The following is a 72,089-nucleotide window of genomic DNA, read 5'->3' on the forward strand; positions in this document are numbered from 1 at the left end:
TATTTTTTGTGTTCAATCTGTGTTTTGAGATATTTTAGTATTTCAGCATGAATGATGATGCATTTTGCATCATATGAGTCATCATGCTGCATCATATGATGCAAAATGCATTATCATTCATGCTGAAATACTACAATATCTCAAAACACAGATTGAACACAAAAAATAACTTTGTGTTGATTGTGTCCCAAACAACAATAAAATAAGATATTGCCCCAGAGGTGAAATGGCCCTTTAACCCATTTGCTATTTTTGAAAAGTCGTGAAAATGTGTGCAGATCTTTGAATATATGTATTTTTAGACAAAAGAAATTTGCTTCTGGAGGTCTCTGGAACTAAGTATTTTGAGATGGGGGTCCGTGGCCAAATTGGGGGTCCTTGAAATGAAAAGGTTTGAGAACCACTGACGTAGAAACATACATTTTTCAAAAAACCTTAGAAGGATTTAGAAGTCAAAAAATTCAAAATATTTTCAATACTCGCAGCGCGGCACCGAGCTTGTATACAGTATCTGCTTTTTTAATAGTTAAAGCATCAAATAATGCTTAATATGGCATTAAGACCAGGAATTATTTTATACAGATGTACAAGCTCACAGCTGGGGGGGGGAGGGTCCCCTGATACATAATATTTTGAGACGGGGGTCGGCGGCCAAATACATATCATTCTAGGGGTCCTTGACATGAAAAGATTTGAGAACCACTGATGTGTATAGAAACATGCATTTTTCAAAAACCTTTGAAGGATTTTAAGACACTAATAGAATTGGGTCAAACATTTTCAAAGACTTTGCAGATCAAAAACATTCAAAAATAGCAGATCTACAAGCTCGCAGCGCGGCACTCGGTGCCGCGCTGTGAGCTTGTAGATCTGCTATTTTTTAATAGTTAAAGCATAAAATAGCGGTTAAATGCTTAATAATGTGTTCCACGTCTGAAGGAGCAGTCGACCGGCCTACATTGCCGTCCTTGGAGCCCTGCCGCGAGCGGGGCTAAAAAAGAAGTAGGCCTAATTGAAAGTGAAAAGGAGAGAGTGCTCTGTGTTGTCGAGAGGGACAGCAAGAAAGGAAGACATGTGCAATTCTTATGAACTACACTTAATTCGTGTTCCAAGTTTGATGTTATTGTGCATGTAGCATTGCCTTTTAAGGCTCTATATGATCTTAATACTTCATGTTGCTATGACTGCTGTGGTGTTGTATGGTAGCCAGGGTCTGTCACCCGTGGTGTTTATTCACATTGTGCACAAACACGCACGCACGCACGCACGCACGCACGCACAAACTCACACTGCCCAGGATATGCATCTAATCTCTACACCCGCAAGTAAAAACATGAGTTCATGCATGCATGCATGCACGTGCGCGCACAGTCGCACACACACACGCACGCACTTGTAAACAGATTATAGCAATTACTTAAGCTGTTTGTGTGGAGACAGTTGCAGCCAGTTGTTAATCACGGGTCACTTAATATACGTCTCTTCAACCACCACCGCCATTACCCTGCTTTTCACTGTGACCTTGAAAACTCATTCATTATGACTTTGGAAATGTTCTTCAATTACCAAGTTAGTATAAGCCCAGAAAATAATATCACCATATTAAAGCTCCCACAATGTTTTTTTTTGTTTGGTTAATGTATTTTTGAAGCGTAGGCTACCCATTAAAATTGTGTTTAATTTCTTTGTGCCCTGCATATCTCCAAAGCATTAACATACAACTAAAATCCGTTTTTCAGACACTCACTGAAAACAGTTACTGTGGGCACGCAATTTAGACAGCGTCACTGGTTTTCATTGTGGGCGTCTGGATACAGGGGATCTTCAGAAGGTTCCAGGGGGTCCAAATTGAACCAATTGTGTTAACTTAACACTGTATAATGCACACTGAACACTGTAAAATCCTTACAGTGTGGAGTCGGTTCCCAGGGATAAAACATCTTATCAAACGGGGGACAGTGGCCAAATGCCTATTAAACCGTGGGCCCTTGAAATTAAAAAAGGTCGAGAACCACTCTACTGTTAGGTCACATGGTTTACTTGGAGCTACTGTAGAATGCTGTGTTTACAGACGATGTACTCTTAATTGAGTGCACTCACTGCACACAGTGTACAGCACCCAGCCCAGCTTATTTGCACCCGAATGATGCCAAATCAATGATGCAGACATGTTGCACGGTGGGTGTTGGCAATTAATTAGAAAGGTCATTTCCTTTGCACACACCTGCTCCAGTCACATTGTGTCCATGGACAGGATATCAGAGCTTGAGTGGTTCTGTGCCTCCATATAGTAACCATGGTGTTGATTTCTTCTGCCATAGTAACCATGTGCCGTTGCTTCTTCTTCATGCCATATTGTCTCTTTTTGACTATGAACCTTTAGAACCTTCAATAACCAGGACCTTTCCACAACCTGTGGAGTTCTGTGAAATGGTTTTAACCCATTTAGGCCTAAAATTATTGAATGCTTTAACTATTGAAAAATCTTGAAAATTATAATTTTTACCCGATTCTATAAGTGTCTTTTGAATCCTTCTAAGGTTTTTATTTTTATTTTTTAAACCTGTTTCTATGTCAGCAATCTGGCCGGCCATCATCAAAGAAAAGGTCCTTTTCACTTGAACTGGAGCTCAGTTAGTCTGTTCTTGAGAGACTACTATGTCAGTGGTTCTCAAACCTTTTCATGTGAAGGACCCCCAAAATGATATTGATTTGGCCGCGGACCCCCATCTCAAAATATCCAGGGACCACCCAGAAGCAAAATTTGACTTACAAACGTTCGCTTTGAAAATACATATATTCAAAGATTTGCACACATTTTCACGACTTAAAAAAAAAATAGCAGATCTACAAGCTCGCAGCGCGGCACTCGATGCCGCGCTGTGAGCTTGTATATCTGCTATTTTTCACTGGTTAAAACATTCAATAATTCTAGGCCTAAATGGGTAGTCAGGCGGCAGGCGGACGGTTTTTGAAATAAAGCCAATAAGGAAGTGTGGGTCATGACCGAAAGTATAAGGTCTCGGGTACAAGCAGCCGAAATGAGTTTTCTCAGAAGGGTGGCTGGTATCTCCCTTAGAGATAGGGTGAGAAGTTCAATCACCCGCGAGAGACTTGGAGTAGAACCGCTGCTCCTTAACTTGGAAAGGAGTCAGCTTAGGTGGTTCGGGCATCTAGTACGGATGCCCCCCGAGCGCCTTCCTAGGAAGGTCCTCGATGCACGTCCCACTGGGAGGAGACCCCGTGGCAGACCTAAGACCAGATGGAAGGATTATATCTCCAGACTGGCCTGGGAACGCCTTGGTATACTCCCAGAGGGAGTGGAGGAAGTTGCGCAGGATAAGGAAATCTGGAAGTCTCAGTTGGAGCTGTTACCCCCGCGACCCGATTCCGGATAAGCGGTTGAAGATGGATGGATGGATGGAAGGATGTGCCAAATTTCCGGCAGTTCTCATTAATGGCCTGGCAGGTGTCACTGTTTCCCCGCATGCTGGCTACAGAACAATTACCACTTCATTGATTATAATGAGAACTTTACCAGACTTTACACCTGATTTAACCTTAAAGATAATTGTCATAAATACTTTATCCTTTCAGTTGCTAATTTAATTTCTTCTTTCAATTGCCATGACCGACTAGTCAGATCACCTGAATTCAACCAACATAAATCCTGCCCACGAAAACGGACGTCCTAGATTAATAAGAGAGGGTCTGATCGAGGCCAGATAAATATCATAACTAGTCAGATATGTCCCAGACACACACACACACACACACACACACACACACACACACACACACACACACACACACACACACACACACACACACACACACACACACACACACACACACACACAGCACTGTTCACGTTGTCTTGCTGTCAAAAAGGCCCAATAGCAACCATGGCCATAATAACCAGAGGCTAAAGTTCATTGGAAGGTCAGCCAGTCAGACGGTCTCTTAGGGAAGAGGCTAACAAGATGTGCCACTGTAACTATATATATATAAAACCTGTGATGTACAGTAAGCAAAGCAGAGCGTGAACCTGCAAGCGTTTTTTACATGTAAAAGAAGTTAGCCGTTCAACCGTGACGTTTTACGACATGATCTGAAATGCGAGAGAACGGGTTAAATGAAGCATGAAACGGATAACTGAAAGAGAATGAGACATTTCTTCCCCCCCCCCCCCCCCCCCCCACTATTGCCAGGTATGTATGTATAACGAATAATTATGTCTGTGTGAGGTTGGTGCTTTACACAGAAAGCAACAGTATAGAATCATTTAATTATTTATTATTATTTATTTAGACTTGGAAAGCATCTGTGTCAATTTAGATTTTAACGACTTTTACCATTATTTTATACTAGTCAAAGTATATTAAAAAATAGCAGATATACAAGCTTATAGCGCGGCACCGAGTGCCACGCTATATAAGCTTGTAGATCTGCTATTTATTGAAAAATCATGAACATTTGTGCACATTTTTGAATATATACAGTAAATATTTTTTAAATCAAATCTTTCTTTCTCTGGGCCCCTGGGAAAAAATATTTTGAGGTGCGGTCTGTGGTCAAATACATATCATTCTAGGGGTCTTTCACATTAAAGGTTTTGAGCACCGCTGATATTGAAACATACGTTTTTTTCATTTGTCGGGTCACAGCCTGAGGTTCTGTGACCATCCTCTAGGAAGGATGTTTTGATGATTGATTTGACCTCTATGGACCCTTTATAAAAGATTTAGCCCCCAGGCCTCTCGCCAAAATCCCGGCATTTTTTTCTAGAGGGCCGAATTCAAAATGGCGCCCGGCGCCATCTCTAAAGATGAACTTTTGATCGAGATACCCTAGAAACATGTATGAAGACACTTTTCCATACAAATCAACCACGAGGATTCCAAATCTGACACCATTTTAATCATAAGACCTCATTTTGGCCCAGAAATTCAACATGGCCGCCATCCAGAAGAGTGAAAACATAACTTTTGAATTTCAAAGTGTGTGTGTTTTTTTCCCCCTTTGCATAATATGTTTGGGGGTAGACAAACAACATAGAAAGCGTGTGATGATGAGTGCCATCTACAAGCGCTACAAGGGGAGTGAGCTAGGAGATGTACTTGTCACGGCAGGAGTCATTTCTGAGGGATCTGTTGATTGCGCACTGAAAGGCAAGCATTATAAGAGGGGGCTGCGTTGCTTGAGGCTGATGTATGAGGCACTCATGAGTCAGCTGGCCAAGGAGAGGCTAATACCCAACCTGACAGAGGAGACAAGAGAGAATCTTGATATTCTGAGGAATACAAGTCTCTCCCAGGAAAGCCGTGCTGCTGCTCATGCAGCACTGGAGGATGATGCTGATCTCAAGAATCTCATCACCAACCTTTTCTCCCAAGTAGAGGTCAGTGACATGGCAGACTACTGGAGGGACCTCCTCCTGTCCATGACAGATGCGCTAATGCAGAATGTGCATGCAGTCAATATCTGCAACTGGGAAGAGTATGTCAGCTCTCTGCCTGCTATGCAGCCGTGGATGGTAGCATACGACAACAATAAGTATGGGAGGTGGCTGCCTGACTTCTGGGCGATGCTGACAGCTCTCCCTGCTGAACAGGTTGCCTTCCTTCATACTAACTTCACTCAGTCCATCACAGGTAACCCCTATTCCAACATGGCCTGGGACATGTGTATTGAATGTACAATGAACAAGGGCAGCAAAAGGAAGTCAGGCAGGCTCTCCATCCTCAAGAATAAAAAGCAGCTGCTGGTGCACTCCAGAAATGTTAACAATGTGGCCCGCATAAGAGCTGCTGACAACGCTCTTGCCACCCGAAAAGAAGCCAAGGGAAGCACACAGAAAGTGGCCTGAAGCGGATGTGAGAAGATAAGCAGTGCGTGCAGAACCTGATTGCACCCTACAGTCAGCCATGCCTGCCTCTGATGAGCTCATTGCGGACTTTAAATCAGCCCATTCTGCAGGAGAGGAGAAGTTGAACATCTTCTTGCAGAACCAGGTGTTCAGTAAGAATAAACCGTTCCATGCACCTGTCAGTTTGAGCAAACGTTTGACATTTTCCAAGGATGCATGTGTAGAGAAGCCCAGTGAGGAACTCAAGGCTCTCAAAGCAGTGATCAACCTGGTTGAAGACAGTCAGCTTGTCAAGCTCCCCGAGTTGCTGGAACATCGTGTTGTTGAGGAATATGTGGCCTTATTCAACCCCAATGGCAAATACAGGAAGACACAGAAGAGCAAGCTCATCCAGAAATTCTCCCTCCAAACTATAAATATCAAAGAACCCTATGTCACTCTCATTGACATGGGCATGATCTGGAGGATGGCAACTCCATCAGCAGAAGATCGGCAGACACAAGACGGCAGCCCATACAAGTGGTTGGACTATGTCCACAAGGCAGAGCCCTGCACGGGTCCAATTTTGACAACCCGCGCCCGCCCGTCCCGTCATTAATCAGATCCGTGGACCGCCCGTTACCCGTCATTATTAAAAAATCAAAACCAGACCCGCCCAGCCCGTCAAAAAATGGACCCGTCGCCCGCCCCGCTACCCGTGATTACATGCATTAAAGTAAATAGCCTACAGCCGTGCGTGCGTTCTTTCAATGGCATCGCACTCCATTTTCACTCCATAGTTGATCCCCCAGCGAATCCTACTGCACGCCGTCGGAAAATGCTGTTATTAAGCCTATTATTAATAGGTCTATTATTATTTGGATAAAGTAGAACAACCTTTAAAACCAATCATACTAATTTAAAATTGTATCATGATCTGACACTGTCGCGACAGCTTGTTGCTGCTGATGCGTTCTGCCTCCGCTGCTTTGTGCAGTTGTATTTGTCATCCGACGGTGTCGCGCATTGAAAATATCAGAGCTACAAGCTCACAACATGTTGGAACTTGCAGCTTTGTGAGCTTGCATGTCTGCTATGCTCGACACGCACCGTCATACGGCGAAGCACATATCCAGCTTTTTACAGCTCTCTGAAACGGGGCCGGATCTAGGCATAGGCAAGGGGGGGCAATGCCCCCCTAAATGCCCTGTCTGCCCCACCAAACATGATGGCATGCAAAAATCAAAAATCGGCCGGTATGATATCAAACCGGCCGCATCGGTGACCGGACAGTCACTGACATAAATTCCGGTGCACAGCATGATGCTCTGGACTAATTTAAACATAGCAAATAGCAGCCAGTCTACTTAGTGGCAGCCTACAACAGAATACAGATGATGCTGATTACCTTTGCAATGTAAGGATATATTCCATAATCCTGTGTCAATGTAGTCTCAAAGAAGAAGGAAAAAAAAAAAAGCATCGCAAGGCTTTCCTGCCTCCAGTCCAGACGGTCCATGCAGAAGGAGTTTACTTTCACTTTCATTTAACAGAAAGCAACAGCATTGCAAAAGCTGTTGCAAGCGACAGAAAAAGCCATCCTATAAATGTCCCTTTATTTTAGCCAGTTTCAAAGGAAAACCACCTCCCGTTTCTCTGTTGTTGGAAAAAAAAAGTCAGTTCACTTTGCGTGGTGTCATTTGTGTCTGTCCATACGCTGGATTAATTAATGCATGTCCAGGTGAAGCCTGTTAAAGGTCGTTATAGTATCCTCCGATAGTTTCACAAAGTACATTAAGCAACAGAAATGAATTATGTAACATTTTAAGTCCCTTACAGAGGTTTTACAACCCAAAACAACAGCAACAGCCAGGGTCATGAGGTAATATTTTGCCCTTAAATATTTGAAAGGAAGGAATAGACTAGAGTCAGACTACTGTGACACAAGGTACATTTCTCACCTTGAAGACAATGAATGCAACCTTATTTATTTTAGCTTTTAAGACAATCGTTTTGCTTGTTAAAAAATATTTATTCAATAATAATATTATTAATATTTGAAATAAATGATCTCAATATGTATACCAATAATTTAAAATAACGGTTTTGCCTTAATCGTGCAGCTCTAACAGTGACACAGACAGAAGCAATGGCACAGCAATTATACAATATATACAGTAGTATGTATTTTTAACTTTAGGCCTTACAGTGAATGATCAGCTGGCATCAATATTATATCCATATCATATTAGACTGGATATTGACTGTGATTTTGGATATTGTACTTTTGTGATTGATTTGGCATTAGTGTTCTTCTAGCTTATTGGTACTCAAATTGAAGTATGTCTTCTAGGCCTACTTGGCCTGAAAAAAGGGTATTGGAGCAACCCTATTTTCTAGTTCATAGCTAAAGAAATCGGTATCGGAAAATCGTTTTTGGCAGGTCAGACCTTCATAAAACCGGTGGATCGGTACCGGCCAAGAATTTTGCAATCAGTCCATCTCTACTAGAATATATAGAGACAGAGAGAGATAGGTGTAAGGCCTGTTGTTTGTAATGCGTGTTATAGGTATAAGTGTGCCAAAATGCTTTGTTTTTTATGCATTTCGGGTGTTTTAGGGGGTTTGATCCCCCCATTTTTTTCCGCCCACGCCTCACGGCGTGGGCTGGAGGTGCCCCCCTATCATTTCTTGCTGCCCCACCTACTACTAGAGGCTAGATCCGGCCCTGCTCTGAAAGCCTGGTGGGCGAGGTTACAGCTGAAGGGAACGCCACTCGCTGTCTGTCTGTCTTGTGTTCTCTCATGATAAACAGCCCGAGGTAATCTAAACCAAACCGGACCCATGATGTGACGATAATAAAGGAACTCCTAATAGTCGTGGAATCACGTGGATATTATACAATCATGCACCTTTCAACTACATCGCACGCGAGGCAAGCAGATCACTCGCGGCCACTTTATTCAGTTGTGTGACGGTGTCCTCCTCACTGTGAGTGTGTGCGCTCCAGGCAGCCGGCTGCCGCTGCTCCATGTGTGTGACTTGACGTATGCATGCCGTGGTTCTGTCGTCCTGCTGCTCACTGCATGTGTGCGCTCTTGTGACGTTGTTTTAGGCAGAAACAGTTGTCTGATTTTCACAGTAAAATGTCACCCGCCCGTGTTTAGTCGCGCACCGCCCGTCCCCGTACCCGCAAATTTATAGTTGAATATATTCCGCCCGTACCCGCCCGTCAAACACGGGTACCCGTCGGGTACCCACGGGTACCCCACCCGTTGCAGGGCTCTGCCACAAGGTATCATCCATCATCCTTGCCCGCCATTGTGATCCACACCATATCAGTGTGAATGACCCATACGATGCAGCATTCTCAACTAAATGATGATGAACGAGACCTGCGTGTACATGGTAACACACATGTACCCAACACGTACATGAAATTGAATGACCCCTTCCCCTCTGCCAAGGCATTCAAAACACTACTGTGTGTATGTGAATGCAGAGATTGTCTACTCTGTTGGCCCACATTGCATCAACTTGTCAACACAACAACCGATGGAAGACTACAGCATTGAGCAGTCTGAAGCTGACACCATCCTCTTCACTGTTTATGCAGGTCTGCGGCAGTCAGGCTATAGTGGCCCTGTTGTTATTGATGCAGCTGATACCGATGTCTATGTCGCAGCATCGGCCATCTCACGGCAGCTCCCTGGCATGTTATGCATCAAGAGAAACAAAGAGACAGTCCTCTGTCGTGGCCTGCTGACAGAAGAGATGGCAGACTGCATTGTGCAGCTACACTGTTTTACAGGCTGTGATGTTAACTCAGGTTTCTTTGGCAAAGGAAAATCATCAGTGTATGATGACAAGGTGGCAAAGAGCTCTGTGGCACGGCAGCAGCTCTCACGGTGTGGAGATAGCCTTGACCTTGAGAAGGACGTAGAACAAGAGCTCTTTTAATTCACAAGACAGGTGATCTATGGAGACAAGAAGAGTAGCACCATGGCTGAAGCCCGTGCTGCCAAGTGGAAGACAATGAAGAAAAAAACATTTCTCTGTCTCCCTCCAGATGCAGATAGCCTACGCCAACACTGCCACCGCGCTAACTATTTGGCATATCTATTGCGCAATCCCGCACTGAAACACCAACCCTCGCCACTAGGACATGGTTGGGAGTTGGTGGGTGGTTGCTGTCGTCCTGTCCGCCACACTCCCAACACACCTACCTGCACCGGGCCATTTGAAGAGGACGAGGATGCTGAGAGTGAGGTGGATGTGGAGGAGGAGGAGGATGATGATGATGCACAGAGGAGGAGGGTGGAGTCATCTGAATCTGATGATTCAGAAACCAGTGACACAGAATGCTCTGATTCAGATTGATATGTGTTTTGTGTGTGTAAAAATTACAAACCCTAAATAAATTACTTTCCTATTCAAACGTTTTCACTCTACTGGATGGCGGCCATGTTGAATTTCTGGGCCAAAATGAGGTCTTATGATTAAAATGGTGTCAGATTTGGAATCCTCGTGGTTGATTTGTATGGAAAAGTGTCTTCATACATGTTTCTAGGGTATCTCGATCAAAAGTTCAGATGGCGCCGGGCGCCATTTTGAATTCGGCCCTCTAGAAAAAAATGCCGGGATTTTGGCGAGAGGCCTGGGGGCTAAATCTTTTATAAAGGGTCCATAGAGGTCAAATCAATCATCAAAACATCCTTCCCAGAGGATGGTCACAGAACCTCAGGCTGTGACTCGACTATTTAGAAGACATTTTAGAATCGGGTCCTCAGGTCTAAATGGATCAAATAATTCATAGCAATATACTCAAAATGTTAAAAGATAGTCTTAGGAACTAGATACGAATAAGAATAACCCAATGCAATACAATTTACAATTACAATTTACAATTTAGGCATTTAGCAGACACTCTTAATCCAGAGCGACTTACAATAAGTAAGGTACATCAGGGCCAGGAGGGCGAGTACATGGCAGACTCCTGAAATAGAATGCAGACATCTCATCTCATCAGGCAGTGGCGTCAGTTCAGAAACAGCTAAGGTATGGCAACATGACTGGTGTCTTGCACGCGCGCCTTCACGCGCGTGCAAGACACCAGTCATGTTGCCATACCTTAGCAACAGGCATGATACATTTATTTTAAGAAGTACATTTTATACATTTTATTTTATTTCTACGGTTTCTTGGGCTGGATATGGCAGCCTGGAACAGTTGCTCAAGTGCAGCTAAACTTGGCATGTTAGTAAACGTGCCACAATTAGCAATAATGCATTGCACCTGTGCAGCTGACCTGCGGAACCTGGGAATATACAATTTTGTCAAGATGGGGAGAAAACAAGTGTGGAGAATACACTTATAATACCTTGTTAAAGTGACCATTTTGTAAAATGTTGCATTTGTAGTTATTTTACTGTAATTCAACAACATAAAAACCAGCGCAGATAGACAAAGACACATTCATGGATTTATATTTAAAAGTAACTTTTATTTTCCCCCCTGGACCCAGGGTATGGCAGCTGCATACGCCTGCCACACCCAACTGACGCCCCTGGTATAAGGTTTCCTATCCTACAGTGTGGCATCCATCTGTCAGTCAAGAACTTGCCTTATAGTAATATTCATATTGGGACATGGGACAAAATGGAAATGACATTGCCCCCACAAGGCCACACCGTCGCATCTCTCTCTCTCTGTCTTTTGGACTGCGGATCATGTGTGGCTCATTGTTGTTGTCGTCCCTTTCAACAATACATTATAATGTCATCAATCTCCCTCTCCGCATTCTCTTCTCGGCTGTCAAAACAGTGCGGCATGTGTGCCACCGGGGTCACCATCATAATAACCACCGCAATATACTTTAGATTGCATCAGCTTACTCGATCCGTGTTGTGTGTGTGTGTGTGTGTGTGTGTGTGTGTGTGTGTGTGTGTGTGTGTGTGTGTGTGTGTGTGTGTGTGTGTGTGTGTGTGTGTGTGTGTGTGTGTGTGTGTGTGTGTGTGTGTGTGTGTGTGTGCGCGTGCGTGCGTGCGTGCGTGCGTGCGTGCGTGCTCACATTGCAATCACTTGCAAGTGATGTTTGTGTCCTCATGGGAATGAGTGAGTTTATCCTTCAAGTTTGCAAGGGCATCCATCAGTCTATGTGTCTTCACGGGGAACAGAGTGACGGGAAGAGAACAGTATGTGTGTGAGTGCTGCTGACAGAGTTGTTAGCTTTCTGGCTCTGATACTTTTATCTGCCCTCATGTTGTCACCCTTCCTTCAGCCACATCAACCCTTATACTGTAGCTCACTGGTTCTCAACCTGTGGGTCGGGTTCCCCAGGGGAGTCTGCAAATTATTTTGAGGGGTTGCCAGATGTTTAGCTAATTATTAACGTCGTTTTCCCACTCAACAGTAAACAGAGATACAGTATAAGTGTATACAGGGTATCTGCACATCTTTAAAGTGACAATCTAAGGACTTTAAAGACCTTTTTAGTACCTCTGGTCAAACATTGGTCTAATTGTCAAATATTCGAGGCAGAAATTGTGAAAATAGCTGATCTACATGCTCACAAAGCCTCGCAACGCGGGGCGTTGTGAGCATGTAGATCGGCTATTTTCACAATGGAATAGATTGAGTCAAACTTCTGAGGCGAGCATTCTGAGCAAATATAGCGACACGTTGTGAGCTTGTAGATCTGCTATTTTTGGCTAATGTTCCCCCCCAGAATAATGTATGCTGGAGTTTAAGTGGTTAGGTGGTCAGCAGTGGTGTAAACTAAGTAAGTACATACTCAAGTACTGTGCTATTGAGGCATTTTTTACATTACAAGCTTGTGAAATGGGATAATCTGCATAATGAGAACGTTCTACTTTTGGTACTTTAAAAACATTTTGATACCAAAAATGTTGTACTTCTAAAAGTAGACTTTTATTTGCAAGTCATTTATTACTTTTTCCACCTCTGGGGACCGCTGATAGCCTATGTTGCTCAGTCTAGGGGGTGCTTAGCTGAGCCTCTTCAGCACCCACTGGTAGCCAAATGAGAGGACAGTGTGACCTGCATACAGTGCATGGAGGTGCACAGACAAAACAGAGGGCCTTGTTAGAGTAGTTTTGCTCCACTGCTCAACAAATGGACAGTAGTTTTGAGATAATTACTTTACAAAGCAAACCCCGCTGATCGAACAGAAACAGAGCTGAGTGTTTGCGGCTGCACTCGCTGAAAGGCGTCCATCATTTTGTTTTTGGAGCTAAATAACAGCTCATCAAAGAAGCTGTAATTTTATATTGAGCTTAATATTTATTTTGCGGGCAGCAGAGTGTGAGAAGTGTTTATTGACTTTTCAGGCATCGCTACAGGTTCATAAAGACAGTTGTCATTTAATACACTGAATTACAAAAAAAAACATCAATACCACATCAGTAGGCCTAGACCACACATTTCAAACAGACTAAAATCTTAAAGATATCTAATCCAGTCTCTGGACCTGGAAGCTTTCTGGCAAAGCCAAGACACAGTTGAGTGCGCGCAACGGCGCAACCCCAAGCCCATGAACCTCTGGGTACCACGAGAACCTCTGTCTGAGTATGTTTAGGTCAAGGAACTGTGTCACACAGGAACGGCATATTCCAGCATTAGACGTGTGTAGCCAGCAGTGTAGACAATACTGGGTCTCTGTCTTTATTCAGGGGAGTCAATATGAATTCACCATAAAACCTAGAATTGCCATGAAGCTCCCTCTCAGTAATTGAATTAAAGTTAGAGGACGTTTATTTGAAATTGGACATTGTCTCGAGATAAGAATGATGTCCTTGACAGTGTTTTTCACAGTAATAAATGATTTAATAATAAATCTAATTCACTTAAAGGTCGTACTGTGAAACAATCTGAAAAACAATATCACACCTGCATGAATGAAAATGATAACGGTTGTATCAGTGTGAGTGAAGGGTATTCACTTGACTGACAAAACGGAGAAGTGTGTTTTATAAATCCAGACTAAAATGTGTCGGTGTTGTACTTTGGGATGAGAATTATACTGAATATGACTATGACTAATACCCCTCTGGTGATAGATGCAATGATGCAATTAAAAAGACAGCCACAGATATTGAACTTACAAGCAATAAAGCAAAATGGATGGCTTAATGGATATAGAAGTGCAGACATTTGCAGAAATTGAAAATGAGAAAAAAGAATGCTTCGATTTTTCCCCCCTTCTTTACCTTGAAAAAACACTCAAATATGTCTATTTCTTCACTGTCGGGCAAAAACCTTGTATCTCCAAGTTTCAAATGTGTATGTTTTTGTCAAGTAAAGCCTTGCTTCGTCATACAAGACTGTCGCACGAAACTAGTGAAAATAGCAGATCTACAAGCACACAACGCCTGTTACGCCTCGCGGCGCGAGGCGTTGTGTGCTTGTAGATCAGCCATTTTCACTATTTTAAAACATTTTTAAAACGATAAATACAAACCGAACGGTTTTGGACATAGAAGGTTTCCACCCGACAACAAGGATTTGCTAGTGTACTGTGTGCCCTACACTACAGCATAGCTCGCAGGCTGTGCTTGGCTTGAATACAGATAAAACACTGGTACTGTTGGTACTGAGGAACTAGACCACCGGAACACCCAGCAAAGCAGGTCTAATTTGAAGCACTGTAACATGGTCATGGTTTGCGTCCTGCATGTGAATCTGATAGCAATATAACAGCTTAAGCCCCCTTGTTGAAGCTTAAGTGTTTTTCAAGGCCAGGAATAAGACGCGCGCGCAGAGAACGCACACACACACTCAGCCCGCGCACGCGCATGCACACACAACCTAGATGTGGGGCTGATTCCACACCCTGGTAGCTCTACAGCAGTGGTGGAAAAAGTACTCACATTCTTTACTTAAATGAAATTATCAATACTGCAATGTAAATGTACTCTGTTACAAGTAAAAGTCCAGAATTCAGGGGCACGGTGGCGCAGTCGTTAGCACTTCGCCTAACAGCTCGAAGGTCCTGGGTTCGATTCCCGCCGGGGGAAGCTGTGGGCGCTGGGGGCGTGTTCCTCCACCTGTGTCATCAGCACCCACACCCTAGGTGGGGTTGGCGATAGGGCCTTTCTGTGGTGAGTTTGCATGTTCTCCCCGTGTCTCCTTGGGCATAGGCCCTCACACAAAAACATGCAGTAGTCCTGGTTTCTATACTACCTCCCCCTAGCCAGCCGGGTGCTCCCCAATGTCCCCTGCCGCGGCAGCGGGAGAGCGGAAACCAGGACTACAGGTTAGGTAGTCACCGGGTGAGAAAAATGGGTTACAAAAACCGTGGGATAAAAAACATTTAAAGAAAAAAAAAAGTCCAGAATTCAAAATGTACTTGAATAAAAGTATGGCATCAAAAAGTACTTAAAGTACCAAAAGTAATAGTACAAAATGTTTGAAAATAGCAGATCTACAAGCTTGAAGATTGGCTATTTTCAAACAGCCTATGTATAAAATATGGCTAAAGTGGTTTATGTATGTTTTATAATATTATCATTTATATCTGCAAAGTAACTTAGTAACTAAAGTTTTCAAATAAATGTAGTGGAGTAAAAGTACAATATTTTGAGCCGAGATGTAGTTGAGTAGAAGTATAAGTATTGTAAATTGGATATACTCAAGTAAAGTACAAATAACTCAAAAGTGTACTTAAGTACAGTACTTGAGTAAATGTTCTTAGTTACTTTACACCACTGCTCTACAGTCTGTGTCTGTGATCATTCAGTCGACTTCCCCCCCTCTCTGTTCTCTCGCTCTGTCTTTCCTTGTCCTCACCCTCCCTTGACTTCCCTCTGTACCACATAATCACAGTATCAATGTGTTATTTTGAGTAGACAAATATTAAGGGCAAGCATGGAGGTACATGTGCAGTCATGTCCGTGTCATGGGTCATGCACACGAGCAACGAGGGTCGGAGGGAGATTGAGACACAGACCACTGAACACACTATGCCTGATGCCTGACAGGCAGGCAGGCAGGCAGGCACGCACGCACGCACACTCACTCACACACACACACACACACACACACACACACACACACACACACACACACACACACACACACACACACACACACACACACACACACACAGAGCCAGGGTACTGTACTGTATATGCATCAGTTGATATCCTCTGAGATATGAGCCATCTTAACGTTTCTCCCACTCATCTCAATCAACCATATTCACATGGCGGCCATGCAGTCATTTTGCTCTTCATATGTCACTGGACAGCAGCAGGGCAGCTGCCTCCATCTCTTACACATGATAGGCCTCCAAGATAAGGTCACTGCAGTGATTCTGTCCGCAGACCACCGTCTCCCATAGAAAATGTGTAAAAACATAAAATAAATAGTCAATCCACGTGTGGCATTGCAGCACGATGTAGATAGGCTATTTTCATATAGCCAATCCCAGTGCATACAGTATACTCTAGGTGGGTTAACGTGGTTAATCTGGTTTGATGCTAACACATTTTTTTTTTTTTGAATAATATGTTTATTACATTTTTAGACATACATTATTTAGACAATAACAACACTATACAAGAAAATGAAAGAGACAAACAAACTGGAACAACAAAAACAAAAATATAAATCATAAGCTCAGGCAATAACATGTAGAATGGAAAATTGTATACTTGATGAGCGAAGCAATCAATCCCCAGCCCCCCCACGACCCCCTCAGAATGGAGAGGGCAGGCGCCCGACCCAAATCGGAACTAGATACACTGAGCACAGTTCAGCATCAATCGAGAAACTTCAAGACAAGTAAAACAGCGACAGATAAAAGTCAAGGCCGACAGGGGAACCCTTTAAGCACAGCAGCAGATAGCAGACAGCAGATACCGATGAATCTTAAGTAGGGGTCCCAGATTTTATAAAAGGCGTCTATCTTAGAGTGTAACATACATGTTATGTATTCACAAGGAATACAATCCATTATAATATTGTGCCATGATTTTTTGGAAGGAGCAACATCCTTGATCCAAAATAGGAGAATATTCTTCCTGGCAGCAAACGTTAACACATTGAATAGCCTCTTATGATTGGCATTGACAATATGACCATCTGGGAGACCAAGTATAAGACACAAGGGGTTTGGGTCTATGGGGACACCGAAAATGGTTGACAGTTCTGTTAATGCTAACACATTTTGTTCGGGACCCATGGAATGCCCTCAAGGACCCCTAGGGGTCCATGGATCCCAATTCATCCAACCACACCTTTGCCTCCATGCTCCATGTTTAGCATTTTCATACAGTACAAAAGCAAAAGCAAATGCAGTGTTCCCAAGCTTTCCATAGCTAGCCTCTGGCTTCAGCCCCCGTATTTGAAAACCTTCGAAAATATTACATTTTTTTCTTAAAAAAAAAAATCAGGCCCAAAATAGGGAATGAGATTTTGAAGGTGGTTAAAGTGGCACAACAAATCTATGAATTTTTATTTTATATATTTGTTTATATTTTCATGTTCCTCAATAGGTTTTTACAGTCACTGGTGGAAACAGATTTGCTGTTATCATCTGGCTCCTGACATGTGAGACTGTGTTAGTTTCTCTTCGCGCCAAGCCTCTGAACACATGGTAGAGAACACAGTGTTATGTTCTGACTGTGACTCTTATGACTCCGGAGAGGAAATAGCCCTGAGACGGATGGTATTTACTGTGCTGTGCATAAACTGTCGAGGCTGAGGGATTTTTAAGTTGCCTCCTATAAGCCCTATAATTGATGGTCTCCCACCGTGCCAGAATGTATAAAAGATTAAGACTAAAATTCATAAGGCATTTATTATTACCATAGAATCCAGAATCCCTTTCTGTGCAGCATTTTATTTTTTATTTTTTACACAACTTATAAACTGCTGCAGCACATTCTTCAGATCTTATTTCTTGGATGCCTGTCCTGCCTTTGCTGTATGCATAGTAAGACACCTCAGGGCGACCATCACATCTGACATCATACATACAATCCTTTTTATGCCCATACATGGAGATCCCTGTCTGAACCAGCCACACCCACACAGATACAGTATGGGCTGTCTTCCTCCATATATGGGCATTTCCATATGAAGTCCTGTTAGATATGGGCTCAATATTGATGACATCAGGGATCTCCATATATGGGCATAAAAGGGATTCTGTTAGAGTGGTTCCCATGACATCACAACATACAATCCCTTTTATGCCCATACATGGAGATCCCTATCCAAACACAGCCACACTGATATGGGCCATGTCTTGGCCATCTGGCCAGTGAAGTATATCGATGACATCAGGGATCTATGGGCATAAAAGAGATCCTGGGAATACCCATTTATTCTTTATTAATATGTATCGGATCAGTTACCCATAATGGAGGTCCCTGATACCCATATATGGAGATCAATGTATATGGAGAATGCGCATATTGGAGATTAATATGTATAGTCTATAGGTTAGACTGACATATAAATTATATTGGTATTCACAGATATGGGCTTAATATTGATGACATCAGGAATCTACATATATGGGCATAAGGGCGTATAGGAATGCCCATATATGGACTTTTCATTTATTATACCCTTTATTGATATATACCCATGTGATATCACCTGTGATGTCACAGTGATGTGTCAGGGGAACCACACTGTCAGGCGTTAGACAGACAGCCAGACAGACAGAGATACGGTCAAGCTGTGACGGTTCACATACTAAACTGCGCCTGGTCTATACTTTGTCCTGTGATGGTGTTGCATGCTGAACATGGCTGATCTACAGGTTTGCAATGAACTGCTGTCTTCTGTGTGTGACACCATCGTACAAAGGAGCATAAAATAGGCATGAGGACTCAGCTGTGAATGCACTCTGCTCTTAATTACTATGAAGCAGGTGTGTATGCCATCAAGTAAATTATGTAGCATAGCAACTAAATACAATGAACATTCATCTTTTTTTATTTAACTTTTTATGAGACATGCATAATAAGCTGCGTTCAAAAAATAGACAGAAACGGTGGGTGGTCTCATTAGTGTCCCAGAGTGACACCTGGCCTTCTGTATGTTCTACCCATCAAATGAGGTATAGGCCTATACTGTGTGTGTGTGTGTGTGTGTGTGTGTGTGTGTGTGCTGAACGTGGTTAAGTCAGGTCTGTGAGTTGTATAAATATATTTAACCAATGAAAAGTATTGTTAATTAACAAGAGCTTGTGACTAAATACTAACTACACTGAAACCTTTTTCTTTCTTTTCTTTTCTCTCCTGAAAAGTAACGGTTTTAGAAGGTTTCCATCTGACAGGGACGATATACAGTCTCTCGTATCTCCATGTTTCAAATGTGTATGTTCTTTCGCAAAGCAAAGCCCTGCTTCATCGTACAAGGCCGTCGCACAAAAGTAGTGAAAACAGCAGATCTACAAGCACACACTGGCTGTTTTCACTCATTTAAATCATTTTAAAAACGGTTTTGGACATACAAGGTTTTCACCCGACAACAATGACGATATATATATATATATATAATTCCACTCATGATGAGATGATGGAGTGCACGGGGATGATTTTAATCAGGATATCTTTATGCTGCGTGGCTCGGCAGGGAACGCCTCACCTCATCAGCCATCCTGATCCTCCTCCCCACAGGACCACAGGCTGCATGCCTCCCAGCAAGCACTGCTGCTGCGTGGCCTTTTCAATAATGTAGAGAGCCCTGGAAGAGCACGGGCGTGTGTGTGTGTGTGTGTGTGTGTGTGCGTGCGTGCGTGCGTGCGTGCGTGCGTGCGTGCGTGCGTGTGATGAAATAAAAGAGAAAAATCTATTTCCTCACGCTGTCAGAGCCCCTTCCGTGACATTTACCTCTCTAGCCAAGCTTAAGGCCTGGATGTGTTTGTGAACGTGTGTTCATTCTTGTGCGTGTGTGTGTGTGTGTGTGTGTGTGTGTGCGTGCGTGTGTGTGTGTGTGTGTGTGCGTGCGTGCGTGCGTGCGTGCATGTGTTTTGGAGGGGCTGATGCCAGGCTAATGATACCCCCCGCTACACCACTCTAGGCACAAAGCTCTCCTGCTAGCATTGCCACGAGCAGGGGGGTTAAAGTGAGGGGGGTAAAAATGGAAGCGATGGGAGAAATACAGATATTGATCGCATCGAGAGGAGAGGAGTAGGGCTGTCACGATTATGACATTGCGATTAACGATTTCATTGTGTTTTTGTCGTTGACAATTACATTTCTGTTTGGCTTGTAGGCTTTGAAGTGGCAGATATGACACATAAACTAAATATACAAAGACATGAAGGACATATTTGACAACTTTACACTTTAAAAAGAACATTGATAGTGGAAATAGCCGATCTACTTGATACTGTTTGAACATATATAAACATTTTTCAACATGTAAACGATTATGACGATTATCCCAAAATGATTGTGATTATGTCAAATAATTGCGATTAGAGGAGAGGAGAGGAGAGGAGAGGAGAGGAGAGGAGAGGAGAGGAGAGGAGAGGAGAGGAGAGGAGAGGATGGAGAAGAGATCCTGTAAAACAAGATGACAGGTTGGGAGATGGAGAGACAGAGATACAAAGGGGAATGGGGGGGGGGGGTGTATGCGGGGGAGAGAGAGAGAGTGAAAAGGGGTAATAATCAGTCCTCCGGTAAATCCATCAGCTCCACCTGTTAGCATTTCATACTTCATTAACTGCACACCCCTCCACCACCCCACCCCTTCACCCTATTTACAGCAATGGATCTGTATGCAATGTCTATCATCATCCAGCTGCTCCTGGGGGGGTCTCCAGAATGTCACACACAAGTCAGTGGTGGAAAAAGTACTCAGTACTTTTACTTAAAGGGGAAGACCACCCATTTTCAATATTGAACTATTTCCACACAACTCCTCTAAGTTATATTAATGACATAGTTCAATATTGAAAATGGGTGGTCTTCCCCTTTAAGTAAATGGTTATCAATACTGCAATATAGAAATATTCTGTTACAAGTTCAAAGTCCAGAATTCCAGAAAAGTTTCAAATGTGGAGTTTCAAATATCCAAGTCTTATGCACACATGATTAGAGCTTAGAGATGGGTGCGTAGGCGGGGGTCAACGTAGTTTCAAACATGCACAAAATGTACATAGGACCCGCACACCATCTTCAACTTGCCAAAAAAAAACTCTTTTTATTAGAATGCTTAATAAAAATAGTTTTTTTGGCAAGTTGAATATGGTGTGCGGGTCCTATGTACATTTTGTGCAGTAACCTGTATAGTAGGTGTTGAGCGACGTTCGCGACCCCCCAAACATTGAATCACCATTGCACCACTGTATAGGCCTACATACAGACAGTACAGTACATACAGAACATATCTTCATATACTTCATTAACTGCACACCCCTCCACCACCCCACCCCTTCACCCTATTTACAGCAATGGATCTGTATGCAATGTCTATCATCATCCAGCTGCTCCTGGGGGGGTCTCCAGAATGTCACACACAAGTCAGTGGTGGAAAAAGTACTCAGTACTTTTACTTAAAGGGGAAGACCACCCATTTTCAATATTGAACTATTTCCACACAACTCCTCTAAGTTATATTAATGACATAGTTCAATATTGAAAATGGGTGGTCTTCCCCTTTAAGTAAATGGTTATCAATACTGCAATATAGAAATATTCTGTTACAAGTTCAAAGTCCAGAATTCCAGAAAAGTTTCAAATGTGGAGTTTCAGTCTTATGCACACATGATTAGAGCTTAGAGATGGGTGCGTAGGCGGGGGTCAACGTAGTTTCAAACATGCACAAAATGTACATAGGACCCGCACACCATCTTCAACTTGCCAAAAAAAACTCTTTTTATTAGAATGCTTAATAAAAATAGTTTTTTTGGCAAGTTGAATATGGTGTGCGGGTCCTATGTACATTTTGTGCATGTTTGAAATATCCAAGGTATATAAGCTAGTGGTTTATGTATGTTTTATAATAGCCTATTATAATTTATAACTGAAGTTTTCAAATAAATGTAGTGGAGTAAAAGTACAATATTTGGATCCGAGATGTAGTGCAGCAGGAGCGGTATTGCAGTCGCTGTACCGCACTGTTGTGACGAATAGAGAGCTGAGCCAGAAGGCAAAGCTCTCTGTCTACCGTGCAATCTTCGTTCCTACCCTCACCTATGGTCATGAAGTGCGGGTCATGACCGGAAGAATAATATCGCGGATGCAAGCGGCCGCAATTAGTTTTCTCAGACCGGTGGCTGGCATCTCCCTTAGATCAGTGGTTCTCAACCTTTTCAGGCCGTGACCCCCAAAATAGTCATATTTTAACTGGGTACCCCCCACCCTGACGAGCACTAAGAGTTGAGGCATTAGGCCTACATTTTGATCTACAATGTAGCAGATCTACAATGTTGCGAGGCGTTGTGAGCATGTAGATCTGCTATTTTCACAATGTCTGCATCTATGATGTTGGACAATTTGGCCAATGTTTAATTTGGGGACACCCCTGGGGGTCCCGACCCACAGGTTGAGAACCACTGCCTTAGAGATAGGGTGAGAAGTTCAGTCATCCGTGAGACTCTGAGAACCGCTGCTCCTTCACTTGGAAAGGAGCCAGCTTAGGTGGTTCGGGGCGGGTATCTAGTACTGATGCCTCCCGAGCGTCTCCCTAGGGAGGTCCTCGGTACATGTCCCACTGGGAAGAGACCCTGGGGCAGACCGAGGGCCAGATGGGGGATTACATCTCCAAACTGGCCTGGGAACGCCTCGGGATCCCCCAGGAGGAAGTTGCTAATGTTGCTCGGGAGAGGGATGTTTGGAGCTCTCAGGTGGAGCTGCTGCCCCCGCGACCCAACTCCGGATAAGCGGTTGAAGATGGATGGATGTTGTATTACTTAAGTAAATGTACTCAGTCACTTTACCCCCTAGGGGGTCCTCAGAGTTACTACAGGGGGTTCTCCAAATCTTTGTGCGATAGAAACATTTTTTCGCATTTCTAACCCTAACCCTTTATATATTAACGACTTGAACCCTAGTGTCCATATTTCTTAGAACTTTAGCTGATCTACAAGCTCACAACGCCTCGCAGCGCGAGGTATTGTGAGCTTGTAGATCAGATATTTTTGGCAAAGAGGTTTTGTAGAGGGTAACAAGAGCAGACCAAGTACAGAGTGAAAGGTCAACTTTATTAAGTATTGATGGTTCAAGTGGTTAAATATCTGAAAACACAAATTGACATGAATCCAAAATACACTGATGATTGTGCTGTCAAACAATGAAAATATATGGAATCTATGAAAAGGTTGTGGGGGTCCCTGCTTCAACTCTCTTCTCAACTAAGGGGTTCTTGGCCTGAAAACATTGAAGACCCCTGCTTTACACCACTGCACACAGTGTGTGCACAGGGGGAAGCAGCGGAGACGGAGAAGCTCCGTCGGAACTTCACCTTGATTCGCTGATACAGTGGGTTTGTTTGTCTGTTTGTTGATTGAGACATATTAGCCACAGCCTCCGTGAGGCGGTGAATCTGCTGAGATGGAGAAAACCCCCCTATAGTGAGGCTTGCCAGTCATCATTAGAGATGAACTCCCGTGGGGGAAATAAATGATGTGACTCATATTGCAATTCAGCGCGCTTTCGCTGGTGAATTAACGTGACAGAAAACGTAGAATGCCTTATACAATGCCATAGTAGCACAGTGGTTTCCCAACCCTTTTCTCCTTGGAGCCCCCCCATGCTTACATCTGATAAAAGCTGCGTACGCATACAATACATACAGCAGGCTATAGGCTACCTCAGGGGTATTCAACATTTTCAGGCCAAGGACCCCTTAGTTGAGAGAGAGATAAAGCAGGGACCCCCACTACATATTGTATAAAATTGTGTTGCAGATTCTCATAGATTTCATAGATAGATTCATAGACTTGTTTGACAGCACTGTCATCAGTCTCTGTTGGATGCGTGTTAATATGTTTTTTTCATTTAACCACTTAAATTGTCTATACTTAGTCAATTTGACCTGCTCTTTTTTAAACCTCTACACCAAACCTATTTGCCAATAACAGCCGATCTACAAGCTCTCAACGCCTCGCAGCACGAGGCGCTGAGAGCTTGTAGATCTGCTATGTTTGGCTAAAGTTCTCCTCAGAATAGGGATGTGAGGGTTAAAGTTGTTCATTTAATTAGGGGTTTGGGGATCTGTTGGGAACTTAATGAACATATGAAACAGGCACGTGCAGTCTCAATGTCTCAAAACAAAACCGGACAAAACCTGAAATCGTTTTGCACAAACGTGCATGAGGAGTCCAGTCCAGTTCAGCCACCCCTACAGTAAATGACTTCCCACGGCTATGCTCCATGCACACACTTGTGTTTATCAAACATGTTAACCGCTTAAGCCCTCCAAGTATAGGCATACTTCTCTTACAATGAACAGCGAAAATAGCCGATCTACTACCTCACAACGTGTCTCAATGCAACACGTTTTTGTTTTTTTTGCCTCATGCCCCCCTCTGTGATCTTTGGCGCCCCCCACCCAAGGGGCCTGGACCCTAGGTTGAGAAACACTGCCATATATAGGATGCTTCCTCGTGCAATCAGTTGTCAAGTCTGTGTGGACTGACAGTTGTAAAAGAGGTCACATCTCAGTGTTTACACAGAGAGGAGGCAGGCCAGCTCTTATCTGATGCTGTCAATTAGCCAGCTCTCCATGCAGCTCCATGGAAACTAACAGCAAAATACAAAGGAAAACATACAGTTTCACATGTGCGAGCAAGATGGCCACCATGCAAATATGGCCAAATTGTCTAATGCAGGGGTCTTCAATGTTTTCAGGCCAAGGACCCCTTAGTTGAGACAGTGATGAAGCAGGGACCCCCAGATTCCATATAGTTTCATCATTTGAAAGCACAATCATCAGTGTATTTTGGATTCATGTCAATTTGTGTTATCATATCTGTAACCACTTGAACCGTCAATACTTAATAAACTTGACCTTTCACTCTGTACTTAGTCTGCTGATTTCCCCCTCTACACCAAACCTCTTTGCTGAAAATAGCAGATCTACAAGCTCACAAAGCCTCGTAGCAAGCTTGTAGATGGGCTATTTTTGTCCAAAGTTCTCCGAATATATAGGGTTCAAGTGGTTAATATGGAAAAAGAGAAAAAAGGTTTCTATCACACAAAGATTTGAAGGACTGAGAAGACCCCCTAGGGGTCCCGGACCCCCTGTTGAAGACCCTTGGTCTAATGCAGAAAGACAAGTGTTGTCCAAAAAGTAAAAACTAAAAGAAAACTGAGAAATGTAATGGTTTTGACATTCACAACAACTGATACATATTTAAATCCTGGTAAAATGCAAACCACAAAGAGCTTCAGTGTCAAAAAGGTTAGACTGCTACATTTAACTTGTCAGTAAAAATAACCAACAACCTTTAAAATCCATAGGAATGTAATATTTAGCAGCAGCGTTTCTAGAGTCAGGGATAATGGTACAAAGCAAAGAATCTGATAGGCCAATGTTGACCTCATGTGGATGAAACATTGTAGCATCACCAGACTCAGGGATGTTACAGAGACAGGCGAACACTGCCCCCATGTGGACGAGACACATCATTGCAAGTAGCTTATTTTGCAGACATGCCCGCACTGATATTTCCTTATCACAGTGGTCCCATTATAAATTCCCTGCCGCTAAAAGCCATAGCTAAACCTCATACTAAAGCCATTATGATTATCATTATCAACCCCCCCCCTAAAAAAAAAAAAAAAAAAAAACACTCTGGTGGCTGCTGCAGCCTGCCGTAGCAGCAGTGGTTGGAAAAAGTACTCACATCAAGTAATGCTTCAAAGTACAAATAGGTAGGTACTCTGCTAAAAGTAAAAGTCCAGAATTCAAAATGTACTTGGTTAAAAGTATGAAAGTATTGGCATCAAAAACCTACTTAAAGTACCAAAAGTAAAAGTAAAAAATGTTTGAAAATAGCAGATCTACAAGCTGAAGCTCACAACGATTCGCATCGCGACGCGTTGTGAGCCTATGTATGAAATAGGGCTAAAGTGGTTTATGTATGTTTTATAATACTAGAAGCTGCGTCTAGTCGGCGACCTGGCCAACTCGGAACAATGTAAATAGGGAATGAATGCCCCGCCCTTTAGGACCCGTTTTGACCATCTGTCTGCCTGTGTCCATTTATGCCCATATATGGAGATATCTGTATCTGTCTGTCTGTCTGTCGGCGTCCATTTTATGTCCATATATGGAGATCACTGCAGTTATAGTTCTGGGACCATTTTATGCCCAGATATGGAGATATCTGTCTATCTGCGTCCATTTTATGCCCATATATGGAGTATCTGTCTGTGCCTCCAACTGTGTTGCAGACACAGTGCCGGTTCCCCCTTTAATGCAAACCTCATTATACCTGTTGTCATAGGACCCGTTTTGAACATCTGTTTGCCTGTGTCCATTTATGCCCATATATGGAGATATCTGTATCTGTCTGTCTGCGTCCATTTTATGCCCATATATGGAGATCTTTGACCATCTGTTTGCCTCTGTCCATTTATGTCCATATATGGAGATATCTGTATCTGTCTGTCTGCAATCCATTTTATGCCCATATATGGGGGCATTCATTTTATGCCCATATATGGAGAACGCGCGTGCCCGTGGGACGAACGGTTCTCGAGATACGCGGATTACATACATACATATACACACTCACAGAGATTTTTTGTTGACTCATGTGGCGTACGTGATGTCAGAGCCTTTTATGAAGTGATGTCACAATGAGTCAGAGCTTTCGCCGATTTCCTCCGGAACAGCCTGATGTCAACAATCAACCCCGCATAAGGAGATTCCGAACGGTTCGCGCCGGTTCGGGAAAACCGCGCGTCGGGTCGGGTCGAGACCCGGCACTGCACTCCGTGCCGCGGCGGGGAACGCGTGTGCCGAATCTGAAGCCAGTGGGACGAACGGTTCTCGAGATACGCGGATTACAGACACACAGACAGACAGAGACTTCTCGCATTTATAGATAGATTATAATTTATATCCGCAAAGTAACTGGTAACTAAAGTTTTCAAATAATTGCAGCGGAGTAAATGTACAATATTTGCCTCTGAGATATGGTGGGGTAGAAGTAAAACTACTGCCAAAATGTTGAGGTAAATAGCTCAAGATTTTACTTAAAGGTAGTGTAAGTGATTTTATTAAATTCAAATAACAAAATGGGTCTATGTTCTGATATTATAGCTAGTTACTATAGAGTGTTTGGTCCATATTTGAATTTTTTTGAAAAAATCTGTTTCAGTTCTGGTCAATGGCCGATTGGGGTCAATGGCCCAGAATTATGCGCACCAAGGCCTGTCCCCATTTGATCATGATTGGAGGAAGGCCCCCGCCGGTCACCTACATGAGAACTGAAACTGAAACTTAACTGAAATCACTTTCCCTAACTCCAGTGAGTAAATGTACTTGTAGTTTATTTGACACCATTGCGTAGCAGCAGCTCCCTGGCTAAGTCGGGCCTGCCGCTCTTCTCCAGGCAGCGGGCGAGGTGGGAGGCCGTGGTGTGGTGCTGTGCGGCGGGCGTGCCTCTCCTCCACAGGGCCAGGAGGTGGAAGGCCTGGGCCGACAGGCAGGCCCCGGCACGGAGCCTCACCAGCTGCGTGGAGCTGCGGCACAGGCGCAGGGAGAGCACCAGCAGGGCCACCTCCTCCTCCGACAGCTCCTCAGAGAGCCAGGAGAGGACGGAGTCTGACAGAGGCTCTGGAGGGAGGGAGGGAGCAGGGGCGTCAATTGGGTATGGCAGGGGTATGCAGCTGCCATGGCCTGGGTCCAGGGGGGGAGAATACAAGTTACTTTAAAATATAAATCCATGAATGTCTCTTTGTCTATCTGTGCTGGTTATTATGTTTTTTTAAATTACATTAAAATAACTACAAATGCTAAATTTAACAAGGTATTAATTATATTCTCCACACTTGTATTCTCCCCATCTTGACGGAATTGTATATGCCCAGGTTCCGCAGGTCAGCTGCACATGTGCAATTCAACATTGTTAATTGGGGCACGTTTACTATATTATGCCAAGTTTAGCTGCACTTGAACAACTGTTCCAGACTGCCATATCCAGCCCAAGAAACCATAGAAATCTTTGGGGGAAAAAATGGAACTTCTTAAAATAAATGTATCATTCCTGTTGCTAAGGTATGGCAACATGACTGGTGTCTTGCACGTGTTGCCATACCTTACCTTTTTCTGAACTGACGCCACTGGGAGGGAGAGAGAGAGGGGGTTGGGAGACAGACAGTGGAGTCAGTTCAGAATATTGGACTACTAATACTAGACTATGTATGTACCTTTTATCAGAAGTTTAAAGTATGCGGGTACGTATCACCAATCCTTTGTACTGTCGGATCTCCCGAATCTTTATATACTCAGGTTATTCTGTCCGACAGTACAAAGGCAGGGCCTTTAGCCAATGAGGGAGCAGCGAGCCCACACTGTTTCGTAGGAACGGTATTTCTAGTTATTATTATTATTTTGTGTGTCAGTATATGTTGGCACTGGAAATACTGTTCTTGAAATTGTGTCTCAATAATCCCATAAAGGGATGGGCTGTGAAAGGCAGCCAGACACAAAAATATAATCATTCATTCATTCAGACAGACAGACAGACAGACAGACAGACAGACAGACAGACAGACAGACAGACAGACAGACAGACAGACAGACAGACAGACGGAGAGACTGACTGAGACACAGAGGAAAAGGGGAGAGTTTGCTGTCAATAATGGAAATCTAAATAGGCGCTACAGAGGCACATGTTGAGGCACTGTTGCATGATGGAGGGATGAAGGGAGTTGGTGGGAAGAATGGACAGTTCTATATTGGCTAGTATAGTGTACGGAGTGTCCATGGAGAGAACGACAGAAAACAAGGGAAAGAGAGAAAGACATTTCACTGACCCGTCTCGTCATATATCTTCACTTTTGTGCTGATGGGTCGGCTGATGGTTCTCTCTTTCTGAAAGGGAACAGGATGGCCACAACATTTAATAATGTTTTCTTTCTGCATGGTTTTAACCCATTAAGAGAACCGGAAAGCATCGGTGTAATTTCTTTTTTAATCACTTTGATGTCCAAAAGCATAATATGGGGTTATATGAAAACGTTTGAGCACCACTGATATAGCAACTTTAATTTTTCAGGTATCTGGATTTAGAAGACAATTGTCAGCCTCAGGTCTTAATGGTTTCAAAGTGTCCTTGTAATATAGAGTTTCTGTTAGGTTTTTATATACAGTAGCTTGTAGTACAGTACCTTGGGTAAAGTCAGCGACAGCTTGCACATGGGCTCCCCCAGGTGGCTAATGTTGGAAGGGACTGTCCTGTCACCTTGCCATACCAGCTGGTCTCTGGAAATCTTATAGAAGCTGGCCGTGCCCTTGTAATGAGTTGAACTGTAGTTCCCGAATGGGTCCACTTCCCTCAGACGCAAGAGGAGATGATTCTTATGCTGACTGTGAAAGGTGATCCGCTCGTATGTTCCGCCATTCTGGTTGCCTTGGGTTCCTATTCAAAAGCATAAACCCGAGATGAATGTGAACAAGTCTTACCATGTAGTCAGAAGAGTGTTAAGTAGGCTGACACTCAGGACTTTACTGTGTATTAGAGAGAAGAAAAGAGAGAGAGGGGAATGGCTTGCAATACAGGCCTTAAACCTCAACCTCTACTCAAATCCCGGAAGTCACACTCATGAGGACATAATACAAACAGGTTAAGCCACCAGGGTGTCTAACTTGAAGAAAACTGTCGACTTTACAAGTGAATTGGTAGCTTTTGTATGACAGCCATATAATACCACATGAATTACTGTGATCATAGGTGTGATAGTGACACAGCTAGGTGCAATTTAAGGCTTAAATACTGTCGACATCATCAAAGGACTTATAACCACTGTATAAAGAACATCTGGGGTATTACTGCGGCAGCATGGGCGATTTCACCGTTTTAGCAGGTTTAATAGGCCTCAGTGGGAGTTTCTTCAGCACAGACCTCAAAGCTGAGCAAACAACATATCGACAGTGTAAATTAAGAGGTCCGCGCACACACACGGCGATAGCCGAAGCTCCAGAAACACTGACATTAACATTCCACACATCAAAACGGCCGGACAGACAGGCCTGAGCAAGCGGCCTCTTTTGTAAACATATAATTCATCACGTTTATTGTAAGGTCTTATGGCATCTGGAGTTGTGGCAACAAGCGGTGGCAAAGATAAGGCAGTGTTGACATGGCAGGGCTGTTAACTCGCAGTCTACTGACCCCACCTGATACCTGGAACAGCTTTATAGCGGGTCTTGGCCATGCCGTTGCCATAGTCACCTACTTAGTGTGTGTGTACGTTTGTGTGTGTGTGTGTACGTGTGTGCACGCATGCATGCATGAATGCGTGCATCTGTGTTTGTAATTGTTGTTTGCTATCACGAAATATCTGTTTCTCAACACATTCCTGGTGCCTCAAACAGAGGAGTACGCCGAAGATAAAAGAGTTCCAGTCATTGTTTTCTCTGCAGTAAATTACTGTACGTCCTGTAGGTTTCGGATTAGATTTTGGAGTTTGTGTCGACGTAAACCACACTGTAGAGAAATATTGTTTCTACTAGCTGTTCAAAACATAAAGCACAGATTCAGCGGGAAAAGATACAGGAGAGCGGGGGGATGCTATACTCATAAACTCTGGAGTATGAAGTCAAATGTTTTAGAGTGCAATTCCAATTTCCCAGCACATATTGTATTTTTTGCTCTCTTCTAGGCTTATGCAAGTTTGTGTGTTTCAGAAAGCCTGTGACATTAATTCATCACCAGACAGTAAGGAAACCTCAATCAGGGTAAGCTTTTATTCTTATGGTTGGTATTTATGGTAGAACAACAAAGAATAACTGTGACAGCATGTCAACTGCAACATGGTTTTACACATGTCAACTGTAACATGGTTTTACACATGTCAACTGTAAAATGGTTTTACACATGCTTTTTGCTCCCTACCTGTGGAGGTGATGTTGCCACTGAAACGGATGAGCAGTTGGTCTCCCTCGCACATGGGAATCTCCGGCGGGGGCCCCGGAGGGCCCACGTAGCCCTGGGCCCCGAGTTTGTCAAGTTCCCAGCTCAGGTCTCTGCTGGGCAGGGCCGTCACCAGGACAACGTGGGGCTCCTTGAGTTGATGATGGAGGATGATAGTGACGGCGTGGCGACAGATCGACTCCTCAAGCTCCTCTACCAGGGAGATGAGATGTGAAGGACGCACTGAGGAGAGGAGACGTACCACTAACAGTCTGGGGATCAGAGAGAGAAAGAGACAGACAGACAGACAGACAGACAGACAGACAGACAGACAGACAGACAGACAGACAGACAGACAGACAGACAGACAGACAGACAGACAGACAGACAGACAGACAGACAGACAGGCAGAGACAGAAAGAGAAAGAAATTGAGTTTAACTGAGAGATTAGATTGCTGCTGAGTGGAGTAAAGATTAATCCACTACAAGGGCCATTCACATGCAACAGAGAATTAATATCTATTCCACTGAATATTATTCTGTTGAGAAACGACGTTCAGATAAGAAAGGAGAAGCACTGTACTGAACATGTACAGTAGCAAACTATGACGATATGACGTGTTCATCAAAAGGATTGTTCTGTAAAATAGCGCTCAAATTAATTTATCTATCTAATTCATTTAACAAAGATAAGAAAGAAGAAAGATAAATTAAGGCCAGCAATGAATTCTTTGCACTCTGCTGTTCATATTGTGATTGCTTATCCAAATCCTTTTTGCTCAACAGGTCATTGCGGTAATGAAACCTGACTTATATTCAGTCCCCCAATGCTTTATCCATGCTACCTCAACCACATGGTATACGTATGTACAGTAAATTCCTTGTGTCTAATGTGTTACAAGCATGCAGCATTCCCTATTTCAACTTCCACTGGCACCTATATTGAATGATATCATTGTGTTCATTGATGTACCGTTGATCCCTGCAAAACTATGGTCCACAAATACTCCGCTGGTTGAACATTAAGACAATGACAACAAAAAAAAAGTTCTTAACTTTTTCTTGTAGGGCTTTCCAACTGAACCTAGATTAAACCCATGATGCATTAGGCCAGGGGTGTCCAAACTTTTTTCAAAGGGGGCCACATTAGAAAATAATAAAACACCAAAGGGCCGACTACATCTCTTGACAAAATGTACTTTCGGTCAGACCGTAACAAAGTCATATAGGCTATGCATCGCACTTACAATATTTGATTTAACCATCAGGAATAATTAATATCAATGGTCTTTTGTCAAGTGTTTTCTCTGAACAAAACTCACATTACCAAATGTAACCAGACGTGTAAGGTAAAGAATATAACAAAATAGCCTTTCTTTGACCCCTTCAGAATGAGATAAGTAACAAGGAACAAGGCATCCTGACAAATCATACTATAAAATATTATTTTTGACTGTGTGCTGATGGGCCGTTTACAGTACAATTTAGGAATGTAGCTGGGGGCCGCATAAAAGTTCTCATCGGGCCGCATTTGGCCCCCGGGCCGCACTTTGGACACCACTGCATTAGGCCTATGCATAACAACAAGCTGTTAAGCTTCTACAAACTATGCAATGGAATGCTGTTCTTTTGTCTCCCTTCATTCTTTCATGTGGGTTTCCCCAGGTGCCCAAATCCCCGGGTCAAGTCGAAAACTGTTAAAGGATAGTCTGATAGTTAAGAGTTAGGACAGTTATGATGATGATGATCTTACCACCAGGTTATATCCATGCTACTGTTTGACAGTAATATCATATCTTTCTATTCTGCTTCAACTTAAGAAGTAGTGAAAATAGCCGATCTAGATCACTAGTTTGGGTCCCGGCCAGGTAAACATCTCTTTTGGGTCTCGACCTGAAAGGTTTGGGAACCGCTGCTGTATACCTGCCTACCTGCCATAGCTCTCTGTTAGCTCAAAGGACACCAGTCCATTCTGCATGTTCCTGACCGCCACCTTCTCCACAACGTTCCACTGCTCCTCCTTCCTGCCCAGCAGCAGCAGCAGCTCATTGGAGGCCACCCTGCGGGTCTTCACAGAGGCACTCAGAGTCCTGAAAGAGGAATCAGTTCTCATTTACATTCATATCAGTCACACAGTTCATTTTCACGCCACAGCAACCTGAAACAGGAAGTGACACGGCAAACCTTGTATCCACCTCTTTCCGCTGCTTTGCACCACACTTCCGGTTAACAGCAGACATACAAGCTTGCGTCGCGTCGCAGATGCAACCGTTGTGAGCTGAGCTTGTAGATCACACTCGGCTGCGGCGCCGGAAGCTCCATGCAACTTCTGCGCAATGCACGATGGGATGTTGGAAAGTTGTGGATATCCAAACCCGTTACTTTACAGAAAAAAAAATGTGTTCCAATGGATCCGATGTAGTTATCATTTAGTCACTTTCACTTTTAAAATAATTTAAAACTACCGAAAATAGCAGATCTACAAGCTCACGAGTGAGTTGTAGATGGCCTATTTTCACTATACTTTTGCGCAGCACTCTTGTACGACAAAGTAGGTCATTCATTCGGAAAATAAAAACATAAAAAGTTAAACTAGACTGCACTCTGTCGAGGTGCAAACTTGCGTCTTGTGCTCTCGTGGCCATATATGGCCTACTTGTAATACTACTTGTACTAAGTACTACATTCGGTGCTGTTCAGTGCTGTATGTATGTGGGTGGGCAACTTGTGCCAACTTGCGCCTTGTAATTTATTACAGGTCGCACTTGTTGGTGTTGACGTCACAGAGAATGGTGCTCCCTCATTGGCTAATGGCCCTGCCATTATACTGTCGAACGGATACCGACAGCACCGAAAGTAGTACTTGCGCGCTATGCTGGCACAAGTGAATATGTAACCATGTGTTTGTTTCTTCTTATTTTACCTCAGCCTAAGCGAAGAGGGCGTGTCCCGTGGTGGCGCAGCACTGAGGGGCCGGGCATTGTACTGTACTGACTCCTCCCCTTGCCCCGCCCCTTTCTTCTTGTCAGGATTGGGCGGGCAGGGAAGGGTGAGAGAGAGGGCTCGGCGCAGGGGCTGGGAGGAGGGGTGTGTGAGGTAGAGCAGTGGGCTGGTGGAGACCACAGAATGGTGCACATCACTCCTGGACTTGATGCTGGACAAGAGGGCTGTGTCTACTGGCTGGATCTGAGGCGGGGTAGAGAATAGACCTTCTGTGTACTTTGTTGTTATGATGCAGTGGTGTTCAAAGGGGAGGCCGTGGCCATCACTTTGAAATAGTTGAAAACATACTTGTATACTTGTGCCAGTTTAATCGGTTTCAACCTGGCAAGGTTGACAGTCACAGGTTGTACTGTACTAATTATATTATTGTATAACTACCATATCTATGCATGCTATCAAATATATTTGATCAAAGATGTTATCACATAACCTGATCCAGCAGGTGTTGTTACTAGCAGAGGCAAGAAGTGCTACAGGCACAACCGTTAAGTCAAATGGAAAGAATATCCTAAAGCAAATGTTCAGCTCTCAGTTCTTATTCTCCAGCTTGTAGAGTATACATTCATTGACTGACACCAATGCATTGGATCTAATGGAGCTATTGTTTGTGTGACTTAGCATTAGCATAAATATAAAGAAAATAAAACGTTGTTTGGCGTATTAATACATAATGGATTACCAGAACCACCTATCCGACTGATACTGTATGCCCATATAGGCCTATGGCCTATATGGAGATCCAGTTGACATGCAAAACATGATAGATGCAAGTTGGAAATGCATTCCCCACCCGGTTATGCGATACCAGTTGTACCCATTGTCAGAGTACCCGTTTTTAAGATCTATCTGACTGTGTCCCTTTCATGCCAATAGGCTATATGGAGTTCCATGTTAGGCATGCCCAAATATGGAGTCCAGGCCAGTTTATAATGCCAGTACTGTGATGTATTTGGGGTTTTATAATATTTTTTGTAGGCTACCTGTCTGTGTGTCTGTCTGTGTCTTTGATTAGATTGATGTTATAAAAAGCAATAAACATAACAAACAAATTGGTTAATACATGTATTTATCTTTTAGTTTAGGACTTACACGTATTTCCATTGTGGTCCTCATTTTCTTGTGCGACACTGACACGTAACTAAGTACGAATCAGACAAACTCCAAACCTAACCCCAACCCCCACCACTAAATATTTAATCCTAACCTGAATCTTTTGTAGTTGTAAGGCTCTAAACATCTGTTTTAATCGCAAAACAACCATTCATCTTGTGTCCTCACAACGTCTATTTTAAGTAATGTCTACTATACTTGTGCATGGGGGACATTTGGCCCCTCACAAGTATAACTAGAAGCAGTGCTCTTCCACCAGGCCACACAAATCGGCCTGTTATAGCGCCACCATGAGGCTGATTTAAAAAATGTGGGGCAGAGGTTCTGAATTAGCATCCAGGGAGTGTGTGTGCTCAGTTTGGCAGCGATCGGGCCAATGGTGACTGAGATTAGCTGTTCACAAACTGCGAGGACGCACGGACGCACGGACGGACGGACGGACGGACGGAGGGGAAAACATACTCTCCCTCAGCCTTCGGCTGGTGGAGACAATAACACAGAAGAACACGTTCAAACACAGTCCTACAGGCTGTGTATGACGGTACGGTTCCGCAGGCCGTGGACGTAGTCCTGTGCCTGTTGGAGGGCGGTGCACTCCTCCCGCGGGGGTGGAGGAGGCCCCTCCACCAGCTTGACAAAGTAGTGACAGTACACCTTGTCCATGATGCCGAACATCCCTCTGCCGTGGTAGCGGATCCGCTTCAGGTACTTCCCCTTCCTGGAGAAAGACTCCTCCACGTACAGGTTGGACTTGTACTCCACGTTGTGGTTCCTGACGGCCATCTCCTGGGCCTCCAGGAGCACCTCTCGCATGATCTTGGCTCCTTTCTTGTCGTTGAACTCCAGCTGCGCGACGGCCTGGTCGACGCTCATCCCCCTGATGAGCTTGGCCAGGTACCACATCTTGTCCTGGCTGTATTTGATCTGCCGCCTACAGTGATGGACCTCCGCCGGCCTGCGAGGCTCGTCCGGCAGCTGAGGAGGAAACTTCTGGAGGTTCCTTCGGTCCCAGTTCCTCATCACGTCCAGAGGGCTGCCGGTGTGGAAAGGTGACGTTTGATGGCGGCCAGCGCTGAAGGCTGCCAACCTTGGGAACGTCTGCCCAGTAACACTCCTGAGAAACATCGCACCGCCACCTGTCACACCCGTCGCCATGTTGCATTATTTTTGTGACGTTTCACTTTTGTTCCCTTTCATGCCCATATGTGGTGATCTCTGTATGTGTCAGGTCTGTCTCCTTTATGCCCATATATGGAGTTAGGTGTCGGGCATGCCCAAATATGGAGTCTAGGCCAGTCTATGACATCACTTCTACAACGTCAAACTGGTGACATCAGGGTATTATAAGGAGATCGGTTGTCCAGATCAGACCGATATTCCTGGTGACATCATAGATTTCCATTTATGGGCATAAAAGGGACACTGGCAGACAGATGCAGAGATCTCCAGACAGATACAACAGGTACTCTGACAACGAGTACCATGGGTATTGCATAACCGGGTGGGGCATGCATTCACAACTTTCATTGTTCCTGACTCCTGAGTAGGCCGGGTCCGCGGGCATAAGCTTGACATAACCTCAAGGCATGCCCATAATTAGGGGCAAGGCATACAAATGAATGATGAGTGATGACAACAGGGATCTCCATGATGGGCATATCGGTCGGATTGGCAGTGTGACATAGCGGCCCGAACTCTAGTAGTCCAAACCTCTAGTTTGTAAAAATAGTCAAATATATTGGATCTCAAGCTAAAGCTGTGAGCATCAATTATTATATATATTTTAATATTTTTAAGCCAATTCATAATAGGGAGCCACAGCCAGGCTATTTGGGGGTCCTTGACCTGGAGAAGTATTGGCCTAATGGATCATTTGGAATGGATTACTTGTGATACACTTTTATTTCCCCTGACATGTCTGACCCCATGTCATTGTGTAACAGAAATAGTCTATTGGGGGAAAGGAGGGGAATGTAGGGGGATTCAGTCAGGAGTTTTCCCTTTTAGTTTTAGTTTTCTTTTTTTCCCCTCTTCTTTCCTTCTAGTACACTTTTAATTTTCCTTATGTGGCGGAGAGAGTCGCAGCCCCAGCCTGAAGCCTCAAAAGTCTAGTATCTGCTCTCGTTCCATAGGGATATCCCTTTGGAGTAATGGTTAAGATATTGGACTTTCATGTGGGAGACTCGGGTTCGAAGCCAGGTGGGGAGGTTCGGATCACCTCCGTTACACTCATATGATTTGTTTTACACATTTTATTTCTTAAAAAATATTCCATTAATCCATCATCCTATGCATAATATCAGTATAAATATTAACAGTCAGGATTTTGCAATGTATTGTTCATGAATGACTGAGCTTGCTTCCTCTATTACTATCCATGAATACAATCAACTGCTCACTTTTCTTCATCTTAATAAAACATCTGTGACAACTTGAGTATGCAAAGTGGAAGCATATTATAATTTCTATGTTTCTGTCTGTCTCTTTATATCGCTACAGATTTGCACGCTACCGCTTAGCAGCACCGGGGATGTATTTCAATTCAAATTCATTCATTCCAAAATCATTCCAAAAATAAAAAAAGGGGAGGGGGGCAGATGAGTGTCCTTCCTACCATTGCCTGGGCCACCACAGGGGCAGTGAAGGATCCTGGGAGGTAGTCCAGACAGATGCGGGGGTCCATGGGTAGTTTGAGAGACAGACCCTTCCTGGGGATGGTGTAGTTCTCCCTTCTCAGGCACGACACCACGGCAAACACACCCAGGGAGTACACTCTCACCTCCGCAAACGAGCCCTGACAAAACACACACACACACACACACACACACACACACACACACACACACACACACACACACACACACACACACACACACACACACACACACACACTTTGTGGAACCTTAACCCGGTCTGACCTTTAAAATCTAAAAAATAAATTCATCATTTAACAATGTGACCCTCTCGGTTTTAGAAAACAAGCCAGAGTATGAAGAATTCACCCTTTGTCAAGTCCCGCCCCTTGGCCCGCCTCTCTTCACACCCATTGGTTGCTGTGTCTTGGTGGGACATTCGGTGGGACACTCCATCCACTACCATTTTAATTCAGTTGCTTCGTATTGTTATTCTGTGTATTCAATTCTCATTTCAAACTTGGTTTCAGTAAAATTGAGCTGCTCAGTGGCAGTATAGTGACTCAGCATGTTTTTAAATGTTTTTATTTCTCCAAAAATTATGTTTTAGCAAATTCAACATAAAAAAGGCAGAACCCGGGCGGGACAAGGCAGATAGAGCCTCCTGGTTGGTCAGTCAGGGACCAACCAGAAGGCTAACAAAGGGTGAATTAACACAGCATTGTATTTTATTGCATATTTTACAGTATCTTTGGGGAGCCTTTCAACAATGCAGTGCACAACAACATCCTCTGTGTTAATTCAACTTTAGTGTGAAAATGTGTAGATCTGCTATTTTCTGTGTGCGACACTTCATTAAAGGGGAATTTCACCCCTGGAAGAATTTGCAGTCACTCAATGGTAGTAGTATGTGTAGTAGATAACAGTAGGAAGATTTGAAATCTGCACCCTATGGCCAGAAAAATAATGACGTCATGTAGTCAGGAAATGCAATGAGGAAGTGCTAAGATGATGCAAAATGCATCATTAGAGCATGCTGAAATACTAAAATATCTAAAAACACAGATTGAACACAAAATATCACTCAGGATTGTGCTGATTGTGTCCCAAACAACAATAAAATAAGATCTGGTTGTCCCAGAGGTGAAATGGCCCTTTAAATAAGAGTAAGAGTAAATACAGTATGCACGAAAACAGACCACGAGGGTACATTTCACTGTGTTGTTTTTGACATAATATTCATGAATCCACATCAGATACCCCTTCAGGGTTCCCACACATTTTTACCAATTAATTTCCAAAACTTTTCCAGAATATTGAACCCAATTTCCAGGACTATATAACAATAATTCAGCTCAATAACGAGTCGCTTACTCCGATGCGCAATGTCCAAAGACAGGCAGTGTATGCCAGTGGTTCTCAATCTTTACAGACCGTGACCCCCGACATGAACTGGGACCCTGACGAGTACTAACAGTTGAGGAATTTTGTATAACACGGTTTTGGCGTTGTGAGCATGTAGATCGGCTATTTTCACAATTTCTGCCTCTAATATTTGACAATTTGGCCAATGTTTAATTTGTCATTTCAGAGGTATTAACAAAATCAATAACCAAAGACAATGCATAGCTATTTTTTCCAGGACTTTCCAGGACCCTTGATCAATTCCAAAACTTTTCCGGCACTGGAAACATATTTTTCTAATTTCAAAATATTTCCAGGAATTTCATGACCGTGGGAACCCTGCCCCTTGTATCGTCTGTAACTGTGACAGAGCACTCTACCCTCTGGCCTCCGTAGGTGCCCTCGGTTGACGTGGGAGTGATGTAGTTTGCTCTCCTCTCAGCGTCGACCACCTTGACGACGACGTCCCTGTAGTTGCCCCGGTAGCGTGCCTGGAACGGCACGATGACGGTGACTGGGGAACGGAAACGGGTTCCGTCTGGAGCCTTGACCATGAGCACCCTGCTGACCAGCTCCTCGGAGCCCGTGGCCACCATCACGGAGCTCAGGGCGTCCACCACGTCACATGTCAGGGTGTTGACCACGCCCCCGGGAGCTGTGACGTAGCACGCGTCTGGTAAGTCTGATTGGCCGTCCTCCAGTCGCCCCGAGAGCCTATAGCAGACATGATCATTACAGAGTACAGTTGTGTATATTATCACTCACAATCCCACAAATAATGTTTTTCATATTATGCTATTAACCCATTTAGGCCTAGATAGGGCCCAAGTTTGACCCCCTACCTCCCTTTATATACCACCTGATGCTAGCTTTAATAAAGTTTGGTGTGGTACTGTATACTAAACCCTTTATTCAGCCATGTAAAGAATGGTTGTCATCTTATTGTATCATTTACCATAACATTTGATTGCTGTATACCAGCTTCTCTCATTTGGCATAGCTGGCTTTCACACATTTATTTCTGAACAAACAAAAGATTTACACATTGATCTGGAAAACTTCCCCAAGGAAATGCATTACTTTGTTCTCCAAAATCATGTCATTTTGTTCTTACGCCCTCGCCACACTTCTTTCCACAAGAAGTGAGCAGCACACATCAAAAGGAGTAACAGAACAAGCCACATGTTTTCAGGTTGCCAAAACCAAAGACGTTCCCTGTGGATAAAATTGTTTTATCCATGTAGTTTTGCTTTATAGTCCGGGAAAAATGGGGGTGAACGTGGATTCGCCTGTAAAAGTTTTTTTCTCAACTGATTCTTGTAGCTTGGGGTCACCTCTTAAGGATTCAAGAGGATGACCAGTGATATCCATTGAGCATTTTTTATTATTAACCCCTTAATGCCTGAAACATGGGCTCCCATTGACTTTCTATACAGGAGGAAAATACCCAGAAAAAGATTATTTTTCTGGGTATTTAAGGAGGATCTGAGGGGTCTAACTAGGGGTTTGTCATGATGCTGAATCCATTGCAGGCATTTGTTTTGCACAAAAAACATTCCGTGGGCTAGAAATAGCCTCAGAAAACAATACACGTATGGGTGAGTATTCATGTTAGTCGGAGGCCTTAGGGTTTTTTTTCTCGTGCTAATCAGTCTAAAAGTGCAACATTTTGCACAGATGTAGCTCAGGGCATGCTCTAATGATTTAGCTAGGTCGGCGACCTTCGGGGTCACCACAACACCCACAAAACTCTGAAAAGTGATGACTCATCACTTTTCATCACTAAAGTCGATGGGAGCCCAATAGTGGAGTTCTTTGTACATGCAATTTTTAGTTTTCATTGTCAATTCGTGTTAAAGTTTATTTTTCACTTCCAATTTGTAGATTATGGTCTATAGAACAATTTTGGTTCGAGTGTCAAGACAGTAGATTGAAGAAAAATATATTTTTTGCCCTATTTCCAAAATGAACAAAATCGGAATTGTGTTTTTTGAACAGTGTCTTAGTTTTCCCACAACTGCTGAGTAATATATATATTCTATTGCTATATCAAGTCAATACTGTGTGGGGAATCAATTGGAGTCAAATATTTGTTTTGAATATTATGATATTTCACACAATGAGACAATAACATGGTTATTACACTCATACAAAACAATATGGTTACATTTTTTCCTGTACCACAATATAGTGCCATTGACTTTAACAACTACTAGAACAATATTCTAACAAAGACAAAATAAATCTAACACCTATATACAGTCAAAGTTTCAACTTTTCCTTCATGTAACTGCACCGAGTGCAGGTTGGCATAAAAGCACTTTTACAAGACAGTGCACTTCACATTTTAATATATCCTTGGCAAGAGGCAGAGTGGTCCAAATGGGACCACTAATCCCATAATCTGTGGGACTGTGGACGGGCATCATGGACCTGAATGAACCAGTAAGACTCCCTAATCGGGAGATAAGCGACCGTCATGTCGCATACACAAACTTTAGAAGGCAAAGGTATCCAATCAGGAGGGAATATGGGAAATGGGACTGATCCATGTTGATGACATGACTATAGAGATACTGTGTACCGCTTTGTGTGATTTTAGGGCAGAATCTGTTGGAGCAGTGTCCAAAAATGTGTTTTGCAAGAATCGGCCTCATGGTGGCACTAGAAGAGGGCCATGTGAGAAATGAGGGGTGGAGGTAGTGGTTTTGCAGCCAAGGAGTGTGTGTGCAATGTTTGGCATGGATCGGGGCAACGGTGGCGGAGATATGAGTAGGGCAAAAGTGTGACGTGTGAGTGACAGAGATTGAAAGAGTACTACCAGTAAGACTCCCTACGCTTATCTCCACAATCTGTCGGTAGATAATGCCGGTCTTATAAGAGAACCACAGTAGCCCAGATCTTGGCCTTGAGAAGACTGATCGAGGAGGTGAAGAAGAACAACCTGACGGCTGTATTGTGCTTTATTGACTTCAAAAAGGCTTTTGACTCAATACACAGAGGCACCATGATGAAGATCCTGAAGGCCTACGGTGTCCCTCCCAACCTACTCCGGGCAATAGAGACCATGTATGCAGGAACACGGGCCAAGGTGGTGACCCCAGATGGCAACAGGGAGGAGTTTGACATCCTGGCTGGGGTACTGCAAGGAGACACCCTAGCCCCCTTCCTCTTTGTCATAGTCCTGGATTATGCGGTCAGGAAGGCCATCAGTGGACAAGAGCAGGATCTTGGCCTCAAGACGGCACCCTGCAGTAGTCTTGACAGACCTAGACTACACGGATGACAACAGCCTACTCTCCAACCAATGCCAAGAAAACTGAGGTGATCACCTATAAGATCCTCTCAGAACATCCACCTCTCACAACAACAGGAGGCACTGCTCTGAAGGGAGTCAAGGACTTCAAGTACCAGGGCTCATGGGTCAACTCTACAGAGCAAGATCTTTAAGTGAGGAAGGCACTTGCATGGAGGGCCCTTAATGGCATGGCTAGTGTATGGAACTCCAACCTCCCCCGACAAACCAAACTCAGCTTCTTCTATGTGATGGTAGAGTCTGTTCTCCTATATGGCAGTGAATGCTGGACCTTGCTCTGCAGAAGTCTCTAGACGGGTGCTACACCAGAATGTTACGTGTAGTGATCAACATCAGCAAGAGTTCACATGTCAGCAACAAGTATCTGTATGCTGGAATATTAAGGGTGAGCGATAAAATAGCAGCCAGGAGAATGAGACTTGCAGGACACTGCCAAAGACAACAAGAGCTGCCAGCCAGTAAACTGGTGCTGTGGGAACCAACACATGGGCACCGGTCACGAGGACGTCCCACACTAACATATGTGGATGTACTCAAGAAAGACACAGGAGCGCAAAGCACCAGCGAGCTGGCCGGATGTATGGAAAACCAGGATGACTGGAAGTGACGTTGGAAGGCTCGTCTGAGGACGACCTAGAGAGAGATGGCCGCATTCAGAGCTTGGATATGATGAAAATTACATAGAAGCACTACAACAACATCTGTGTCTCCAGTATGCACCATCCCAAGTGATGATGTTTGGAGGGCATAGAGAAGATGTAGGCCTACTAGGACACAAGTGTCAGCTTCCTCATGGTTGCATTGATCCATTGGTGGACTGTTTCCAACATGGTGGACTTGATCAACTGCCGTAATGTAGACATCCTTGTCATCTGGAAACTGAATCTGTTAACTTACTTGAAAGGAATGAGTACAGCTACTTCTTACTTAACAGCTCCTTCCTGTTGTCAATGTTTGCCAGAAACTTTTGCCAATTTCAGTACTCCACCATCAATAACAAAAGTCATACACAATTGGCACAACTAACTCCTCCTGAACAGAAACCTCCTCAACAGAAATCACATCCAGGCTCTGAATGTGGCCGCGGAAATCTGGATCTCCTTCAAAGCTGGAAAGATTACTAGAATGATCTCCTTGAATACCATCACCACAAACCTGGGCATGACAACATGCAAGGGCATGGCTCTATCCATGCATTCACTGGCTCAGACAGCACATCGTCATTCAAATCCATGGCAGGGTAAGCGATCCTGCTACAAGGTGATGCGCAAAGTGCCATCCCTCATGGAAGAATTTGTAACCCTCGCTGACACTCCAACACAAGCATCTCCAAGGCTGAAAAAAGTGGGCAATGATGTTGATCATGTTCGAATGACACAATTCTCTCATAAAACTAGGGACGTGCAAAGGATTCCCCCCAACTGATGCTTTGGATCAACATCTGAACAGAAGCATCTTCCAAGCAAGCGCCTGGGCGACAGCACATAACTATGTATCTGCATGAATATGTATTGTAGTACTATGTCATTCATTCATTCAGGTCCATGATGACCGTCCACAGTCCCACGGATTATGGGATTAGTGGTCCCATTTGGACCACTATTAAAGTGTGGAGTGCACTTGTAAACATGCTTGTATGCCAACCTGCACTCGGTGCAGTTGCATGAAAGAAATGTTGAAATGCACACGTCTGTGCAAATGTACTTGTGAGAACTTGCTAGACCAGAGCAGACTATATATTAGATTAGAATGTTTATTCTTTGTTAAAATATTGTTCTAGTAGTTGTTAAAGCCAATGGTACTATATTGTGTTACAGTTAAAACAAATGTAACTGTATTGTTGATGTTGAGTGTAATAACCATGTTATTGTCTAATTTGTGTGAAATAGCAGAATATTCAAAACAAATATTTGACTCCAGTTGATTCCTCACACAGTATTGACTTGATATAGCAATAGAAAAATATATTGCACAAGCAATTGTGGGAAAATTAAGACATGTAAAAAAATCTTAATTCCGATTTTGGTTATTTGTGTTAATAGGGTAAAAAATATATTTTTCTTCAATCTGCTGTCTTGACACTCGAACCAAAATTGTTTTATAGACCATAATCTACAAATTGGAAGTGAAAAATAAACTTTAACATAAATTTGAAATGACTGAGTGTCCAGGCACCCCACTACAACTTGATTTGGCCGTTGTGGCGACCCCGAATGTCGCAGACTCGGGCGCCCTAGCTAAATCATTAGAGCAAGCCCTGAGCTACATCTGTGCAAAATTTTGCACTTTTAGACTGATTAGCACGAGAAAAAAAAACCTAAGGCCTCCGACTAACATGAATACTCACCCATACGTGTATTGTTTTCTGAGGCTATTTCTAGCCCACGGAATGTTTTTTGTGCAAAACAAATGCCTGCAATGGATTCAGCATCATGACAAACCCCTAGTTAGACCCCTCAGATCCTCCTTAAATACCCAGAAAAATAATCTTTTTCTGGGTATTTTCCTCCTGTATAGAAAGTCAATGGGAGCCCATGTTTCAGGCATTAAGGGGTTAATAATAAAAAATGCTCAATGGATATCACTGGTCATCCTCTTGAATCCTTAAGAGGTGACCCCAAGCTACAAGAATCAATTGAGAAAAAAACTTTTACAGGCGAATCCACGTTCAGCCAAAAATCACCCTTTTTTTCCCGGACTATTAGTCAACAGCCTGGAATAAAACCAAATAAATACCATCCATATTGAATTTATGATCTATCAGACATGGTCTCATCTTCTGCGATCTCGGCTAGTTGGAGGTGTAAGGAGTTCTGAAAGAATTTTGTCACGGCAATGCATTAATTTTTTTCTCAGCAATCGTATAATGTTGCAACTTCACCAAACTTCAAAGTAGTATGCTGGCCACTTTAACCACTTAAAGGTGTATTCAGTGATAATGAAAGTGGCCGGGGCTCATCTTGTCCTTTACTGGCCTTACAGCGTGGAAATGTTTAGTTTTTTATAGATCTTTTACACCATTATAATGTTCTCGTTTTGATTATTAGACCCAATCAGTGAATATCGGTAGGCCTACGTCTCCAGCTTCAGGATAATATATGATACTGATTTACTACGAGACTGTGGCATTTTATGAGTTCAGTAGTTTACAATCTAGGCATTTAGCAGACTTAATTCAGAGCAACTGTGGCTCTCAAAACTTTTATCTTGACCATCATAACTAAACATCATAACATAACTACGGCCATACTCTACCCTGATTGGTCGAGGACTGGCTGGCCACCTCTGAAAACCGAATCTAGCTATGCTCGCAACACGGGCCATGGTGGAAGTCCTTATATGGTCAGCACACATTCTAGTGAGGGGAATGAATGGAAAATGTACCAATTATATTTTTATCTGGTGTAAACCAGATCTTTAAAGAGATGATTTTCTGGCGAGACATTCAGGCGACCTATTTGCCGATTGGCTGTCCATGTCACATGGTAACCGAGCTAGTTTCATGATTGGGAGCGGCCCTCCAGACCTGTACTGCTGTAATGAAATATTTTGTCCAGCAGGGAGCACCATTCCTTCACACTGAGGCGGTGCCTGGCTTAGACAGAGAGAATCATACACCTTCATTGAAACAGCAGCAGAACAACGTGAAGCCATGTGATTGTGTTTATAGCCTACAGTAAGTTAGAATATTATGAAATATACATGAGAAAGAACACCAACACTAACTTCAACACACCAATACACCAGATTTTAAATTGACTGTGTGTCGATTCTTGTTATTTGAATGAAATACAATCACTGAATATACCTTTAAACCCTATAGTTAGTTGATCAGATTCCCAAGGGCTCTATACTGGGCCGCCTCCTGTTTTTTGCTTATACTAAATATATTCACAGAAAATAGCTGATCTACAAGCTCACAATGCGTCGCAACCTGCCATGCCGAATGCTCAGAAAAGGGACACTAAAGTTCATTAAGGGAACAGGGAAAATAAGGGGAAAGAATCAAATCATAGAGAAAATGCAGACACCGTGTCTGTATTTTCTCTACAGTAGACATGCTTTTGGCCTGGCCAGCTTGCTGATCACAGAAGAACTAATTTGCTTAAAAACTGATTTACTTGAACAGAGACTGATTTCCGTTACTCACCCCACGGTGACCCATCTACATCCCTCATCTTCATCTATGGTACCCTTCACTCTGACCTCGTTGGTCTCCTGTGAGAAGACGGCAATGGTTTCTGGGGAAATCGGCTGCTGTTGAATATCACTGACTGCTCTGACCTCCGTTGCATCGCTGCATCCGGATCGGCCCGAGCTAGAATTGGACATTTTCTCCTCATCGAGTGACCTTTGAGAGAGCAGTGGTTGCTTTGTTTGGCTTTCGATGTCTTTGTCTCCATCTCCACTGTCCTGCTGCTCACGACCCGAGACGGACCCAAGGAGGTCAGAGGGAGAGTCGGTGCACTGCTCTGGTAGTATCGTTGGGTCAGGGCTTGAGGATTCAGGGCCACTGGTTCCCTGAGAGGTTGTGAGGACTTCCTCCTCTGTGTGTGTCCTGTCTACTTGTACTTGTGCGGCCGAGGCCTCCTCTGTGTGTGACGTCAACATCGCCGCGTCCAGTTTGGTTCTGATGTGGTTCAGTCTGTCCACGATGCTCTCGATGTCCCCCAGTACCCCCAGGAGAGTACTGGTGAAGTGGTCCGAGCAACACGCGCTTTCAGTTTCTAAATGATGTGACAGACAGACAGAAAAAAAAAGATGAACTAATACTAATACATTTTCTTCCATGGACATAATTCATATTAAATCATCTCTAAACAGCACTTTCATGTAAGAGTAAGCAATAGGACACTTCACTGATTCAGCAGTTTAATTTCCTTTGGTAAAGGAAAAAAACTAAACTTCCCGAAGACCATGTTGAATTTGAATGGTGTGGCTTCACTGTGTAATTGAAAAAGCTTTAGACAATTTAGACAAGACGTTTTTTGGGTGCCATGTATAATTGTCTTAAAATGGGTTCTTCAATCTTAGCCTACTGTGTATGTTGGCATGCACTGTAGATCTTGAACAAAATCACCAATAATGTGCTAATGTGTGCTTTTGTAACGCCTGGGATTCGAACCTGCGGTTCTTCCGCTGGAAAACCAACATCGTACCCGCTAGCCTAACGGAGAATTCACCCTCGACCAGGGGAGATATTAGACTTTTTTCAGATAGGTTTCATCAGGCAGAGGCTCGGAGCCACTACTGCTACACTGTGTATGCTAATTTGTCTTGTGGTTTGCTGTATGCCAGCCCTGAGCTGGATGTGTGGTTATACTGTAGCTGTATGCAGCATGAATTGAGTTGTGTGATTCGCAGAATCACAAAATACATGCATGAATTGAGCTGTGTGGTGTTGTATGCATGTTGCAGTGTGATCTGGGCCATCATTAGTCTACCTTTTTGGGGACACCGGTACAGAGATATAGAATTAGAGAAAGACAGACAAACTTTGTTCTACAGGCCCCTTGCCGTAAAAGAAAAAGTCTTGTCTAGCGTGACCTCCTTGTCCAGATTTTAGATATTGATAATAGGCTATAGGCTATACTTATATAACACTTTTAAATCAGGTCTCTCAGTTCAGTCAGGACCATGGCTGTATGCAAACAAGAACAAGACATACTTCTTAAAATACCTGTCACATGTTGATCCAGCTGGTGGTGGCCCTCTGGTGGATAAAGCATGAATGTGCAGGCTGATCCTCCAGCAGCTTGCCTCCAGGCTGTCACTCTGTCTGAGTGAGCAACACACAGCTCCCTCAGCAGTCTCAGCACGTGCTGCTCACACTCGCTCCTCTTAAACCCTTCTTCAGTGCTCCTCATTGCTTCTTCCGCTGTCCTTTCACCTGCTGTCTCGTTCGCCGGTGGCCATAATGCTCTTTCTGTGTCCCCCGCTGTGATGATGGGCCCTCTGTCGCAGGCTTCTCCTCCTCTCTGTCTTGTTGTGTCTGCAGTGCTGCTGTGATGCTCTCTGGAGCGTCTCATAGCTTCCAGCGCCTGGAGGCTTTCAACCAGTTGGCCGAGGAGACGCTGCTCTCCATCTCTGCGATGCTGAGACCCATCGCCCTCCATCCTCTTAATCAGATAATAAAGCTTCTAATGAGCGTTCAGCAGAAAATAAATACAAATGCACTTACACATCAGAGTGGGCCATTAGTCTCATGCAGTCGTATTCAATCTAAATCTAAAACCTTAAAAACAAAAACAGAAAATAAATCGCTGTTTAATGACGTTGCATATATTGCAAAAGGGATTCCACTAAGTAAGCCATTCGTGTTCAACATCAGGGAATCACTGACTGTACAGTACAATCTAATCAACACTTGCACTTGACTAAAAAAATACAAATGTAAATCTGTGGTCCCCCTATATGTCTCTCTTCCCGGTTAAAGTGATATTAGAAGCTGCAGTCTCTCCGAGCTTTGCACACTGACTGTATGTCCTTGCCATTGACTGCAACCGCTGAGCTATCTTATTTTACAGGAGCCACTGCTGTATTTATAACTCTGCCAGCAGTAAAAAGCATGTTGCCAAGGAGAGCCCTGGGGGCGTGGCAGGGGGAGACAAAAGAGTGGCCAGTCTGAAGGATTCAAAGGAAGAAAAACTGCTGTCCTCCAGACATCTCATCCCATACTGTCAGGGGCGTCACAAGGGGTAGGAAAGTGGGACTGAGTTACTAGGGCCCAAGGTGGTGGAGGGGCCTTAATTATTTTATACTTTAGCTATTGAAAAATAGCAGATATACAAGCTCACAGCACGGCACCGAGTGCCGCGCTGCGAGCTTGTAGATCTGCTATTTTTGAAAAGTCGTGAAAATGTGTGCAAATCTTTGAATATATGTATTTTTAAGCGAACATTTGTAACTCAAATTTTGCATCTGGGGGGTCCTTGGAACTCAATATTTTGAGATGAGGTTCCGTGGCCAAATACATACCATTTTGGGGGTCCTTCACATGAAAAGGTTTGAGCTCCACTGACATAGAAACATAGGTTTTTCAAAAAAAACTCTCTGAATATTTGAGATATTCAAAGATTTTCATGATTTTTCAAAAAATAGCAGATCTACAAGCTCGCAGCGCGGCACTCGGTGCCGCGCTGTGAGCTTGTATATCTGCTATTTTTCAATAGTTAAAGCACAGGGGCCCGCAGTGAATCCTTGTACCCAGGGCCCAGAATTTGGTGCGACACCCCTGCATACTGTCACTCTCTTTAGCACCTTTTACAAGCACACAGTGAAACAAAACAGCTCTTAAACCTCAGGCCCTCCTGGGAATCAGGCAAAAATAGAACTGTAGCCTACGTACGTCACTGATCAATCATACGTCACAGAACAATTAACTGAACAGTAAAAAAACGGCATCCTGTCAATAATTACGGCAAACCTATTATGCAAAAAGAAATAGATGTTGTGCATCATCAAACAGAAGTGTGATATTCAATGTGAATGAATTTAGATCAGGGGTCTTCAACGTTTTCAGGCCAAGGGTCCCTGCTTCATCTCTTTCTCTCAACTAAGGGGTCCTTGGCCTGAAAACCACAACCTTTTCATAGATTCCATATAGTTTAATTGTTTGACAGCACAATCATCAGTGTATTTTGGTTTCATGTCAATTTGTGTTTTCAGATATTTAACCACTTGAACTGTCAATATAAAGTTGACCTTTCACTATGTACTTAGTCTGCTCTTTTTCCCGCCAACACCAAACCTCTTTGCCAAAAATAGCCGATCTACAAGCTCACAACGGCGTCGTGAGTTTGTAGATCTGCTATTTGCTATTTGGCTAAAGTTCTCAGAATAAGGACACTAGTGTTCACGTGGTTAATATAAAAAAAGAACAAAAGTTTCTATATCACTCAAAGATTTGGAGGACCCCCTGTAGTAACTCTGAGGACCCCCTAGCCTAGGGGTCCTGGACCCATTGAAGACCCCTGATTTAGATTGTTTGGAAAGTTTAATGATGCATTCACGCTACGGAAGACTTGTGGGCCAAAACGTCCGTCGGCGTCGTATGATCTGCTGCTGGGATTGAACCTGTAATATAGAATAAATACTAAATGGAACAGAGTGAGTAGCCTACTGGTATTCCTTTCTAAGAGACTATTCCTGCGAGAACCGTGCACCCTACACACGCACTGTGAACTGCTCATAAATGTAAATATATAGCCTATGCATAGTTCTGTGTATAATTGTCATTTAACGTCACTATGAATTGAATACAAAAGGACCCCTAAACCAGCCATTGTGTTTTCTTGAGTTTTAACCCATTCAGGCCGGGAACACATTTTAGTATAGTACAGTAGGCCTACATGTACAGTATGTAGCAACATATTTGTTTTTGTACCTTTTGAATAATATTTAACGTTTTTTTCAGAAAACTTCTAATAAAGTGTTCAAGTATTCAATCATTGAATCAATTATTCAATCAATCAATCGTCTGATGAGGGGTTGCTTCTTTCTTTTTCAAGTTAATATTGAATTATAGACATAGTTTGCATTACAAATGTTACCGAATGCTTCCTACTTTAAAGGAAAAAAAAGTTGTTTTTATTAAACTGACAAAATAAGTAATCTGTTAATAATGTTGCTGTTTTCGCAAATCAAATATGACCCCCCCATGTCAGAGCAGTGTTCTGAGCTTGTAAAGCTGCTATTTATTGTTGTGCACCACCCACCCACAAATAGAAATGCTCATTTGCCTACTGTAAATATAATATAATTTCACTTTGTTGTTCTTGTTCTGGCTGAAGTTCCAGGTAAAAACAAAATGCATTTCTTTCAAACTAAATGAACTGAAGCATGAGAGTAGACAGAGGCAATGATCTGTTTTGTTGTGGCACATTATGGAAGAATAAAATATCAAAGTAAGAATGGGAGCCACTTTATAATCCCCTTTTCAATAATATGTATTAGCATTTCTTACATGCCTTTTACTATGTTTTGTAGGAGAATTGCTACATAGGCCTACAAAGGACATAGCAATGTTATAGCCTAAGTAAACAAAAATACTTTTTCAAGTGGGTTGCCATTTCCAGACAATCACTCAGTAGAGAGCAATGCTTGACAATATAGAGCAATTTAACACTTATTTAAAAAAAAATAACAACAACTCTGACCATCCATACCTTGACCACTAATGACCAGCCCTCTTCAAAGAAGTTTGAACTGCAGAAGGCTCGATATGAATATCAGAATGAGTACACTAGCACCATCATGTGGCGGATTCTTTACACTGCACTCACTGGCGCTCTCACGCTTTTTTAATGCAAGGGGGTTTTGATTGATTGAAGACTTTATTAGAAGTTTGCATAGGAAAAGGTACCGTTTCATGACGGTACAGTTCACTGGTACAAGGTCTACTAAAAGGAGATCCATGAAAAGACTAAGCTTATTTCCACAGGAAACCATTTAAGTAGGCCTATCTCATATAACATTGAATGACAGACGATTAGAACACGGTACTATGCAGGATATGTAAAGAAAAGAAAAATGAGAGAACAAAAAAAAAAGAGTCTAAACAAACAGTAAGGGGGGAGGGTAGGGTTGGGCTATAGGTTGGTGTTTTTTTACCAGTTGCGAACGGCTGCTGCCTAAGTGTTTTTTCAGGTAGTATAGGACCTGGCTAAGATATCTATGCACTTAATTTAGGAGAGAATATCTCAACTGTTCTTGGCTAATATGACCCCAAGGAACAACTTAAGAACTGTGAAAAATTCTCTATCCGGGACAAACCCCGACAATGATCACGCCTTTTAAAAATGACCACAACTTCCAACATGGCTCTCTCTTCTAAACCGTTTTGAGCTACACATTTTCTGAGGTGCTCAAAATGTTCAGAATAGTAATACCAATATTTAGGGGGACATCTAAGTCTGTAACATTTCAAATTTCTATATTTTATGACAAAACAGATAAGAAACACTAAAAACAGTCTACTTATTATTGTGCAGGGCCTTAGGAAAATTCATCAGTGCAAACGCACCAAATGTATCCCAGATGTAATACAGGGCATGCTCTAATGATTTAGGAAGGGTGCCCAGTGACTCTTCAGTGTTGTCATAACGGACAAATCCGACATGGCCACTATGATCTATCTCCAAAGAGTTTTGGCTATAACTATTGAACCAGATGAACTACAAATGCAAACGTGGTGTCTATTTCATGTTTTTTGACCACTAGAAACATGTTGGAACGCTAATCTTTATGGCTGGGTGTATCTCAACCTCTATCTTGCATAATTCAAAGAAGGCGTGTATCTGATTTTTTTTCCTTTTATAGGTCTACCTTGTAGGCCTATAGCCTACAAGCTTCTTGAGCATAAGAAACACATGGGCATGCTCAGATGTATGACTGAATGTGAATCCATCTAGAGCACTTTAATTGGCTTATTACAAATATGGCCACTATACCACAATGTATCATAACATCATAACGATACATTATTACATGTATCATTATTAGTCCGAACCCGATTTGTCTGAACCCGTTTTCACCAGTAAAAGTTTTTTTTCTCAACTGATTCTTGTAGCTTGGGGTCACCTTTTAAGAATTCAAGAGTGTGCCCAGTGAAATCCCCTGGCCTTTTTAGATATTAACCCCTTAATGCCCTGCCCTCAATCAAAACCATAAAATATACTTTCTCCAAGTTGTATTCATACTTGTGGCATGTTAAATGTTTTTGATTCCAAATTGATGAATATTAACTCTTTCATGGGAATTGGCAGAGTACTTTAACCCAATTAAATAAATACCAGTAAGACTCCCTAATCGGGAGATACTTTAGAAGGCAATCGTAGCCAATCAGGAGGGAATATGGGCCATGTTGATGACATGACTTTAGAGATACTGTGTACCACTTTGCCTGATTTTAGGCGAAAATCTGTAAGAGCAGTGTCCAAAAATGTGTTTTGCAACAAAAAAATATATACTAGGGGCAACATGTTGAGCTTGTTGAACAACCTTTATGAACGTGTAGTGTGGTGAAGTAAGAATGTATGTACATTTCATTTGTATGGCACTTCTCACAGAGAGAAAGAGCTTACATACCGGTACAACAGAAATAAAGACACAGCCTGAAACATTCAAATTATTAAAAACAACAACAAAATCTAATATATTACATACTGGTACCTTTTTGTTTTTGGGAGCAGTTAGGGGTTAAATATCTTGCTCATTGCCACTTCGAACCTTAGGCTTCCTATAAGCGGGCTCACTAGCCATTTATCTAACAACATTTAAGACATTCCACAAATGGTTGTTTAAAAGGTAGAGTTTTTAAGTGGTTCTTAAAAATGTCCAGAGAGGTTGCAGCTCTCAAGACCTGTGGAGGGGCATTCCATACATTTTTGTTTTTGGGAGCAGTTAGGGGTTAAGTATCTTGCTCAGGGACAACATTTGTAGCTCATCTGGTTCAATAGCTGTAGCTAAAACTATTTTGAGATGGTTGCTATATATTGGATTTGGCCACAATGTTGACCCAGAAGAGTCTCTGGGCACACTACTTAAATCATCAGAGCATGCCCTGGGTTACATCTGGTATACATTTGGTGCTTATACACTGATTAGTGCAAAAACATTCCCAAGGCCCACAAAAAGTTGACAATTTGCAATGTTTCTTAGTTGTTTTGTCACAAAATATTGAAATTAGAAATGTTACAAATGTATATACATCCCCTAAACATTGGTATTCTGAATATTTTGAGCACCTCTGAAAATGTGTCGCTCCAACGGTTTAGAAGATAGAGCCATGTTGGATGTTGTGTTAATTTTTAAAAGGGCGTGGTAATTTTGGGGTATTCCGTCCTGGATAGAGAATTTCTCACAGTTCTTAAGTTGTTCCTTGGGGTCATATTAGCCAAGAACAGTTGAGATATGAGATATGAGATATACCGTTAATCTCCACCACCTGTTCCCTCCCCACCAGGTAAGATTGCATCCGCTGTCAAGACCGATGGCTTTTAGTTTCTCAATCAGAATAGAATGATTTACGGTGTCAAATGCCTTCTGGAGGTCCATCATGACCATGCCGCTATATTTGCCGTCATCCGCTTTGCGTTTGATTGGTCAGTCAAATAGAGAAGGCATGTGTCATTGGAATGAGATTTTCTGAATCCAGATTGGAACTCGTAAATCAGATTATTCTCATCGAGATATCTTGCAATCTGTTCGTAGACTATTTTCTCCATGACTTTGGATATGGAGCTTAGAATGGAAACGGGACGGTAGTTTCCAGGGTCTAGTTTGCTACCTTTTTTTATGCAGGGGGGTTACTTTTGCTAGTTTGAAGTCCTGTGGGACATGACCCTGTTCGATGGAAAGGTTAATTATGTGGGTAATGATTGGAGCAATGGTGGCGGCTGAATCTCTGAGAAATCTAGCTGGAATTAGGCTTTACCTACTTATCAAAGGCTATATTGGCACAATTTGTCACAAAAAAGAAAAGAAAAAAATAATCATTTTTTGTTTTAAATAAATGTTCAATTTGCCATCAATTTGCCACAGCTCAACAGTAGAGGCCAATGACGCTTGCATTTTTGACTGTCATCCAGCGTATTCACACAATTGTCACATATCAGATGTCACTCAGAAAACAATGCACGTGAAACCAGATTCCGCCCACACATCATTTGGCATGTTCATTTCCGAATAAATTTCTAGAGTTTCTTTATAGTATTTTGAGAGTGTTCTTCTCTCAGAAATTCTTTATTGTGGTTTAATATTCCTTTAAATTACTTCAGAATGCACCATTCTGATTTTCTGAAGTAATTCGGAAACCACACACACCCACACTGACTGTGGGTGTGTGAGTAAATGAAAGAAAGCCCTGCCTTTCATTCCTTTCAGTGCAGAATGCATGGCCTGCGGGCCCCAGGATCAAGCTTCAACATGCAGCCTAGATATTGTTCATGAACAAACTGCAAACAGCAAGCAGTAGGCCTACTGCTGCTGCCTTGCTGTTCTTATAGCCTAGCCTACTTGTCGACAACAAGGCTAAGGCGCTATTAAAGCACTTCATTGGATAACAATTTGAGTCCAACATATGGCTATAGATAGGCTACTGATACAGACCAAATAGCAGTGATGGAAAAAAAGGTTATACAATGTTAAAAGTAGGCTACTGTGCAATCAATGTAGAAATACTCTGTTATAGGCTACAAGTAAAAGTCTGGACTTCAAAATGTACTTGAGTAAAAGTACAAAAGTATTGATATCAAAATGTACTTAAAGTAACAATAAAGTATTTTCAAATTGCCAAAATAGGGCTGAAGTGGGTTGCCCATGTTGTTTTGTCATAATAATGATACAAATCTATCCACCTAAATAGTAACTAAAGTTGTCAAATAATTATAGTGGAGTAAAAGTAGCCTAGAATATTTCCCTCTGAGATGTCATGGAGGGGCGCCTGGTGGCCTAGTGGACAAAGCGCATTGCGATGTCGGCGTCGCCGGTTCGATTCCCGATCCGGTCGACCTTTGCCGCATGTCACCCCCTGTCTCTCCCCCATTTCCTGTCAGTCTACTGTCCTGTCCAATAAAGGCAAAAAGCCCCCCCCCCCCCCCCAAAAAAAAAAAAATCTTTAGAGATGTCGTGGAGTAGTAGAAGTAAAAGCAGTACTGGAAATTGGAAATACTCCAGTAAAGTAAAGTAAAATAACTCAAAATTGTACTTAAGAAAGGAGTAGTTCACCACTTTTCAACCTGTCTTCATATAATAGGTCCTCACTAATGTTAATGATAAAATATCACATTTTTTTCCTACTCAGTCCAAGTCTCCTAGGAGAGCTGTGGGAAGTTCAGAATCCATCGTCTTGTGACATCATCATTTTCCAAAAAACATTTTTAATCAATATTTTTGAAAAAAACATTTAGATTGTTATTATCGTGAGAACAATGGCTTCCACTTTAAAATTGCAACTTTTCAGGAATAGAAAGCCTGCAGTTTCCATAAGCTGGATTGGCAATCGATGATGTCACAAGACGATGGGTTTCTGACCTGCCCACAGCCCTCCTCTGAGAAAAAAAAGAAAAAAGAAAAAAAGAAAAAGCTATTTTTGAGTGAGGACCAATTATATGAACATAGATTGAAAAGTGGTGGAGTGCCCCTTTAAGCACAGTAGGCTACTTGAGTAAATGTCAGAGGCGTCAATTGGGTATGGCAATCAATGGCAGCTGCCATACCTTGGCTACAGGGGGAAACAAATAAAATGTACTGTAATCGTGCGTGTTGCTAAGGTATGGCAACATACAAGACACCAGTCATGTTGCCATACCTTAGCCTTTTCTGAACTGACGCCGCTGGTAAATGTACCACGGTCATTCAAGCATAGTGAAATGGGCGTGGTGAGTTTCATGCTGTGTAACTGTAACAGGGCATGGAGAGGAAACCACGTTCTCCAAGTGAACAGCTGTAAACAGAAAGTCGGCTACTGTCTGCCTGCTGCCACACAACAAGGAGCTAGTGGACATGATGCACTATAACAACAATAATACAATAATACATCTACGACTACCGCGGACCACCGCCGCCTCTGGGTTTATGCTTTGCTTTTCACACCGCAGGTAAGTTTGAGAGTGACCGACGGATATGTGACGCTCACACAGGTGGGCGATATAATATCACATGCAGGCTGCTGAATGTGTCAATATTTAATATTATGCATTCGGCCGTTCTAATGTAAACGGGCGTATATAGGCTTGTTCCAGGCCCTCACACATGTGGTCGTGGACGTATTATAACAATTCTATGAGGCTGCTATGAGTTGTGTAGGTGTTAAAGTTTGTTTTGCTGCTGCTCTCTCTCTCTCTCTCTCTCTCTCTCTCTCTCTCTCTGTCTCTGTCTCTCTGGTTCATCGTTACAAAGTAACATGCAGCCTAGCTGCTTGTTGACATGATATCTAAAGTGTGTTTATACTAGTTTCATTTTGGTCAGTGAGCATTAATTGTTTGTGTTTTGACTAGCAAAAATGAATATGTTGGCTGTTATCAGTAGCCTAGTAACCTACAGGATACCTGTTTGAGGTAGTTAAAAAGTCAATTTAACCATCTGTGAAACTTGTTGGTACAGTACACAAATAATGAAGACAAGACAGACTGTTTGATAAGCCCTGCCTGCCCTAAATGTACCCTAAGAAACCTCTCCTGGCTGGATCTGCTTTTCTAAGGAATAATAGAATACTGATGCTCATTATGATTCATTAGCAGACTGTCTGCACACCCACATTTCCTTGTTAAAATTGTACAGGCTTCAGTAATATATGGATCAAATAACATTGTGGTGCCTGAAGTTGGGGGAAAAATAAAAGCTGTCATATAGTAGTACTGTAGGTGGTAGCAGCAGCAGTCATTCTGAAATGTGCCAGTAGTGTTGCCAGATTTTGCGAGATTGGCCAGGTTCTAAAGAATTGGCCACAATGGCCAGGCCCATCTCACTGCGTTGTGAGCGTGTCTGTAGATAGGCTAATTAAAAAATACTAGAAGCTGCGTCTAGTCGGCGACCTGGCCAACTCGGGAACGATGTAAATAGGGAATGAATCCCCCGCCCTTTAATGCAAACCCCATTATACCTGTTGTCATAGAACCCGTTTTGACCATCTGTTTGCCTGTGTCCATTTATGCCCATATATGGAGATATCTGTATCTGTCTGTCTGTCGGCGTCCATTTTATGTCCATATATGGAGATCACTGCAGATATAGTTCTGGGTCCATTTTATGCCCATATGCCCATATATGGAGATATCTGTCTATTTGTGTCCATTTTATGCCCATATATGGAGATCGGAGATCTCTGTATCTGTCTGTCTGTGTCCCTTTATGCCCGTATATGGAGATATCTGTTTATCTGCGTCCATTTTATGCCCATATATGAGATCTCTGTCGCTTTTTGTTTGTTTCTTCTTTAAGCAGAATACACAGCCTGCTTAAATCTGCATCATTCAAGTCATCCTCCCAGTCCCACGCTTTGTCGCTTGTCTTATGTTTGTTTTTGTCTCTTTTATTTTCTTTTTTGGAGCGGACCCCATGAATGCCCCATCCTTTAATGCAAACCCCAATATACCTGTTGTCATAGGACCCGTTTTGACCATCTGTTAGCCTTTGTCCCCACCCTTTAATGCAAACCCCAATATACCTGTTGTCATAGGACCCGTTTTGACCATCTGTTTGCCTTTGTCCCCTTATGCCCATATATGGAGATCTCTGCACACACAGTACCGGTTGCGGAAAACTCTGATGTCAGACATCAGCTCCGCATTCGGGGATTCATTTTATGCCTATATCTGGAGAAAGCGTGTGCCGGTGGGAAGAACGGTTCTCGAGATTCACATACATACATACACATTCACAGAGATTTTTTGTTGACTCATGTGGCGTACGTGATGTCACAGCCTTTTATGAAGTGATGTCACAATGAGTCAGCGCTTGCGCCGATTTCCTCCGGAACAGCCTGATGTCAACAATCAGCTCCGCATAAGGAGATTCCGAACGTTTTGCGCCGGTTTCGGAAAACCGCGAGTCAGGTCGGGTCGAGGCCCTGCACTGCACTCCGCGCGGCGGCGGGGAACGCGCGTGCCGAATCTGAAGCCGGTGGGACGAACGGTTCTCGAGATACGTGGATTACAAACAAACAAACAGTCAAGTCATCCTCCCAGTCCCACGCTTTGTCGCTTGTCTTATGTTTGTTTTTGTCTCTTTTATTTTCTTTTTTGGAGCGGACCCCATGAATGCCCCATCCTTTAATGCAAACCCCAATATACCTGTTGTCATAGGACCCGTTTTGACCATCTGTTAGCCTTTGTCCCCACCCTTTAATGCAAACCCCAATATACCTGTTGTCATAGGACCCGTTTTGACCATCTGTTTGCCTTTGTCCCCTTATGCCCATATATGGAGATCTCTGCACACACAGTACCGGTTGCGGAAAACTCTGATGTCAGACATCAGCTCCGCATTCGGGGATTCATTTTATGCCTATATCTGGAGAAAGCGTGTGCCGGTGGGAAGAACGGTTCTCGAGATTCACATACATACATACACATTCACAGAGATTTTTTGTTGACTCATGTGGCGTACGTGATGTCACAGCCTTTTATGAAGTGATGTCACAATGAGTCAGCGCTTGCGCCGATTTCCTCCGGAACAGCCTGATGTCAACAATCAGCTCCGCATAAGGAGATTCCGAACGTTTTGCGCCGGTTTCGGAAAACCGCGAGTCAGGTCGGGTCGAGGCCCTGCACTGCACTCCGCGCGGCGGCGGGGAACGCGCGTGCCGAATCTGAAGCCGGTGGGACGAACGGTTCTCGAGATACGTGGATTACAAACAAACAAACAGTCAAGTCATCCTCCCAGTCCCACGCTTTGTCGCTTGTCTTATGTTTGTTTTTGTCTCTTTTATTTTCTTTTTTGGAGCGGACCCCATGAATGCCCCATCCTTTAATGCAAACCCCAATATACCTGTTGTCATAGGACCCGTTTTGACCATCTGTTAGCCTTTGTCCCCACCCTTTAATGCAAACCCCAATATACCTGTTGTCATAGGACCCGTTTTGACCATCTGTTTGCCTTTGTCCCCTTATGCCCATATATGGAGATCTCTGCACACACAGTACCGGTTGCGGAAAACTCTGATGTCAGACATCAGCTCCGCATTCGGGGATTCATTTTATGCCTATATCTGGAGAAAGCGTGTGCCGGTGGGAAGAACGGTTCTCGAGATTCACATACATACATACACATTCACAGAGATTTTTTGTTGACTCATGTGGCGTACGTGATGTCACAGCCTTTTATGAAGTGATGTCACAATGAGTCAGCGCTTGCGCCGATTTCCTCCGGAACAGCCTGATGTCAACAATCAGCTCCGCATAAGGAGATTCCGAACGTTTTGCGCCGGTTTCGGAAAACCGCGAGTCAGGTCGGGTCGAGGCCCTGCACTGCACTCCGCGCGGCGGCGGGGAACGCGCGTGCCGAATCTGAAGCCGGTGGGACGAACGGTTCTCGAGATGCGTGGATTACAAACAAACAAACAGACAGAGATTTGTCGCATTTATAGATAGATATATAATAATCTTTGGAATATTGTTTTATATTTGGTAATATTTGAAAGGCCTATGCAAGTATATTGTAGCATATGGGGATCTCTGGCACAGAACATTTTCAAATGGGAGTCCGCGGACAAATACATATTCATTTGGGGGGTTCCTTGACATGAAATGTAGGGAGAACTACTGAGAGTTGCAACATCAACCATTGGCACCCATGCATTCAAACAGAAAAGTGCTATCTGATTGTATTAAAGTGCTCGTGGTAAATCAGTCAGTGGTCCTGTGTACCACCTGTTTCTAAATTGCGCAAAATGTGGGACGTAGCAGGACGTTGCGTTATTGAAAAAGAGAGCTTCCAAACGCCAACACTAAGGAAAATCATCTGCTCGAAAGTAGCTCATAACATGTCTGGAACAGGTGGATTTTTATCAAACAAACACTTTGCAGATAGAAAGAGGATAGAGTCCTGTCCATAGTCTCTCTGAAAACCGAACTTGGAGGCTGGAGGCTTTCATAGTAATTGTGACCTGATGGTCAATCGGATATAGGACTTTTCTATTTAGATGCATGGGCTGCCAATGGTTGATGTTGCAATTCTGGATTCAACATATTAAAAAAAATCACACCAGTGTGAACTGAGCGGTGGAGGCTGCGTGTGTGTGTGTGTGAGTGTCAGTGTGCCTGGCCTGCACAACAGTGCCCCTCCCTTAACATGTGTGTGTGTGGTCAGCAAAGGTATTATTGCAGGCTACTTACAGGCTACATATAGACACACATACATACATACACGCATACACACAAAGCTCCGTATAAGAGTGGTGTGACCACCGCTCAAAAATCTAGAGTTGCAATTTTCTGCTACTGAACTACTGAACAACGCCAAAAACAGCAACCCACATTATATCTACAAGCGACGACAAGCGAAAAAACAACTCCAAAGTCGCTTAGAATAAGCATACTTGGCAGTGTTGCCTAAGCATACTTGGCAACACTGATTCTGAGGTATACCTATTTCTCTGAACCAGGAAGGGGATGGAATGTCATGTTGGACTTTGTGTTCTCCGTTGACAGGCTGGGGGACGCTCAGAAATGTAAGGTGTGTGTTCCTACACGAATGCACGAGGGAGAGTGAGTCATTCATGCTACAGCAGTATGTGCAAAAGGTGCTGGTGTGCCGTCACTGTGCTGTAGTAATTGACTCTGACTCATTTCATACGCTACTACGCCCGTCCTGGCAATCATGTAAAACATCTCCAAACCAACGCGTTAGTGATTTAATGCAATTAAACGATCGACCTATCGCCGACACGTCTGTGCATGGGATGTGTGTGCAATAATGCATATTCAAGCTTCTTGCTTTCAGTCTGACGTCTCCAGCACATCCTTTGCCTGACGCAGTTCTCCAGTTACATGAGAACCGTTTGTATAACATATACGGTTACAGTCGTGCTGTTCCACGTGACATTCGATAGCACTTTCTTATTTTGTGATGATCTCTTTGGGCTGTGCATGCTATTGATCTCGTCAACTCTCTGTGGTACTTTCACACTGGGCAGTGGATCAAAGCTGTGTGTGTGTGTGTGTGTGTGTGTGTGTGTGTGTGTGTGTGTGTGTGTGTGTGTGTGTGTGTGTGTGTGTGTGTGTGTGTGTGTGTGTGTGTGTGTGTGTGTGTGTGTGTGTGTGTGTGTGTGTGTGTGTGTGTGTGTGTGTGTGTGTGTGTGTGTGTGTGTGAGAGCCTGCCTATGTGTGTGTGTTTGCTCGTGTGCGCGTGGGTGGGTTTGTAGTGCTAAAAGCCAAAGAAATGGAGCAGGTCAGGTCAAATGTGCCAGCAATTATTGGCGTATGTCTGCTTTGCTTGCTGCTGCTGCCTGCCATCACACAGACAATGCGGCCTACATGCTCAATCTCTTTCTGTAAATGTATAGCACTGGTTCTCAAACATTTTCATATCAAGGAGGACCCCATGCAAGATTTGTGTTGTTATTATTATTATTATATATATATTTCAAGTTGTTTCAAGTTGATTTGAAAATGTCCAATGTACGTATAGGGCTGAAGTGGTTAACTGATTTCGAGGCTATATTAAATAGTTTAGATGGGGACCTCCTGGAACCCCCTCCTGGACCCTGGGGGTCCCTGGTCCCCACTTTGAGAAACACAGCGGTCTGTATACAGTAAGATCACACTAGCATTGGCATTGTAGAGCACCAGGGGGATCCATTTTCCCAGGAAGCACTAGAAGGATGAAAAACCTAGAAAGCAGTGCAATGGCTTCACTTAAACCACACAGCTCTGCCAGGCCCCTGATCATAGACAGTTGATGGTAAACCTCCGAAGGTGTCAGTGTTTGCTTCATGTGTCTAAGATTTGAGTTACTTAGTACACAGTGTTGCAGTTCAATGCATTCCTGCAGGGGAAAGAAAGGGAAAGTAAATACAGTATGAAACAGAACTAAAAGGTCAGGTTTGTCAGCTCAGAAGTTGTGAAGGGAAACCACGCACGCACGCACTCACGCACGCACTAACACACACACACACACACGCACACGCACACGCACACACACACACACACACACACACACACACACACACACACACACACACACACACGCATGTGTAATTTCCAGTAAGGGTTCACAAACAATTTCAGCAGTAAAGTACAAAAGGTAACTCAAGGTAAATGTCACATTTGAAACTGAAGGGATGTTTAGAGCAGTGGTTCTCTGGGGTGGGGTGGGGGGGGGGGGGGGGGGGGGGGGGGTTCTAGGGGGTCCCCAGAAGAATGATTGAATCCAGTAGTTATGGACCCTTATGGGTCTGTAACTCGGAGAGCGTACTAATGGAATCATTTTTTGTGGTTCCATCCGTACACTCAGAGTAAAATGAACACCTATTTATTTTTTACCAGGTAGTCATTTGAGGTCAAAGATCATTCCCTGAGCAAGAGCTGGCAACAATGGCAGCATTTAAGAAATACAAATGAACAAAACACAGAAAAACTAGAAAAAATGCAAATAATGGGTGAGTAGTAGATTAGAGGTTATGGGTGTGTGCTTATGTGGTTTCAGAGACGGAGATATGAGATCTACTACACGCACACGCACGCATGCACGCACGCACGCACGCACACACACACGACTACATACTGAAGTAGCACTTCTTAGTGGCTGAAAGCTAGATGGAAATAAGGAAATTGAACAACCACACATGTACTCGCTACAGAGTAACTGTTGGTTTCGTCAGGTTGATTATATCTATTTTTAGCTACTGAGATCTGATCCTTCATTTAGGCATTAATTTAAACACTGGTTCCTGTTCTTGAGTCTGTTGTTAAGAGATAGTTTTTGTTTTTTTAATGAAGATGTGCTTGCACAATAGTTACGTTTTCCTTTCTGGAAAAGTGATTTTCTGTGTCATTTGAAACAGACAGGAAGACATTAGCAGCTGCAAGGTTAAAAATAGCACCAGTCAATATAAAGAAGTTAGTTTGAAATACAGTCCAGTCACTGCATGCATCAGCATCACTCCATATTAGGGAAGCCTTGAGTACTACATTAAGAACTATTAGTGTTACAGTAATTCACTGAGGGTGTTCAGTGGAGTTGGGCAGCTTGGGCTACATGTGCACTTTTGCCTATGAAAGCCAGCCCAGGACAAAGAGCGCTTCTTATGCAGACAATTTAAGGAGGCAAGACTAATATAATATATTATGTTCCTGATCTAATTGGCCTAGAAACAGTGTAACTGTTGTTGAATTTCACTTTAGTTTTTTCTTTTTAGATTATTTTCACAAATTATGAACTATACAGTAGTCTGCCCAATACCAGTGGCACTTGCGTTTTATACCAATATTGGTGACCTACTGTATTCGTTTTTTTTTAGATATTAGATAACTTCAGTGGTAGTGTATACTGTAATATACTTTAACTAATTTCTAGCCGATCCCGAATATACTCGTGAAAAATACTCAAGTATTTAGAGTGCCGATCCCAAGTATACTCGCGAAAAAATACTGTATATAGAGTAACGCCGGTTCTCCTACCCAATAGCCTGGCGGAAGGTCCTGGCACGATCGGCCTCGCCGATTCATCATCATCACGGATCCATGTGCACAAAATAGTAATCCCATAACATGGAGGCCGACGGGGAATCTCATCTTTAATGTCCATTTTCTCCAAACAACACTTTTTTTTAAAAGATTTGTTTTTTGGGCTTTTTATGCCTTTATTCGATAGGACAGTAGACTGACAGGAAATGGGGAGAGAGATGGGGAATGACATGTGGCAAAGGTCGTCCGGATCGGGAATCTAACTGGCGACGCCAGCAGGCATCATAGCCTAGTATATGGTACGCGCCTTGACCACCAGGCCAGCGGGCGCCCCCAAACAACACTTTTAAAGCCAAGGATGGCATTAGATTCTCGCTACAAAAACATAACAACAAAGGCATCGATCGGCCATTTTAGAAACCACATGGTGTGACGACCGCTCCCGTTGTATGACGTCATGACGTCAACCCGGAAGTATTTACGCAATGGACTTCTGGCCTTCAAAATAAGACAATGGAGCGTAATGGAGCCCTGCGAGCGGCACGCTGCACATTTAACCCGTTCATGTCTGGAGCACTAAATGGGTTAACCCTCTAAGGCCCACGGTTGTAATATTACAACATTTGTATTTTATCCAAAAAAAGGTTTAAATCATTTTATTTTAGCTCCCCCTACCACCTAAACACCACCATTGGATTCTATTGTTTAGTATTACAATGCCATTGGCCACAATATTTGCATATAAATACCCCCCACAGGGGCTGACATTCACACCCTTAATATGAATACCGCAATTTCACTTTTACAATATTACAAATCTTTTATATTGTCTCTGCTTTGTTCGTGTTTGTGCTAAAAGTGTGGTTTTGATTGATGTTTCACCGTACATTGATGGTATGAACTATACATCCACTTCCTCGATCACTGAGCTCAACCCAAGGTCCTACTAAAGTTCAACATCACTTTATTTTCTGAAATAAAATGTATTTGCTTTTTTTTTTAAATATACATCATACACTTTGCTTTTCTCTCTCTATTTGTATCTACAGAATACAACTCTACTCCTTCATTTCGAGTGATGTCACCTCTCCTGGTATTTAGCAGCCCCTCCCTGATGTGGCAGCCTTGGGTTTAGAGCGCTATGTCGGAGCCTCTGGAGCCCAGTGAGGAGATAGTGGAATGGTTGACTACCCTGCACCTGCCCCAGTATGCCCTCTGCTTCCAGCTCGGGGGCTACCGGGCTCTGGAAGACTGCAAGGATCTCACAGATGAACGCCTCCTCGGACTCCGGGTCTTCCCCACGGGCCACCGTAGGCGTATACTCCGCGGCTTGGAAGCCCTCGGGTTGGTCGGGGAGGATGGTGAGGAGGAGGAGGAGGAGGAGGAGGTGGGGAAAGGGGAGCAGAGGGGTACACGTAAACCCGTGACATATCCGAGACATGTCTTCCTGAAGGATAGGAATAGGGGGACTTCGTGCCCACAACCCCAGCCAAGAGAGACGAGGGAGTCTGGTGTGGACGGGACTCAGTCGTTGCCTCCGGGAGCGGGACTGGCGGCGGCGTTGACCGACGCCATCTCCTCCGACCCGCCCCAGCCGGCACCGCGGGACCCCCGCAACATCTGCAGCCGTTCCTCGGCCTCCTTATCGACCGCCAGCAGCAGCAGCGATTCGCTGTCCGTCTCCCCTCATTCCGAAGTGCCCTCCGACTGGGACATGTCCTCCGAAGACCCCTCGTTCTCTAGCACCGACTCCGCCCCGTGTCCGGCCGCCGGCGTCTCGCTCGCGCCCTCGTCCTCTGCCGACCCCGGGGTCTTCCAGGGGGAAATGGTGGAGAACAGCATCTACGAGGGGGGCACCAGCTTCAAGGCTCCCAAGGGTCAACCGCGGCCCACTCGCTCCTACAGGCTCCGGCATCGGCCTGTCCCTGAAATCCCCAAGCAGGTCACACTGCCACCTCAGGACTGGTACGTTAAGTTAGTGGTTCAAAATAATCTTATTTTAACTGGGGCAGATGGGCGGGCGCGGCGAATCTCTCCGCGAGTCTCTGGCCAATAGGATGTGTTCTCCTCCCCCCACCCCCCTCTGCTCCTCTGCTCAGCGCAGAGAACGCTGCTGCGTCATGACGTCAACACATTCGGTGCAACGCTCTCTGCACTCTAATTGGTTAGGGAAATTCTACACTTCCTCCAACAGTGATCATAACGCGATCGCCCAGGCTTCTTTTTCTTCCGATCGCCAAAAGAAGTCTGGGTTTCCGAGGCTACATTTTGTATAACACGCTTCTATTGTGAAAATAGCATTGCGAGGCGTTTGTGAGGCGTTGTGACTGAGGCGTTGTGACTGAGTATGTAGATCGGCTATTTTCACAATTTCTTCCTCTAATACTGTATTTGACATTTTGGCCAATGTTTAATTGGTCATTTTAGAGGTCAAAAAGTCCTTGAATTGTCACTTGTCTTTGGCTCTGGGGAGTTCAGCAAACCGTCTGCCAGTGACATCATCGATTGGAAGATTTTATTTTTTAAACACGATTTATTTTATTTTATATTGAGATTTTTATTATCACAAGAACAATGGCTTCCATTATAACATTGTAACTTTTCAGGAATAGAAAGCCTGCAGTTTCTATTAGCTTAGATTCCCCATCGACGGATTTCTTAACTGCCCACATCCCTCCTACGAGACACAGACAGAGTAGAAAAGAATTGTGCCATTTTATCATGAATGTTTGTGAGGACCAATTATATGAAGATAGGTAAAAAGTGGTGAAGCTGTAAGTAACAGTCCTCAGTTTCAGACAATCAGCGACATTTTATGCTAATGTTTCGGGTAGGACTTGGGTCTAAAATAATACCAAAATACATATTTTCGGAAATGAATGTTTCGAGTAGACAGACAAATGAGTTCTAACACTCTAAATCAACGGGCTTATCAGCATGAGAGGCAGCTCACAACAACCCAAAAATATACAGCCACGTACAGTAGTAACATTTCCTTTGTTATAATGTTGCAAGGTTCTATTTCTAACTCATGTGTAGGGATGGGACGATATGAAAATTTCATATCACAATTATTGTGACAAAAGAAATCGCGATTTACAATATCAACGTCATAATCAAAATCCATTATCCTGGGGCAGAACATTTGACAAAAAATAGCAGATCTACAAGCTCACAACGCGTCACGTTGTGACGCGTTGTGAGCTTGTAGATCGGCTATTTTTTGGCAAAGACATTTGATAAAGAGTGAAAAAAAGACTGTATCAAGTACGTATATTATAAGTACCTTTTACCAATTATAGAGGGTTTAAGTGGTACCGGATATGCAGCTTGGCAAATAAATGTGAATTGATCCCAGTGCATGACGGAGAACGATATCACGATAAATTAAATCTCCACGATACGATACGATTATCGTGAGTGTTTTTTTATCACGATAAACGATAATATCGCGCATCGTCCCATCCCTACTCCTGTTTGAATGTACACTACCTGTCAAACGTTTGGACACAGCTTCTCACACACATTGAATGAGAACTGTGTCCAAACTTTTGCCTGGTAGTGTACGCATAAATGGAAATAACCAAGTAAAAGCACCTTGCGGCTTGAGCTAATGGAATGGAGAAGGAAAGGGGGACAACAGCAAGGTTTATTTGTGCTTTGTGAGAATGGAGCAGAGAGGGGAAGAGTGTGCGTTTGTGCATGTGCACGTGTGTGTTGCCAGCAGTAAGTGATGGAGCCGCACTGTAATAAAATAAACTCACCTGCTAGAGGAACTGTCTGGCTTGTGATTTACACCTATGGAAGTTACACAGCAATAACCGACTAGTTTATTTATTTATATTTGTCAGGGTTCAGGTCAGTGGGGCTGTTAACCCTTTAAGTGCCTATCCCGAACATGTTCGGGATATTCTGGATCAAAAACAATTTTTTATTTGCTATTTTACTTACCCCGAGCTGCTTGGAGCAACGTCGGTGGTCCCGGCTCGCCCAGCGCTCACCAACGAGAGACGCTAGATGCTCCGACGATTTATTCCATTGAAAATGGTTTAAAATAAAGTTTAGACCCCCCCAATGTTCACCGAATGTTCATTGTAGGCGGCGCGACGTATTCCAGGGTGCCTATCCCGAACATGTCCGGGATATATAATAAAATTACTTATTTTATCGGAGGCCTCAACGAAGCCCCGGTCTAGACGTCCATCCTTGGCCGGGACTTAGACTCGGCCATCCACGGGCCGTATTCGCGCTAACGGCCGCATCGCGCCGCCCTCTCCAATAATAAATCACATCTTTAGACAGGATTTTCTCCGGATTGTGTCCCCAGACCCAAAGAGAAAGTTTTTTGCGGCTGAAATAGCTTTAGATCGGGCTTCTAAATGGGTTAGCATTTTGGCTACGTGTCAGCTAGCTTCCTCCTCTCGACACCCATAGCATTGACTGGAGTGAAAACACAAGCCAGTTGGGAGAGGGTCGACGAAAGCTATAAAGAAGGTCTATGGAGAAATTTCTGGCACTCTAGCACCCCTTGTGGCCGGATGGCACTGTATGAGTTAAGTATGACATCATTTTGTAGGCAGAGGAGAATTTCTGCCCCCAGTTTCCATGAATCTTTTTACTATTTTTACTATTTACACATTTTTCTTCTCTTTGTTGTTGAAAGGAAAGTGTTAGAATTATACTTTAGTCGTTATTTTTGTCTCGGATCTGTTGAAATAGCGAGGGACAGAAAATTCTCTGGGGGCAGAGTTCTCCTCTGCCTACAAAATGATGTCACGGCTTAAAAGCCCTTCAGTTCGGGCTTCGATGCACTCATTTGGATTGGGTTTTAATTCTCAGGTCCTTTGAGAAATCTCAGAGGCCTGACATGCCCAAAACAAGGACACCACGTGAAAGTGGTTAAAAATCGATGCTAAACGGCTGCATAATTACAGACAAACTAAGGTCATTAAAAAGTCAAATACACACACAAAAGACAGACACGCTGCCTTTTGTTGGCCTGGCTTATGCTTTGAGGTTTAACCCTGACTTATTGGTTTTCCAAGAGTGTGAACATCACATTGTCAGCATGCGAATCAAAGGGCAAATCGCAGGAGGCCTCCATCTCGTCTCATTTAATTTAGTCTTACGGATTATACCCTCCTCCCCCCCCCCCCCCACACACACACACAGACTTGCATAGTTTAATCATGAAACGTAATGCCTTCCCGTGGTATTACCTGTGCGACTACAATAATTACTTCAATAATTAGCTGATTTCTCTTCATCCTCAGGAGTGCACCACCGGTAGCGCTAACAACCAGCCCCGAACGCCAACCCAGCTCCCAGGGTCCCCCTGGGGCCAACGACGCCATACAAAAAGGTACAGAAACACAAGTTTTTTAACTTTTTTTCTCGCTTCATCTCTGCCATGAATATTTCATTTGGCAGCGGAGTCAGCAGTGCTGTTGTTTGCCCGGATGAAAGAATGGAGGGTAGTGGGTGTGTGGGTAGGTGGAGGCGAGGGGTGGTATGAGGGTGTTGGTGGTGTTTGGCAGCTCTGCGCTGCGGAGAAAGCGGCACGCTGCTTTGAGTGCGTGCGTGCGTGCGAGTGTCGCAGTTGGGAATTTGGGCTTTCTTTCACTTCTCGTCCTGTGGTGAGACCCCGGTGTTTATTCCTGCTGCCCCGGCACACCAAAAGTTTTTAGAAATGTTTTTGCTCTTCTCACAATCCACAATCTTGTAGTACACATAGTGCAAATATGATTTGGGATCTTTTTTTGTTTGGACTTTTAACCCTTATGTGTTATTGAGCTGTATATAGGGGTATGTGTCACTGTCTCTCTGCAGGCAGTTGGCTAAGATGATGCAAGTTTAGTTTTTGTTACAGCTAGAACAGGGTTTCATGTCTCTGCCTGCATGTCCCCACAAAACTAGGCCAATCACAGCAAGGTTTGTCTATATCAGTGATTTCCAACCGGTGGGCTAAGGGCCCACTGGTGGGCAAGAGGGTCCCCAAATAATTGGCAAAAATACAAAGATTTTAATGATAATATAATAGGCGTGTAACGATTCACTCAACTCATGATACGATTCAAAACGCGATTATGTTCACGATACAAGTTTTTTTAAACATTTTTTCAGACAAAATATATACTTTAACTCATACCCTGCCAAAAAAGAAGTTTCTATGATAAAAACGTCTTTAAAACATCTTTTTCACTATGGACCTCCCTGCCAGACGTCTTCTGAACGTCTTTTAAAAAAAAATAATAATAAAAAAAAAATAAAAAAAAAAAAATGTTTTTTTTTTTAATTTTTGGACCTCCAACAGTGTACTAGGCATGATCGCGATCGCGAAATTGCATGTTTAACCCCCCATACCAACCCCATCTTTCAAACATGGCAGCCATGTTTGTTTACATTTGAAGAAAACATAAGGGCTCCTTTCTCCTGAATGCCTGAACGGATTTCCAAGCGGATTTTTTTGTTTGAAAGCTGTGAAAAGCATGCACATGCATAGTGCATGATCTGTGCACGAATGTGTGCACCAGTGTGCACACTATTTTTTTTAACCCTTTGTTGGCGAACCGGCAATATAAGAGGTCATCCCACTTTAAATATGGCACCGACTGAGTTAAAGTATTTCTCTTGATGGAAAAGTGGTCACAAAACTCATGTTTAAAAAATGCATTCCATCAAACCTTAGCTTGCATGCTAAGGCAGATCATACATGCAGGTAGTGCTGTACTAACAAAGAGTCAGAGTGAAACTGGCTGCCACCTTTCCACATTAACCCATTTAGGCCTAGGAGTATTGACTACTTTAACCATTGAAAAATAGCAGATATACAAGCTCACAGCGCGGCACCGAGTGCCGCGCTGCGAGCTTGTAGATCTGCTATTTTTGAAAAATCATGATTTTTTTTTTGCAAGTCTTTGAATATATCTATTTAAAAGTGAACATTTGTAAATCAAATATTTGCTTCTGGGGGGTCCCTGGAACAACATATTTGAGATGGGGTCCGTGGCTAAATACCTGTAATTTTGGGGCTCCTTGACATGAAAAAGTTTGAGAATCACTGATTTAGAAGTAGGATTTAGAAGTCGGGTCAAAGATCGGGTCAAAGATATTCATAGACTTGCACACATTTTCACGATTTTTCAAAAATAGCAGATCTACAAGCTCGCAGCGCGGCACTCGGTGCCGCGCTGTGAGCTTGTATATCTGCTATTTTTCTAAGGTTAAAGCATACAATAGTGGTTAAAGTGGTTAAAATCTAACGCGACTCGGGCGCGTTCCAGGTATTTGAGAGTTAAATTCACTTCTACATTCGGCACAGTTTACTTTTCTTTCCTGGTTCTCTCTCTCTCTTTCTCTTTCTCTCTGTCTCTTTGTTCAGTGTACCTTTACTTTTGTGACTGTCTCTTGGTAGACCTTGTTTGAAACTTTTGCTCCGTGCAGAAGAACAAGAGTGGGACTATAGAGTGACGGGAGACGCCGCGAGGCTGCGAAGGAGGCAGGGATGAAGGAAGTAGCGATGGGACGATATGAAAATGTCATATCACGATTATTGTGACAAAAGAAATCGCG

At 43.3% G+C, this 72,089-nt stretch overlaps 3 protein-coding genes across 3 annotated transcripts in view; 1 reads left to right on the forward strand and 2 right to left on the reverse strand.

Annotated features, from left to right (window-relative positions):
- Positions 1–27,335: 27,335 nt before the first annotated feature.
- On the reverse strand, positions 27,336–48,506 carry dthd1 (death domain containing 1; the record flags this gene model as incomplete). Its single annotated transcript, XM_080741529.1, has 10 exons — positions 27,336–27,622; positions 28,825–28,882; positions 29,179–29,429; positions 30,906–31,195; positions 32,856–33,014; positions 33,848–34,110; positions 37,652–37,831; positions 39,455–39,788; positions 46,541–47,117; positions 48,071–48,506. The coding sequence occupies 10 exons, from the start codon at positions 48,504–48,506 to the stop codon at positions 27,336–27,338; spliced, it is 2,835 nt and encodes a 944-aa protein (XP_080597655.1).
- Positions 35,560–36,192, reverse strand: LOC308298616 (large ribosomal subunit protein uL22m-like; the record flags this gene model as incomplete). The annotated part of the gene is made up of 1 exon (XM_080742259.1): positions 35,560–36,192. The coding sequence occupies one exon, from the start codon at positions 36,190–36,192 to the stop codon at positions 35,560–35,562; it is 633 nt and encodes a 210-aa protein (XP_080598385.1).
- Positions 48,507–65,658: 17,152 nt separating the features above from the next.
- Positions 65,659–72,089, forward strand: part of arap2 (ArfGAP with RhoGAP domain, ankyrin repeat and PH domain 2) — a gene marked incomplete at both ends in the record, with an annotated part of 239,703 nt that continues 233,272 nt past the window's right edge. The window contains 2 exon segments of the mRNA XM_080741531.1: positions 65,659–66,482; positions 69,791–69,879. Of these exon segments, the coding sequence (XP_080597657.1) occupies positions 65,659–66,482; positions 69,791–69,879 (913 nt within the window).

Source organism: Nannobrachium achirus (assembly GCF_963921795.1).
Source record: "Nannobrachium achirus genome assembly, chromosome: 14".
In the NCBI taxonomy this organism is placed as follows: Eukaryota; Metazoa; Chordata; class Actinopteri; order Myctophiformes; family Myctophidae; genus Nannobrachium; species Nannobrachium achirus.